The sequence below is a fragment of the Oryza sativa genome, chromosome 12, assembly GCF_034140825.1.
Source record: "Oryza sativa Japonica Group chromosome 12, ASM3414082v1".
NCBI classification, from domain to species: Eukaryota; Viridiplantae; Streptophyta; class Magnoliopsida; order Poales; family Poaceae; genus Oryza; species Oryza sativa.
The window spans coordinates 17,944,047-17,995,856 of record NC_089046.1 but is presented as its reverse complement, the minus strand read 5'-3'; the positions used below and the strand labels follow the sequence as shown (position 1 = coordinate 17,995,856).

Here is a 51,810-nt window from a genome sequence, read left to right as displayed (position 1 = left end):
CAGCGGCCAACCGCCCTTCTCCCTACTGATCGCCGGATGCCGACCACTGCCCCTATCTATGGTGCCCGCAGCCTGACTCCTGACCTGGTGAGGATGGCAAAGAGAAGGAGAGAGATGAGGAAGAAAGAGTTGGCTAATGATATGTGGAGCTTGTTTGGGTCCCACGCTGACTCAACACAGCTAACCGGAGTCAAAATGCTACGTCGGATGGAACCGGGAGCTATACTGCCTTGGGATGAAATTTGACACGATTTTGCGAGTTTGGAGATGGGCTATACCTGGTATTATGGTTCAATTCAAACTCAGCGACAAATTGAGGGACCTAAAGTAAACTTGTTCCAATTGGAATTCAACACAAGGCCATAATTTCATTGGGAAGTTATATATACACTTTTGGAATGGTAGCTGTGTCCGATTACATGTTCACCCACAGGAGAAAATCCTATTAGGATATTTTTAGGCCTGTGTTATTTCTCCAAAGTAGAGTTGCGACGCAACCTTAACCCTGCTCTATTTTTTTTAATGTTTCAGCTCTAAAAGAGGTGGAGTTGAAGCCCTGTCAAACATGTCCTTATGTCCTTAGCGTTTCATGTCACGAAGTGTTCATACCGATTGATAGAATGCCGTATAAGATTATGATACGAAGACATTCAAATGCTGGTTCATGGTATACAAATCGCTGCACTTACTGTTTCGTAACAAGTGTTATACTGCTTCAATTGTATTGCGTCATAAACGGGACTCGTCTTTTCGCTTATGATTATGCCTATCAGTCAAAATTTGAATTTCTAACCTTAAATTTGGAGATGATTTTAAGGTTTTCTCACTGAAGTTTATTTTTCAGCATTTTCTTTTAGATCGCTAAGAACACATATGTGAAAGTTTTATTTATAAATTACTTTTCATTTGCAAATATAATAAGCGAAACAATGGCTCCGAACAACTCTCGAAATCTTTTCGAGCAAGACATGTATAATCACTCTCGTTTAACTTATAATTATTTTTTTATGGTTAATCAGTAAATTTCATCCCCGTAAAAAAATAGTAAATTTCATAAAACTCCGTATGTTATAGTTGGAGTTACAGAAAACTATATTTTAAGGCATATCTGAAATGTTTCACAAAACCCATCTTTATTGAAATTTCTTTTAGTTAGACCAACAACCTTGATAAGAAGTTGACAACTAAAAGTTTCAAATTGTAAAATTTGAAGTAAATATTTAGGGTTGGGTAGGGTTTTATAAAACTTTAAAACCATAAACCATAACAGCTTAGGTTATATATATGCCACCCATTATAATACATTGGGTTTGTGCAATTTCAACCATAAAACATTGGGTTCTTAAATTTGCTCCATAATTTATTAGCTTCTCTTTTATAAAAGAAGTCAATCCATGTAAGTACAACCAAGTCCCATTGTTTCGCTTATTCATATGTTTATCCGAATCGCTTATTAACAAAAAAAAAGATCATTTTTTAGATAATGGAATATAATCCCGGCCTTTGCTCAAAGAGATACAGTCAAATATTACACCAACTCAATAAAAACTCACACCTGAATAAATAAAAGCACACACAAACTAATAAAAACTCACACAACATAAAAAAATCACAAAAATTATTGAATCCTATTTGTGGATCTCCATCCAAAGTTAGCGAATAGCTGCATAACCATGACTCAAGATTACGACATGCAGCTTTCACTGACTTGATTTCTTCATCACACTTTAGTAGTTGAGCCCAAGATTGGAGCTAGTATGTTGCCCTGAAAAGAACCTGCATATAGGACATAAATGGTGATTTATCAAAAACCATATCATTTCTACACAACCATATAGCCCAACATATAGCGGATGCTCCAACAAGAATAAGTTTGGTAGATTTTTTTATCAACTCCCATGAGCCAATTCTCAAAAATATGAGGTATACTATGAGCAGTATATAAACCAGTAGTAAATTGTAGAGCTCTCCAAAGAAATTTTGCATAGTGACACTCCACAAACAAATGCTGAATAGTCTTATTTCTCATGCAAAAACAACATTTCAAACTGCCATGCCAATTTCTCCTAACTAAGTTGTCCTTTGTTAGAGCAACCCCTTTAAGTAGTTAACGCACAAAGATGTAGCCTAGAGGGGGGGGGGGGTGAATAGGCTTTCCGAAAAATCACAAACAAATCGCAACGGTAAAATTCAGCAGGCCCGGAACCTCCTGGTGTAGAACACTGGAACTTCCGGTCTGCTCAGACTGTCCGGAACTTTCGGTGTTCTAACCACCGGAACTTCCGAGCAACAGAAAAACCTGAAGATCTAACAGTGACTTGAACTAAATTGCACGAATTAAACTACAGGAAGACAGAGCAGATACACAATCACAACAACATGCACAGAATCATCACAGAGAGGACAAAGGCGATTTTTTCCTGAAGTTCGGATCTTGCAATCATACTCTCCGTTGAGGTGCTCCAAAGAGCCGGGTCTCGATTAACCCCTTGCCTCACTTGTGCAAAGATCTCAGAAGAAGTCCAATGCCTTCAACTCAACACCCCTAGGTCATTTTCTAGAATTGAGTGACCACCAAGATCCAACTCACAAATCCTTCTAGAAAAGACCACAAGTGCAAGTTGCTCTACCTAGGAGAACCTCTAAAAACTCAGCACAAGAATCTTTAATCACTTACCTCGTTTCCTTGCGGAGGTGAGGAAAACCTTCACAAACTTTCCCGGGACATTCACAAGATCTTTGGAAGCTCGCAGGCGACACCTAACCGTCTAGGAGAAGATCTCCAAGAGTAATAAGCCCAAGTGACAGCCCACAAGATATCCAAAGTGCTCAAACAAACCTAATCTTCAAACCTTCTCCAAATCACTCCTACACTCTCATCTATTCTCAGAATCTCACAAGAATGGCTCTAGATTTGAGTGGAGGAAGCAAAGGGATCTTGGGAGAGGCTAGAAGAACCTAGGGCATGAAAGAAATGAAGTGAAATGGCCAAAAGGTGAGCTGGGTGCGATCTAGATATATATAACGGCTAGGTGACGTCATCTAGCCGTTACTCACATTTTTGAACTGGAAGGAGTCCGGAACTTCCTGACACTCGGAACTTCCGGACAACACTTAGGAAAATTTTCAACTCGCAAGGTCCGGAAGTTCCGGGTCCAGGGACCGGAACTTCCGGCCAGCCTTCTCTATCCGGGCTAGAGCCATTTCCAAAAATAGCTCCTAAAAAATATTCTACCACTTGGAACCCACTAAGAGCACTTTTTATTAGGGGTGGGCGTTCGGTCTGACCGAAAAATTCGGTCTCGGTCTTCGGTCATTCGGTCATTTCGGTTTTTGAAAACTCAGGACCGAATTTCATCTAGAAAAACTCAGGACCGACAAATCCGGTCTCGGTTTTTTCGGTTTCGGTCTTGGTCAGACCGAGTTTGCTGGAGACGTTCGGTGGCTCGGCGGCAAGGGTTGGTGGCGTGGCCGCGGCGGCGCTCGTCGGGGCCGCGGTGGAGCCCGGCTGGAGGCAGCGCTCGTCAGGGCCGCGGCGGAGGTGGGCAAGCTGGAGACGGCGCCGAGGCGAGCCTGGCTGGAGGCGGACGACGGCGCCGGTTGGGGCCACGGCGGAGCCCGGCTGGAGGTGGCGCCCGTCAGGGCCGCGGCGGAGCTCGGCTGGAGGCAGTGCTCGTCGGGGCCGCGGCGGAGGAGGGCAAGCTGGAGGCGGCGCGGCGCGATGGATGCCGGCAGAGGCGGCGCGGCGCGATGTGCGGAGGCGGTGCGATGGATGGGGATCTGAGGTGGAGGCGGAGGCGATGCGATGCGGCGCGATGGATGGGTTGAGGGCGCCGCGTGTGATTTCTATGGTTAGCAATTTACTGGGCTTATTGGGCCTCCTAGGCCTATTGGGCCACAAATTCGGTTTTTTCGGTTAATTCGGTTAACCGAAGCTAATAACCGAATTGCCCGAAAAAAATTCGGTCTTTTGAGGGCTGAGATCGAACTACTAACTGAATTTCTCGGTCTCGTTCTCGGTCTTTTCGGTTCGGTTCTTCGGTTCGGTCTTATTTTGCCCACCCCTACTTTTTATATCCCAGAACCACACTTGGAACCCCTCTTAATAGTACGGTTTTTCCTAAAACTCGATTTCAAATATGAAACTATCCTATTGACTTTCGGGCTTCAAATCCGCTTGAATGAATGTTGTAGGGGGTCTCCAAGCATCTCTTGATCACCTAAGTTCTTGGGACTAATCACCTGAATATCTCAATAAACTCATTAGTCCCTTAACCTTATTCATCATTAATCACCAAAACCCACTAGGGGGAGAAAAGCAACTTTCAAGTAGGTACCACATAAAAATCTTAATTTTGAGAGGCATCTTAAGTCTCCATATAATCTTATTTCTCTCAATGTTGCCATTATTAATTAAAGCTAAGTACATAGACCGAACCGAGAATACACCATTTTGATGGAAATTCCATCTAAAAATATAATTCTCCTCTGAAAAATGAATATGAACAATTGAAGCACACATAAATTATGCCAATTGTTTAAATTCGGTCCTACTAAAGTTCTCCTAAAAGAAACATTCAGTGGGACAGAAGACATAACATTTGCAATTGAAGCATTCCTCCTACGAACTATAGCATATAACGATGGATACCTATCTTTAAAAGAATAATTCACTACCCATTTATCTTCCCAAAATCTCACTTTTACACCATTATTCACAATTCAGGACCCCATATTTAGAAACTTGCTCTTAACTTTCATAAGACCAGACCAAAAATGGAAATCCCCTTGTTTCTTCTCAACATGACTTAAGGATCGATTATAAAGATATTTCCTTTTCAATAGACCTGCCACATGCCCTACTCATTTATGAGCCTAAACAACCACTTGCTCAAAAGACATTGATTTTGAATTTCAAGATTATGAACTCCAAGACCACCTTGATGTTTGGGTTGACAAATAATTTCCCATCTAGTAAGCCTATACTTCTTCTTGTGCTCATCTCCTTGCCAAAAAGAAGCATGATCTATAATAATCATTTTTTTTGAAGAACTCATTTTGAAATCTTAAAAAAAGAAATCATAAACATATAATTAATCAACATTAGTCTCCCCCCAACTGGCATATATTTACCTTTCCAACTACTTAGTTTCTTTTCAATCTCAAAAAAAGATCATTTGTGAGTAAACATTTTGTATACATGTCCTCAATGACTCAAAAGCAAATGATGTAATATAAACTAGATGAAAAAAATAAAATAAAAAAGCCAAACAATGAGGCCATATACTCAGTGCCACCCACGTAAAACATATGCTTCTGCTGAGGTGTGGGGTTTCAAACAGTGAGAGGAAATGAAAATCCTTTCCTAGCAATTTTCGTTGGAAAGTAAAGGAGCTAGAGCCTAAGCTAGTTAGCTGAGCTGCGCATGACGGCATCAGCGCATGCATCTGTGAATAAGGTTGGGAGTTTAATCCTATATAGCTACACAAATCATCCCACTACTAGAAATTCTCTGCTTCCTGGTGCTTCCACGTCATCATTTTTTTCCTAACCGTTCGATCTAATCTAATTGATCCACACCCCATTCTGCATCCGCGTCCATCTTCCTTCCCCCGCATCTCGCTCTGCCGGCCCCACCGCATTGCACCTCTCTCGTGCGAGTGCACCCGCATCGGCTCCCTCTCCGGCATCTCGCTCTGCCGCCCCCACTCATCTCCCTCCCAGCGATTCCTTTCCCAATCACTCCTCTATGTCTCCTTGGCTCGACAAAGCAAAATCTAAAACTAAAACTAAACTAGCATTGACATGACGATGCAATCTAGAATTCAACATAGCAAAATCTAATAGAACAATGCAACGGCTCAAATTGTCTAGGTAAATAATAAATATTTTTTATGGCAATTTTTTGGTTATGGGACTGTTAACAGTGAAATTTGGTAAGCCCGGAGTAGTCATCGGCTTAGAGTCAGCATCGGCTTCGAAGTCCTGAGATTAGCCGATGAGAGTTGTCAAGTCGTCAGTTGTCGGATTCTTGCTATATTCGGTTAAGGAAATTGATCTACTAAAGGAAGCTTATCCAGAAGAGACCAAGTTCAAAGAGAATGCGGAATGGCAAGTTATCTATTAATTAGGAATAGTTTATTAGTTTCCTTTTATCTTTAGGAAAGTGTGTTTAGTGTCCTATAAGGACTTTATCCTTTCCTTTTATCTTTAGGAAAGTTTCTTTCTTGTCCGGCAAGGACTTGTATCAACCCATGGGTATAAATATGTACACCCAGAGTCTATGTAATCTATCGCTACGATCAATACAATTCGGCGCATCGCTACCCTTTTTATTTCTACTTTTGTTTTTACGTTCCGGCGAAGGGATAAGTCCAATGTAGCGCCGGTCTAGGCAATTGTATCGTCTACGTCGGCGTCGTTTAAGGCTGCATCAGTACATTCGACCTCTTGGATTGCTCTGGTTTGGATGATATATTTGCCTACCTATTTATCATATGTCTCTGTTAATCTAGTCTTAGCATATCAATTTAGCTCTATCGGCTGCTTCTCGTTTTAGAGTTTCTGCCGGTATCGGCTAAATCGCGTTGCTAGATTAGATTAGCTTAGACATCTACCACCCTGAAAACTCAGTCAACGGCTTGATTGTCTAGATATTATGTTTCTTTTCATACTTAGTGCTGTATCAGTTAAGTTTGATCTACTAAGTCGTGCCTAGAACCATAATCTTTAGCCTGCTTCTTGATTGCCAATTAGGGTTTCATCGGGGTTTCAGCCGGCGAGTTATCTGGACGTTGCATCGGCTCATAAGGATTGCATATACATATAAGTTGGATTTAGCCGATGACAACAAAGGTTTCACTGTTTAATCTAATCTTGTGGATTTCATGAAATCGGACCTCCAGCCGATGTGTGCTTTAACCTTCGGATCGATGCTTATTTATCATATCATTATTTGCCGATTGGTTTATACTGGATTATATTGTTATTTTATTACATCATCATCAGCCGGTTGCCTTTATATCATTATCTACATTGGACATATAGCTGATAGCACAAAACCCTATCGCTATCGGCTGGTATCGGCATTGGCTATTATCGGCTATCGGCTGGAACTACTCCATCGGCTTGTCAGCCGATCGGCTGTTTTGATCTACTATTTGCATATCTTGTTAGTTGCAGGACCAAACTGACTGGCATGCCTGCATCTCACTAAGATTTGGACTTGCACAGGAGCTAAGCAGATATCCTAGGCCGGTGTGTTCGATTTTTTCGTCAATAGGGACGATAAATTACCTAATGGGTAACTGTACTCTGATACCAACTGATGAAGAAGATAGGTCTTGATCTTCTGATAGGTATGGATAAACAGTCGATTTGGGCGGAGTCGCGACACAACTCGATCTGGCTTTTGAACAACACAATTACAAGGCCCAAAACCCAAAACCCGGTTGCTCAACAAGATAATTGTAGACATTATACTATTTTTGGATCATACTATGAGCTTTACTCATAAACATCTAAAAGTAGTCAATTATATATCACAGTCCTCTCCTTATTTTTCCCGCTGGGTTTTTGAGGAGTTTTACGTGATGTATTTAATATACTAACTATAATTATTTCTAAGATTATCTCTACAGATATCTAGAACACTTGATGAGCAATGATCAAAGTGAATTCGATCAAGGGGGAGTGTTATGAAATAACTAGTTGGTGATTTCATCCATGTAAAAGGATGGGATAGCAACCGAAGGCAATCGCGCCTTCTTTCCCAATCGGCGCACCTTGGCAACGGACGCGATGGTTCCCAACCATCATGTCTACGGTTGCCACCCCTTCCCCTTCTATATATATTGTACCGCATTGATCAATAAAGAGACCTCTCGCTCATTCACTCTACAATTTCTATCGCTCAATTCTCTCTCGCTCCAATCGATTTCATTCACTTTCAATATAAACTATTGCAAAAGTTGGTAGGTGGTATCACGAAATCATTTTATATTATGAGATGATGAAAGGAGTAACAATATTGTATATACTGCTAATTTATGCATGTTTATTTATAGAAATTCCTGAATTTGGTATTTTATGATTTTTTTTTGGTTTCACCATCAGATTAGGAGTTAGAGGTGACGTAAATATTTTTATTATGACACTTGCCGCACCTTTCATAACACATATAAAACTACATAAGTTGAAAAAAATGAAATATAGATTGGTGAAAAAAATGATCTTGACGTTATAGGAGCTATAGAAATCATCGGGTAATTTTGATAAAACTCGTGAAGTTGGCGGTGGAGGACATGACATTGTATACAAAGGAATATTAGACATAGATGTTGTTGCCATTAAGAAATTAATCAAGGATCGTAGTGTAGAGAAAAATATATGATTTTATAAATGAAGTTGTAATCCTTTCTCAAGTCAATCATAGAAATGTGGTGAAGTTTTTGGGATGCTGCCTTGAGACAGAAGTTACAACGTTAGTTTATGAATTCGTTTTAAATGGATCTATCATCTTCACATTATTAGGGACTAATATCTATATCATGGGATGACCCGATAAGGATTGCACTTAATGTCAGTAGAGCCTTGATCTATCTACATTCAGACCCTACAATCACTAAAATTTCATAGAGATATCAAGGCATCGAACATAATATTGTCTAGTGAAGGCATATATTGCTACTAACTATTTATTTTCTTCGTAAACAAAAGGGAGAAAAGTGCTATACTAAGTGGGGGCATTGGCCCTCTCACTTTTGAGAAAAGTGCGAGGGCCAATGCCCCCACTTAGTATAGTACACTAGAAAATCGGCCTCTAGTTGTTATATATTTATTTATTTGAAACAATCATTATTTTGTAAACAAAACACATGTGCTACATTATGTTGCAAACATACAAAATTAATTCTGGCACTTGTTGTCCCCTTCATAAGATACAAAATAAAGTTGCATAAGGTAAAGAAGATGAAAGAGAGATATTTTAAGAAAAATCATTGGTTGCTACTTTGATAAAACTCATGACTTGCATGTTGTTTCCATTAAGAAACCAAGGATTATAGTGCTGAGAGAAATAGATGATTTCATAAATGAAGTTGCAATTTATTCTCAAGTTAATCATTGAAATACCGTAAAGCTTCTAGGTTTTTGCCTTGAGGTATAGAAGTTCCATTATTGGTTAATTATGAGTTTATTTCAAATGGATCTCTTGATCATCATCTTCATGCTGATGGGCCAGTTTCTCTATCATGGGATGACCGAGTAAGGATTGGTCTTGAAGTCGCTTGAGCTTTGGTCTATCTACACTCAGCTACTGCAATACCAATATTCCATAAGAGATATCAAGACATCCAACATACTTTTCTACGACAATTTAATAGTAAAGATATTTGACTTTGGAGCTTCAAGGTACATCCCGATTAATCAAACTGAGGTGACTACAGTCATTCAAGGAACAATTGGCTACTTAGATCCCATGTACTATTATACACGTTGTCTAACACAGATAAAAGTGATGTTTTAGTTTTGGTGTTCTTCTTATAGAACCGCTTACTAGAAAAAACTAGCCCACATATAGAACTGATGAATGGTGATAGTCTTGTTTTACATTTTCTGTCGCTACTCCGAGAAAGAAAGTTGTTTGAAATAATAGATCTTCAAGTTATGGAAGGTGAAGATAAGTATCAAAGAAGTAGCAAAACTAGCGGCAATGTGTACTAAGTTGAATGGACAAGACCAGCCGATGGATAAGGTTTTTAAAATATAACATGATGCTAGACTTACTATTTTTTTAAGAGATAAACTTGATGGGAGGGGAGGGGACGATGATGCTCTGGTTACTCCCTCTCCCCCGGAAGGTTGGAATTGACTATGGCAAGGCTCTCGAATCCCAAATTCTGGATTTTTTCAGTTCTCCTATTCATTTCTCTCCCCACTTAGGCTCTACCCCTTTCAAGTTGGTGGTTGATTTTGTGAGGTTCAATTTTCGTCTCACCACTAAATTGGTGGCCATTGCTCTTTAATCCTGCCTTGGTGGCACTCCTCACAGTTTTGAGGTTCATCATCTCAAGGGTAACAGTTTATCCTTCCTGGTTTGCAACAAAAGGGTGGGGCTTCATATCTATTCTCTTCGTAATTTTATTGGCAAGGATTTTCATGTCAGATTTTTCTTATGGAGCAATGGTGGTCCGAATTGGCGCAAGGAATTCTTATCTTGGCAATTAGAAGAAGCAAATCAATGGACCTTGGTTTCCAAGCACAAGCGTCCTTCTGGGTTTCAGCAATCTTATGCCTCTATTGTCAGATCCAAAAGCAAAAATCATGTGGGCAAACCCTCAGTGTTCAAGAGACTGCTTCTTGCTAATGGTGCTTCGTTTGATCGTATGAAAGATTGCTCTTCCTCAGGTCTCTCTAGCACCAATTGTCGATCCACCTTCCGCTGTAAGGCCTGCCACAATTATGGACATTTGGCCCACTCTTGCCTTTCGCGGGTTAGGAAGGTTTGGAGGAAAAAGGCCTCGGAAACTTTCACGGAGAAATCAAAGGACCTCATTCCTTATTCAGTCGCTTCGCCTTCCGTTCTCTCTCCCACTACCTCCCCTGCCAAACAGTGTCATCTCCCTCCCTCCGCCACAGAAAACCATCTCCTGCTTCCTTCTCCATCTCCCATGGCGAACCTCCCTGATGCCGAGTTCCGGCCGGAGCTGTTTCTTCCCCACGGCACCAACATCGAAATCCCCTGGAATGGCCGCTCGCCTCGGGCCGACTTCACCTTTCAAGGTACTGTGCACAGGACACATGAAAATTTTGCTGCCGTAGTCACTGATCCCTAGCCCCCTGTGCATTTTCTCGGTCAGTTGATCCATGAAGTTGCAAATATTATTGAGCATTAGCATCGTATGCATGTTGTTAGGATCCAAAGGTACCCACTAGCTCTCTGCATTGTGCAACTCTCCTCCGCCCTGGCTAGGGATGTTCTAGTTGCTAGTGAGCCTGTTCTCTTGGGTAATTGGTTCCATGCTTGGTTCGTAAAACATGATCAGTTAGCAAACTGGCATAATTTCCCTTTCACTAGAGAAGGTTGGCTAATGTTTCTTGGGATTCCGCTTCATATGAAAACTCGACAAATCATTGTTCAAGCCACTAACCTTTTGGGGAATTCATAGACTGGCATTATCAAGACAGGGTTCTCGGGAGGGTTTTGGTGAAAGCCAGGTATAAGATTGTCAGTGATATGCCTCGTAAACTGGTTATGAGTGACGCCATGGCTTATGGGGGCCAAGGTCAGTCCTGGACCTTCCATGTTTTTGTTCTCTAGGGGGAGCCCACTGATCTGCTGCCTGGAGATGAGGACCTTCCAACTATCTGGGAAATGATTCCCCCAAACCCTCATCTCAACGAGCATAAGCATCAAGGCAACTGGGGGAATAATGCAAATCATGATATCAAGCATAACCATAATGGGCTGGAACATGAGATTGATCATATGAGGGAGCAACAGGATGAAAATGATATGTTAGTGGAACCTATCCCTGGGGAACAGCAAGACTCCATCACAGTGCATGATTTTTCCTCTGAGGGCACAATCTCAACATTTCTGTTGGACCAGCAGCAGCACTTGGGCTAGCAGATCATTCCCTATGCTCTCCCAATTCCTACTTTGCCTATCATTAAGCTACCTGAGGTCTTTTGTTTGGCAGTAGCAAATGGAGATTTTAAGCCCCTTCTGCTGTCATGTCAGCCCCCTATGCCGCTCTGTAGCCATGTTTCAAAGATGGTCCCTTGTCTCTACTCGCTGGAATATCTCAGTCAACCTTTCATTGTTCCAGGCTCTTGGTGACAGTCCTAGCCCAGCCAAGAGACAAAAGACTTCAAGGATTGATAACCCTGTTGTCAGAGCACTTCAGTTTTCAGTTATTGATGAGGCTTCTCAACCAGCTCCAATCACACCCAAGCCAAGAAAATCCAGACCAAAGGTGCCAATCACCTCTGCAAACCTTAGGAGAAGCCCAAGATTCCTGGGCCAAGACAAGATGGACCTGGCCTTTGATGTGCCCAAAAAGAAATCCAAAGTGCAGCCCATCAAGAAATTCAAGTTTGAAGCCGGCAAGGGGCTCCCCCCTCCCATTCCTGTTCTAACAGCTGCAGAAGATTGGGGTGGATTATTGTGGGCTGCTTCCTGAGGAAGTAGCTGAAGACAAACTCTCTCAGCCCAAAAAATGAATTTTCCAAATGGTTGTAATAATCAAGCTCTGTGGAGCTTTGCTACTCTGCTATGTAATAGGGTAGCTATTCTCTTTTGCTGGAGCCCTTATTATTTGTGGTTATGGAACTACTGCTATGTGAAATGGCTTTGGAACTCTTGTTGCTGCTATTTGTCTACTGATAACTCCTGTTGTGCTTCTGATGTTTTACTCGGTTTGATGAAAGGGTTTTCTCTGAATGTTCAGTGGAGTTTGTGGTGCGGGGTCATAGTTATCTGCGTCGGTAAATCTCTCTTTTCAGTTCTACCCCCATGAATAACAATATCAACAGATCCTGCAACATCCTTTGTTAGAATATCAGAGGAATAAACTCCTCCCACAAGTGGCTGGCTTTATCTGAAAAAATTGCAGAATCCTCTTGTTCAGTTATTTGCCTCCAAGAGACTAAAAAAGAAGTGTTCGACCATTCCTACCTGCAAAAATTTTGCCCTAGACGCTTTGACAAGTTTGTTTTTCAGCCATCCTCTGGTGCTTCAGGTAGCCTAATCATAATCTGGAATAGTAGTGTCCTTACTAGCACTCTAATTTCTTGTCTCCCCTTTGCTATAACCATGCAGTTTTTTCAACCTCATCCCGACATGAAACCTGGAACCTCACAAATATATATGGCCCATGTGCGGGTGAGTTACGAAATAATTTTGTTTCCTGGTTATATAACCTCGAAGTGGATTTGAATCAGAACTGGATTTTCATGGGAGACTTTAACTTCATCCGATCAGTTAAAAATAGAAACCTTCCTGGTGGAGATGTAAATGATATTATGCTTTTTAATGAGATCATTAGCAATGTGGGTCTGACTGAAATCCCCCTCACAGGTATGGCTTACACTTGGAGTAATATGCAAGATCAACCTCTTTTACAGCAACTAGACTGGGTGTTCACCTCCACTGCCTGGAACCTAGCCTTCCCAAACACTTCAGCTACTGCTCTATCAAAATACATATCTGACCATGCTCCATGTCTAATCAGCATAGAAACCTCAGTTCCTAGAGCCAACCTCTTCAGGTTTGAAAATTTTTGGGTAGATATGCCAGGTTTTCAAGATCTTGTTCAACAGTCATGGAATACTAATGTCAGAAGCTCTAATCAGACAGTAATCCTGAATGGAAAACTAAAAAATCTCAAAAGAAAGCTGAAATTTTGGAGTAAAAGGCTATCCAATTTGCACACTCTAATCACAAATTGCAATGAAGTTCTGGTGTTTTTGGACAGTATCGAGGAACAAAGGCCTCTTCTTATTCATGAATGGAACTTTAGATCAATTCTAAAGAATCATATCTTGGTTCTTCTGAAATACAAAAATGAGTTTTGGAGGAAACGATATACTGCTAGGTGGGTTAAATTTGGTGATGAAAATCCCTCCTTTTTTCAAGCCTCTGCTACTGACAGCTACAGAAGGAATAAAATTTCCCACCTGAAGTTAGACGACAACAGGATAGTCACCACTCATGAAGAAAAAGCTCAGGCCCAGTTCAATACCTATTTTCAGAGAATGGGCACTGCTGTTTTGTCAGAAAATCATCTCAACCTGAATGGCTTGCTACATACAGACACTGATCTAAACCATTTGACATCCATTCCATCTGAGGAAGAAATGAATAATATCATCAAGAACATGCCTCTTGATAGAGCCCCAGGCCCTGACGGATTCAATGGATTGTTCCTAAAGAAGTGCTGGCACATCATCTCTGCAGACTTCTAAGAACTTGCAAGGCAATTTTTCATCAATGGCTCATCCATTGCAAATTTCAACAACTCTTTCATCACCTTAATCCCAAAGAAGTCTAACCCTGAATCACCAAATGACTTCAGACCAATTGCTTTACAGAACTCCTCCCTTAAGTTCATATGTAAGATTACGACAAATAGGTTCCAATCAGTCATCATGTACGTCATTCACCCAAATCAATATGGTTTCATGAAAGGGAGGACCATCCAATATTGTTTGGCATGGTGTTTCGAGTATATTCATCAATGCCACCAAAGCAAAAAAGAGATTGTGATCCTTAAAATCGACTTTGAAAAATCTTTTGATATGGTGGACCACGTAATAATCCTACAAATTTTGAGAGCAAAGGGTTTCAATGAGATTTGGGTAAACTGGACTAAAAACATTTTATCCTCAGCTTCCACCTCTATCCTGCTCAATGGGGTCCCAGGAAAAGATTTCAAATGCAAAAGAGGAGTCAGACAGGGTCACCCTCTCTCTCCTTTCCTTTTTGTCATGGCAGCTGGTCTGCTGCAGTCTATAATCAATTCTGCTCATGACTCTGGCATTCTGTCTCAGCCCATCCCACAACCTGGTGCGAAATTCCCCATTATACAGTATGCGGATGATACCCTCATTATCTTGCCAGCTGATCAAAAAGAGATTTTCTGTCTTAAAGGTCTCCTTCAAATCTTCTCCCTCTCCACTGGTCTGAAAATTAACTTTCATAAATCTTGTATGATCCCAATCAATGTGGATGAGCAAAATATGGAAATTCTTGCGGGCACCTTTGGCTGTTTCATAGGCTCTATGCCTTTCACTTATCTCGGTCTTCCAATGGGTTCAACCAAACCTAGAATAATTGATTTTGCCCCTCTAGTAGACAGAATTGAGAGAAGGCTCCCTTCCACAGCGGCCTTCCTGAATCATGGTCAGCGCTTAACAATGGTAAACTCAGTACTTTCCTCCCTGCCGACATACTATATATGTTCGCTTAAACTTCCAAAGAAGGTTATTCAACATATTGACAGGGCAAGAATGCACTGTCTTTGGAGGAAATCAAGGGATCCTAATGCTAAAGTTCATTCCTTGGCTGCTTGGGACTTGGTGTGTCAGCCTAAAAAGAAGGGAGGTCTTGGAGTCATCAACCTGGAGCTACAAAACATAGCTCTTCTACTCAAGCATCTAGATAAGTTCTACAATAAAAAGGATCTGCCATGGGTTAACCTGATTTGGGACAAGTATTACTCAAACTCTGTTCTGCCCCCGCATGCCATGTGGAAAAGGGATCCTTTTGGTGGAAGGATGTACTCAGATTGACTCCAATTTTTCGAGCCATTTCTTTGGTTAAAGTTGGTCTTGGTGTGTTGATGCGAAAAACACACACTGGCCTGAAAGATCTGCTTAACTTCTGTGCAGGTCCAAAATCTTGCCTTTAAGTTCGTGAGCGTGCCAGTTGATTTGATTATGCAATCAACAAGAAAAAGAAACAAGAAAACCATAGTTAAATCCATAAACGATAGCCGATCGGCTGGTTGCCGATGACATATCATTTATCTTTGAGCCGATGTCACATTGGAATCGATCGGCTGTCATGAGTAAATAAGATAAAACTAAATCTACTCGATCGGCCGTAGATATTAACAATATATAATCTTTACTTCGATACATATTTAAACCAAGTGATTGGGGTAGATCGGTCGCCATGCTGAGACAGTATAAATCACTTAAGTCGAAATATATATTAAAGCAAAGATTATATAAATGTTTATAGCATAGCCGATCAGATAGATCTAGCATGTATCGGCTAATACTCTGATACCACTCTATACTAAGATATCAAGACAAGCAGAATATATTAAACAAAAAGCCTAATATACCGTAATGAAATGAGATCTTAATATAAAGGGCAGACTTAGCATAACAATCAAGCACAGGGGATATAAAATGGCTAAATCAGGTAAGATCGGCTGAAACCCCGATACTATCTCTCTTGATAATCATAAAACAGGCTAGATATCACAATTATAGATAGAACTCAATAGATCGAACTTAACCGATGCAACATTAAGCATAAAAATAAGTATAAGATCTAAGCAAGATGATGAAAATCTCTAAAAGATGGTAGATACACGATATAATCTAACTTAATAACGAAACATAACACTATCGGTCACTTCCCGACAATGAGAATCAGCCGATAACAAGCTATATGATGTAACTAACAAAGATTGCAACGTGTATATGATAACTCGACGAACAGCTCCGAAGCCATCGCCACTGAAATCGGCTGCATCACCTCTATCGGCTGTCCTCTGTCCGATCCATCTCAGCCAATGCAAACTCCAGCCGATGTCGTCGCAGCCGATGCATACTCTGTTCTTTGAATCCATCTCCTTGCCGAATCCGCCTTGATTCCAATGTTAAACCTAGTCCATATATTACCAAATTTAGTCGTTAACATGGTGACACAACACCTTTTTGGAAGGATAATTGGTCAGGGCGTTTTTTAGAGGATTATCTGAGCACCCTATTCTCATTTGCCAAAAATAAGGACATATCTATCAAAGGTTTCAAATCTCGGAATCACTTAGATGAGATCTTTTATACTCCTCTCCCCATCCAAGCAATTCAGGAATGCCACCTTCTTTCTATCACTCTTCAAACTTTAAACTCAAATCATATGGAAGACCAATGGACATACATTTGGAACTCTCCCCATTATCAACCGAAAAGAGTCTATGACCTGTTTTTCACCCATATTCAACCTGAAATTCCCTTGACTCTCATCTGGAAAAGCAAATGCACACTCAAGTTGAAAGTGTTTCTTTGGCTACTTTTATTGGACAGATTAAACACTAAAGAGCTGATGCAACGAAGACATTTCAATACCCAAGGGGGAGCTTCATGTGTTACATGCAACAACTCGACCACAGAAGACTTTCTTCATCTCTTCTTTGCCTGCCCCTTTGCCCAACAATGTTGGCATTTCCTCGGCATAATCTGGGATCTAAATCTGAATTTCATGAACATGATCATTGCAGCATATAGGAACTTCCCTCATCCCTTCTTTATGGAAGTTTTGGCAATTTGTTGCTGGCATCTCTGGAGTAGGCGAAATGACCTGATCTTCAATGGTATCCAAGCAAAATTTGGCAAATGGAAGGCTGATTTCAAGGATGAGTTTACTCTGCATTTGCATAGAGTAAAGGAGACAGAAAAACCATTGTGGCAATCATGGATTAATAGCATTTATTAACTAGCTTGCGTTTCAGGCGGTCTTTTCTTCTTTCTTTCTTCCCCCCTGTTGTATTCCCTCTGTACAGTTTCCCTTGTATTTTGCCGTTCTCTTTTTAATATATTTGCGCAGTAGGAGCCTCTCCTGCTGTTTTAACCGTCAAGACCAGCCAATGAGAGAAGTGTAAATGACACTTGAAAACTTGCAAGTGAAGATGAAACTTGCTTCAGATAATACAAAACCAAGTATGTGTAATGTATCTCAAATCGCAAGGCCTTGCATGTCAAGTAGAGGGGACCCTACGGAAGCAGTAAGTAGGCAATACAACATGGAAGACGAGATAGTGTTGGAAAGGTATCCAAGATGATATTGTGCTTTAGCGTACAAGTCACCACAATATTTTTCCAATGTCATAGGGAAAATATTGTAGTTTTATATATCTTTTTTGGTACAATGTTCTCTTAAATTAAGATAGAAAATATTTGTTTCTCCATTGGTTGAAGAGTATACTAAGTACATAGTATACATAAAAGAAATCTTGCTCGCATCACACATGTAAATAATTGTTGACGGTCGTTATCGATCAGTTTCGACCGTCAATATTACCAAAATAGAGGAGAACAAGTGATGCTTGCAATGCATATATCTGTTAGAATAATAATATTCCACTAGTATAGGGTATACTAACCTTTTGCAGAGAATGACAATAAAGTGGAGGAGACTCGACATCAACACAGACGATAAATCAATCGGACGATGTTGAGAACCAGACTTATGTATGAATAGGCCAAGAAATCAGAAATGACACGACACACTGGGCCAAAATTTACAAGTCTATGGAGGAGAACAACAAAGGAGGCCACCAGCCGAAGATGGGCTGGGTTGGGCCAGCCCATGGTTCGGCCGAACCATAGGGTTCGGCCGAACCTCCCGTGGCACCGATGGATGCAGGGTTTGGATGGATAGCTGGGATTGATCCCCAATGACGGTTGGAGGGTATTACCAACCATTCCAACCGTCACAACCGTCATTACCTGCCTATAAAAGGAGCTCCTCTTCTCACTTCACACACACACCTCAAGCAAGAGCTCTCTCATTTCTCTCAAGTTTAGTTTAGTAGTATCTAGCTGGTGGAATAGAAATAGAGTAGAAATCAGGAGTCCGGAAGCCTTCGGAAGAGTTCGGGTATGGCTCTAGTAGCTTTCCTTTCCTCTTTTGTAAGCTTTGTACTTTTATTAGAATACTCTTCTATATACATTTATGGTATTGAAATACTTTCTGAGTATATGAGTACCTACTTTACATTATGTTCATGTTATATTGAATATATGGCTAGCTTATCTGGGAGATGCTTTGGTGCGGGTATAATATTTGCTTATGCAATTACTCTATGTCATGACGATGATATTAGAGTAGTATCTGGTAGTTTAGACATGGTGTCTAGATTACGGGATATCATTATTTGGGGTTATATGCTACAGATGAGAGGTGGGCCGCTGATGATGACAGCTCAGTACGGGTATTCCTCCGCGCCTGTATATAATCCTAAGTTAATTCCTGAGGAGGGTATTCCTCCGTATTTAGCCCCGATTGTATGGTCATGACGGGCTGTCGTAAGGAACTCGGCAGTCAGGGGTGGCTTCTCGAAGTACCAGGAGGGCATCGGATAGAGGGTATTAGCTAGTATATCGGTTAACTAGAATGCATGTATACTATGTATATTAGAAGTATAGGAATAGATTTTCTTTCTCTCTTCTTCCCACTTAGCTTAGATAATATATTATGAGAATGAGTAGCTAATGCTTGTGTGTCACTCTACCCTTGGATTATCTTAACCCTGCTTAGAATATAATTATCACAAGTAATATATAAAATATTAATCAAGTTCTCTCTACATGATCTTTCCACGGGATAAAATAAATACGATACCCTTGGAATACTCTCGGGTGAAATGCTACAATGGTATATCCGTGCGCTTGCGGATGAACTCTGTAACCATAATATACCAGAGGTATTTCTGCGCCATTGCTGGGAATTATATTTCTAGTAATGACGTTAAGAAATACCAACAAGCATTTCTGGCGCCATTGCCGGGGAAGATTCATAATAGAGATTACCTGAACTAATACTTTATATTTACCTGTGTGTAATCATTTTCCTTTGCAGGCTAACCTTGGTTGTTTTCACTTTTGTTGTGAAAACAGGGTAGTGCATGACTAGTTTCAACTTGCCGGAAAACTTCAAAGAAAATCCAGAAGCTTTCTTCCGGAGCGTCAGGCCGCGAGTCGTTGCTCCGCAAAAAAACTCTACCAACAGAGAAACCAGCCGTACCAGCACCACCGACCTTCAAGATTATGGCTAACAAGACTCTCCGCGAGTTCGCTACTCCCTCTGCTGACAATGTGGCCATTGGGCCGCAGATCAACATGGGAGACGTGGATTTCGACTTGAAGTCTAGCCTCATCACGATGGCGCAGGCTAGCCCGTTCTATAGCAAGCCTAATAAGGATGCCAATGCTCATCTGCAACAGTTCCTGGAGATCTGTAGCACGTACACCATTAAGGGCGTCAGTCCCGACGCCGTCAGGCTGTGACTGTTTCCGTTCTCCCTTCTCGGGAGAGCGAAGAGTGGTTCTATGCCAACCGTGCTGCTGTCAACACCTGGGACAAATGCTCTACGACATTCCTCTCGAAATTCTTCCCGATGGGCAAAACCAATGCCCTTCGTGGAAGGATTTCAAGTTTCCAGCAGACAAGAGATGAGTCTATTCCTGAAGCATGGGAGGGTCTGCAAGAGTACGTGGCCGCTTGTCCTCATCATGGGATGGACGACTGGCTGATCCTGCAGAACTTTTAAAATTGACTCACCCCGATGTCCCGTGATCACCTGGACGCGGCAGCTGGAGGAGCGTTCTTCTCTAAAACGGTTTAAGGAGCCGTTGATCTAATAGAGAAGATGGTCTCCAATATGGGTTGGAGCGAGGAACGACTCCAGACCCGTCAGCGAGGCATGCACACTGTCAAAGAGACGGAATTACTTGCTGCCAAGCTGGGCCTCCTCATGAAACGCTTGGACGACCACGAGAAACGGCCACAAGGCACCGTCAAGGCCTTGGACTCACATGTTACATGTGAGGTCTACGGCGGCATAGGTTATTCTGGGAATGACTGCCCGGAAACGCATAAGGAGGCGATGTACATGGGCAACAACAATGGGTACCGTCCACAAGGAGGTCAGGGGTGGAACCAACCACGCTCATATTATCAAGAAGGTAACAACAACGGTAACTTTTCTAACCAGCCCTCCTTTAAGGATCTCATTTTTGCGTAAGCTAAAACCACTGATGCGCTAAGGAAAAAGCTTGCGGTCAATGACAAGATCCTAGAGAACATAAATGTCAAGTTAGATGGCTTCGCTTCTGCTTTTCAAAACCAGCTGAGTTTTAATAAAATGATAGAAACCCAGCTAGCTCAATTGGCATCCTTAGTCCCTGCAAATGAAACTGGGAGGATTCTGGGGCAACCTGACTCCTCCGTTGAAAATGTCTAAGGCAATCACGACGAGGGGAGGTAAGTCTACTCGTGATCTGCCATATCCTAACCCTGCAGGAACTAACGAGATTGCCAAAGAAGCGCCATCTAGTGATTCGGCTGACAAGGAAGTTCAGCTAGAAAAGACAGTGCCGCAGGAGTACTGCGACACACGTACGGTTGCTGCCGTTTCCTCAACGGAGTATGAAACCGTCAGTGGACGAGGAATTCGCTCGTTTTGTTGAAGTAATCCAGAAGTCATAAAGTCATTATTGGATACTAAACATACTTTCCTACAGATAAAAGGGAACTAACAAACTATTCCTAATTAATAGATAACTTGCCATGCCGTATCCTCCTTGAACTCGGTTACTTCTGGATAAGCTTCCTTTAGTAGATTAATTTCCTTAACCGAATATAGCAGGAATCTGACTATTGGCGACGTAATAATTCTCATCGGCCGATTCTAGGACTCTGAAACCAATACTGATTCTAGGCCGATGATGTCTTCGGGGCTTACCAAATTTCGTTGTTAACAATGTGCTAATGGGTGGATTTGATATATTCCTTTTTTTTTTCCTTGAAAGTGTTCTTGTTCAATTCCTGTAAATTATTCCTTTTCAATTCCTGTAAGAAATAGGTGCTACATAGATCGCAGATTATGCATTGGAATTGTTATTTTCCATCACCCTGATGATCATAATACATTCTTCATCAAAGCGAACTGTGCCATGGGAATGTCCCCACTTCAAGCTGAACTCACTCATTGCTCTACAATTGGCCTCCGTAATTGCTCAAATAATTTTTGAACTTTGCAGATATGATCCACGTTACAGATTATAGCACAATTGCATCAACGTTCAGTAAAGGAGATTTCCAGGAGTATCCCAGACACTGGAGTCTCAGACCAATACTCAGTGAAATGCAGTGTGCGGTACAAGGAAATCATCTACAGGTGAACTGGATTCCAAGAAAGATCAATAGAAAGGCTGACAGGCGCATGATGCTAGGGACAAATTGATTCACAGTTCTCAGTTTGTTTGTAACAATACCACTCACCTAGCTTATCCGCATATCTCTTGTCATGCAGGAAGGGTGGAAAATGTCTTCAGAGGATCTCATTCCTCTATCTCTCATGTATTTTGCTTCTAACTCTATATATCTATATTATATAATACTAAATATATTGAACATTCAAAAGAAAATGATACCTAATTTACTTGGTATGTTTAGATATTATATCCATGCATTCAGTGATATAAATAAGATTGGAAAAAAGTTCTATTTTTGTTAATGTTCGTATTTTATATTCACAATTCATACGAAGGATATTTGTCAGATTATTTTGTACATATAACACAGGATTAATCCTGAAAGGGCCTTGATGTCGCCTAGAGGGGGGTGAATAGGTGTTTCTAAAATTTACTTCAAATCGCAGCGGTTAAAATCAGGGCCCGGAACTTCCTGGCAAAAGGTCCGGAACTTCCTGGCAGCTTTTTCTCACAAGCAGAGAAAGCTGCCCGGAACTTCTGGGGATCTTCCTAGGAACTTCCGGGCAGTTGTGAATTGCTATTTCAAGCACCTCACAACAAGTAAATTAAATCACAAGGAAGCCTAAACCATAGAGAGGTACAACATGTCTCAAACAAGAGTAATACACATGAAAATATACAAGATAGCACAAGTGATCATACAATGGGAGACATGATAGCACAACTAGGCAAATAAGGAGAAAAGCATCACAATCACAAAGATAAAGAGAGTGAGAGGAGACAAACGATTTGTTTCCCGAAGTTCGGATTCTCCACCGAGAATCCTACGTCTCCGTTGAGGAGCTCCAAAGAGCCGGATCCTGATTAACCCCTTGCCTCACCAAGCAAAGGCCTAGGAAGAGGTCTCCGGTATTCAAGCCAACACCCCTAGGTACTTCTCTTTGGTTTCAAGTGACCACTAAGATCCCCAACTTGAACACCAAGAGAACACCACAAGTGAGGCTTGCTCTACCAAAACGACCTCCTAAACCTCAGCTCGGAATTCACTCACCGTGTATTCCGTTTCCTTTCGGAGGTGGAATAACACCCTCACAAACTTGCCCGGGTCAATCCACAACCTTGTTGGAAACTCACGGGCGACACCTAACCGTCTAGGAGGTCACCCTCCAAGAGTAACAAGCTTCAAATGATAGCCCAACGAGATACCCCAAGTGCTCAAGTCATCCTAGCCTTCAAAACCTTCTCCAATCCTCACCACCACCCTCAAAATCACTCTCTCACTCAAGAAGTACACAAGATTTGGGTGGAGGAAGCAAAATCACATTGGAAGAGGCTAGAACAAGCTAGGGAACACAAGAACTAACGTGGAATGGCCAAAGGGTGACCTGGGGACGAGATCCATATATATAACGGCTAGGTGACGTCATCTAGCCGTTACTCACAAGTTTGAACTGGAAACCTGCCAGGAGGTTTCGGGTAAAAGTGCCAGGAACTTCCAGGCAGCACTTAGGAAATTTTTCAACCTCACCTCGGCGCTAGGAAGTTCCGGACAGAACCTCCGGGTGGGACTCTCTGTTCCGAGTAGAGCCATTTTCAAAAACAGCTCCTAAAAATATTTCAACACTTGGACACCACTAAGAGCAATTGTGTTATCTCAGAACCACACTTGGAACCCCTCTTAATAGTACGGTTTTTCCTAAACTCAAAGCGAAAAAGTAAACTAGTCTAACTCAGCTCCGAGTCTTCTCGCCGCTTTGATTTTGATGTTTTGGGGGGGTCTCCAAACATCCTAGTCCACTTCTAAGCAACCTGGGACTAATACACCACTAGGAATGTCATCTTCTTGCTTCACCTTGAGGGTTGTCAACGTCAACGCCATTTCACTATTGGGACTATTCTCACCTACACTCATTAAGCATATTAGTCCCAAATCAATTATACCTTTGCCTTGATCAATGCCCACTTTGGATTTTGACTTGATGTTCATCGAAGAACCACATCCTCTTGATCCTCGGCATTCCATCTCGCGGTCTTCTTATAATTGATACGGATTACTCATAGCTTCAAATGGCCTCGCACAGTCCATCATGACCATCATGACAAAGCCTTCACTCGCCTTTCACTACCGGATTCGGTCCATCGGTGCCAAGCCTCTCCCCGCATGGTCCATTGTAGCCGAGCCTTGCTTGCCCTTCACCGTTTTGCCATAAATAGCCACTTCATACCCCGCATCATCAATGTCTTCACTTGCTCCTCATCAAGGTATAATGTCCATCTTCTAGCCTAGCTTTGCTTTCTCTTCACCGGTTTGCCATAGATAGCCATTTCATACCCCGCATCATCAATATCTTCACTTGCTCCTCATCAAGGTATAATGTCCATCTTCTAGCTTTAATCTTTTAACTTGATGCCGGAACTTAACCTAATCTCACCAACTCATGGAAATAGTTAGTTCCAACAATGGGTTGTCATTAATCACCAAAACAATCACCGCACTCTTAGGATCATAGATATTCCAATCTCCCCTTACAAGGCAACTCTAGTGCATAGATCTTTCAAATCCAATTAATGTATACAGAGTGGCCTTAGTCCTTTTTGTAACATGAAACAAAGCCATGGCATTTTCTTCTTTTTACAAAAGAGCATTACACAAAGGAAAAAAAATGTAGAAAGTAGCAATATATTCCTCTACTAAACAATATTATGGCGATTAGAGACGCGGAAACACGATATCATCTAGGATACCTTTCTAACGACAACATCTCATCTTCCATGCTGTGTCTACTTATTAGTACTTCTTCGATGTCCCCTCTAGCTGATATGCAATGCCCTGCAACTCGGGATACTTCATATCTACTTGGTTCTTTATTATATGGAGCATGTTTGGTTTTAGCTCGCAAGTTTTCAAGCCTTATTTCCACTTCTCTCATTGTTGGTCGGTCTTGTCCATTCAACTTAGTACACATTGCCGCTAGTGTTGCTACTTCTTCAACCTCCCCATTCTCCTCTTCCTTGACTTGGGGATCTATTATTTCAACCAATTTGCCTTCTTCCAGTAGTGAGGCAAAATGTGGAACAAGACTATCACCTCTATCAGTCCTATAGATAGGCTTTTTTCGGGTAAGTAGTTCTATAAGAAGAACACCAAAACTAAAAACATCACTTTTGTTGGTTAGACGACCGGTATAGTAGTACATGGGATCTAGGTAACCAATTGTTCCTTGAACAACCGTAGTCACTCCAGTCTGATCAATTAGAATGTACCTTGAAGCTCCAAAGTCTGATATCTTTGCTGTTAAATTATCATCAAGAAGTACGTTAGATGCCTTGATATCTCTATGGAATATTGGTGTTGTTGCGGCTGAGTGTAGATAGACCAAGGCTCTACTAACTTCAAGTGCAATCCTTATTCGGTCCACCCATGATAGAGATATAGGTCCATCGACGTGAAGATGATCATCAAGAGATCCATTTGAAATGAATTCATAAACCAACAATGGAACTTCTGTCTCAAGGCAACATCCTAGAAGCTTCACCACATTTCTATGATTCACTTGGGAAAGGATTGCAACTTAATTTATAAAATCATCTATTTCTCTTTGCACTACAATCCTTGATTTTTTAATGGCAACAAAATGCAAGTCTAAAATTCCTTTGTATACAATGCCATGTCCTCCACCACCAACTTCACGAGTTTTATCAAAATTGTCCGTTGCTTTTTCTAGCTCCCGTAAGGTCAATATCATTCTTTCACCAATATTTGCATTTTGTGACATCAATTGTTGCAGGAGTAGCCCATGATTTTGCTTGAAAAATATCTCTTTCATCCTTTTCACCTTATGTAGCTTTATTTTCTGTACTATGAAAGGTGCAGAAAGTGCCATAATTAAAATACGAGCAATGCTACACATACTAAATTTTTCTTACTAAACTTTTACTAACAATCATCTCAACCGTTTGATTTAAGTAGATGGAAGTTATAAAAAAATCTAGATGGACTCATAGCATGACACATCAGTGTTAGTAAGAATTTAGTAAAAAAAAGTTAGTACGTATAGCCTTTTCCTTAAAATACTTATGCCACCACTAACTCCCAAACCAATTGTTAAACCTGAAAATTCGTAAAGGAAAGAATTCAAGAATTTGGATCAAGAACATACATAAATAAATAAGTAATATGTGTGTGTGTGTGTGTGTGTGTTTGTTACTCCATTTGTCCTAACAGTAATACAATCATAGCATTCAAAAGACAAACTAGTAGGAAAGGAAAATATCTTAGATGTCTTGTAGTAAATAAGAGGTGGTTGGGAGTGGGATGGTGGTTGGGGCTAAGATGGAGAAAATTTGAACGAGAGGTGTTTGGATAGAAAGTAGTACTCTATAATTGTAATCTTCTTTATAAGATTTGAATGCTTGGATTGTATTCTTTGATGGAGGGAGTACAATATTGGTACTTGACACAGAATGCTTGATCTTAATACACCCTCCTCTTATTGTTGGATCCCCCTCGGTTCCACTGTGGCAATGGCATTGAAAACTCCCAAACGTATTCACACATTGTCCATAGCATGAGTAAGATTCCGGGTGCATACACTCATCAATGTCTAGAAGAAATATAACATAGAAGAATATATGATGACCAAATTAATTAATCATGGGAAAGAAGAACGATAACAAGTCAAGAGAAAAGCCAGATTAGTAAATAACATAGCCATATATGGGGAGCCAATATTGCATAAAACTCTAGCAAGCTAACTACTTCCTATGTTCACAAACACAAATCATTTTGATAAGCATCCGACTAAAGTTTCAAAAGTTTGTCTCATCGTCTTTTTAAATATATATTTAGAAACAAGTAGTAACATTTTTAACTCAAAACAAATATATTATGAAAATATACTCAATTATAGATTTAATGAAACTAATTTAGTGTTGTAAATATTATTATATATATTTATCTACAAACTTGATTAAATTTGGAGTAGTTTGACTTTAACCAAAATCAAAACGACTTATTATCTGAAACGGAGGGATCACATATACATGTTGTTAGAAATTGTTTATTAAAAATATACATTGTAATATTTAAAATGTTTATTAAACATAATATATATTGTAATATTAGAGATGTTTATTAAACATTGGAGAGCACAAATTAGTGGTCGAAGTTATATAATTTGAAAGGGAGTAGCTATATTTATGGCGCCATATTTTTCAAAAAAAAAAACAATCGGACTTGATGATGCCTAACTGAATACTCCCGCTACTTAGTTAAGTCGTTATACCTTTACATCCATTTGGAATTGAAGCATTGCCCGTTAAGCCGAGAGGACACTGGCAAAGATACCCTCCTTCTGTGTTCTTGCAATCTCCATAACAGTAGCCAGGGGAATGACATTCATCGATATCTAACAAATAATCATGAGCGTATATTTTAGTTAGGCGAGTCATTGAAACATTAATGAACCTGAAGAAATAAAGGGACGTACCAATGACTAGGATATTAATTTCCTCTGATTCTAAATGTAAGTATTTTATAATTTTTGACAGAAACAGTCCTTTTAAATGTATGCACAGATCGAAAGAAGGAAAATAACCTTACTGCTCATCATTTATACTAAAGAGAGTGGTAACACATTTTTTTTTAGAAAAATCAAACATAGGTAAAACAGAAAAGATAATGCATAAAAGTTCTAAAACAACTTGTGTTAGTACTAATATTCTTAAATAGATGTCATCTAAAATTACTTTATGCAACCAAACCTTGAAACTTTAAATGATTGTTTAATGAAAACATTAGAGAAGAGAAAATGGTAATTGATATATTATTTGTCATAAAAAACACTTATATTGTTACTATACTTTTAAAGCTTTCATAAACATACATAGTTAGAAAGTAATGATAAATTGTGTATTGAAGATTGCGTAGATATAAACTGGGCAAAAACAAATGGAGGTAGTATTTAATTAAGACATATATAGTTGAGCATTCTAAGTGCCCTATTCGGTTCATAGCAGGATTGCAATTTTGGTTCAAAATTTCCAACCCGGCAAGTGATTATCTCGGCCAAGATTTCCTTTTTCTCTCAGAATTTTGCAAATTTAGTCAAATTCAGTTAAATTATGTTAAAATTTCAAGAAATTTTGGCCCAAAAATCCAGAAATTTCAGGGATTTTGGTAGAACCGAAATGAGCTAAATTTTGGGTGAAATCGAAATTGTAATCCTTGGCTCATAGGATTTCCAAATCAAGAAATTACGTAAAGTAAAGGATTAGAATATCACATCTATTTAATTCCTTAGGAATTTTTCCAAAAAAGGTTTCATCTCATCCTAAGAACCGTACTCCTTCCGGATTGAAAATACTTGTCGTTTAAGACAAGGGCACGGTCTTCAAAAAAGTTAAAAATAACTTTGACCATTATTTTTTATTATAATATGTATAAAAATATTTTAAAAATATATATGATTTTATTAAAGTACTTTTTAAGACTAATCTATGCATATAGTCACCATATTTGAAAGACAAATATTTTTAAAATGATTCATAATCAAAGATTTTAAAGTTTGACCTTACTCTTGTCTAAAACGATACAAGTATTATCAGCTCGGAGAGGGTATAAAATAAGCTCGTAAGACTACCATCCTTAGAAATTTGGTAAGATCCATTCTTATGAAACAAGTGATATATGTTGAAAAAAATCCTAAGGATTCAATTCCAACAATTGTTAAAAAAACTAGGAAGGTAGCCCGCGCATTCGCGCGGGCATGCGTCGTACGCCAAGTTTGAGGTATTTATAAAAGCGACATTTAACAGGAGAACATCTGCCACGATTTCTCCATACATTATTTTTGTCAGCATTAATTAATTCTTTAATAATATTCTAACCTATTAGATTTATATTATATCAAATATAAGTAGTATCTATAAGTAATTATTTATAATATTCTTCATCATTTAAAAAAAAGGTAGATTTATTTTTTTTAGAAAACATGTCAACGAAAGTAAAAGTAAGTGTAAAATAAAAATTAAGGTGTTTTTATTTTTTTAATTGTATAATATATTATCATAATATGTTAAAGGATGAATTGGGTGGGACATTAATCTACACAAAAAATGCACGGGTTTATATAGCCTAATATGATTGATATATTTTGAGAGGCGATCTACCTATGAACATTTCATGTAGAGTGAATGAGAGGCTCCACGCAACCTAGCAAGAATACAATAACGTCGAAATATCATTGCACAGTAATATTTTTAAAATGTCATGTACCATGAATAAACACTTGTTACAAACAATGGTTCTACCGGTTTAAAAGGTACAGGAGCGCACACATGCATGTTATGCAGTGAGCCAGACAGAGATTCTGATAGAATTTGTTTTTTCCGAAAAGATAGATATGATGGTATAAAAATTGGGTCCATCGGTTTAAGTGGAAACCGATGGTCGATTATATGAGTGTTTTTGTAATTAATAGAATGCCACATAGCGACTTAGAAGTGTTTAGGAGTGCTAGGAGCAATCATATGTATGATTTAGATGCTATGATCATTTTAAGATCGTTTATTTATCTTTTAAATTTAAAATATCATTTATTTACAAAAGCATCAAGATCAATTCGTATATGTAAATAGCCCCCACGTGTATGTTGTGAGGAATTAATAAAGTTTTTTTATGAAGAAATTAATTAAGTTGGTAGAAAGTCATTAGATGTCTAATAATGTACTTTTAATGGGTTTAACAGTTTCATTAAAAAATAAGCTAGCATATTTTGATTTTCAATGACAAATTTTAATATTTTCTTTTATTTAGTGGAGCACTCAAGATGGATGTAGGTCTAGAATGCAATAAATCTAATATAGATATTAAAATTATATATTTATTTGAAAAATAAAAATAGATATATAATTTATGGTACAAATAATTGTAAAGACTCGTAAAATTAATCCGGCCTTTATTAAAAAGTCTAAAATAGCACGTTTAAGTATAAATTAGTTAATATATTTCTTTGTTAGTTTAATGCGTACAGAATGTAACGATATAAACTTTATAAACTTTATTTAAATAGTGTATTATTTGAAAATAATGCTCCACATAAAGGGTTCACGTATACCTTTATTTAATGGGTAAAAATATAGTGGTGTAAACTTTATTTTGGAAAGAGATATATCATAATATAATCATATAAGTTATCTACTACTACTTAAAAAATAAGAGGTGCTTCCATCGTCCGTCAAAAAAACCGGGTGAAAAAAAACCGGAACGAATCCGATTCATCAACGCGGTAAAAGAATATGTCCGATTCCACAAAAATAGGAAACAAACTCCCATCTGTTTTCGTTTGAGCTGATTAGGACTTTGTTTCTGTTTGGGCGAATAGGACTTGGTTTGAATTATACCAAGTCCTATTCGGTTAGCATCACCAGGAGAACAAGTGCATATATACATACATAGTATAAAAAATCATAGCACATAACAAAGAATCACATGCAGCCTTATAGCACTTTGCAAAAAAACAAAAAATTAGATCGAAGGGGGTCGCCGCTAGCACACATATATCCAAATAAAAACAAAAAATTAGATCGAAGGGGGTCGCCGCCGCTGCCGCCGTCGCCGTCGCCGTCGTTGCCGAACCGCCGCCGTCGCCGTCGCTGTGGATCCGGTGGAGGGGAGAGCACCGCCGCCGCCGCCTCCCCTCCCGCTAGATCCGCCGGCGGCGGCGGCAGAGGGCACTCTCCGGTGGTGGGGGAGAGCGCCGCCGCCACCGTCGGTGGTGGGGGAGGACTCCACCGCCGCCGCCGCTCGCGGGAGGAGGGGCGCCGTCGCCGCTGCTCGCGCGGCGCCTCCCCACCCGCTAGATCCGCCGCCGGTGGTGGGGGAGGGTGCTGCCGCCGCCGCTCGCGGGAGGAGGGGCGCCGTCGCCGTCGCCGCCGCTCGCGGGGCGCCTCCCCTCCCGCTAGATCCGCCGCCGGTGGTGGGGGAGGATGCCGCCGACGCCGCCGTGGGTGGTGGGGGTGCCGCCGCCGCCGCCATCGGTGGTGGGGGAGGGGCGCCGTCGTCGCCGCCGCCGCTCGGGGGCGCGGAGGAGAGGGCGGCGAAGTGAGATGGGAGGGGGGGAATGGGCTAGGGTTCCGCGGCTGAGAGGGAGTGGGTTTTGTTTCCCCACTATTGACGCTCGGTCGTCCGATCAAAACCCTAGAGATCGGACGGCCGGTGTCGTCCGGGCCGAAATCGGCCCAAGAGGGATCGAGAGTGAGGCCTCTTTTTCGGCCCAAGCCCAGGTTGCGGCCTGGGGGAGGAAAAGTGCGCCCGCGCATGCGCAAAAGGCCGTGGGCCGACCGGCATAGGTCGGAAATAAGTCTATTGTTGGTCCCTCGAGCCGAAAAACAGAGAATAAGTACATTTTTAGTGCTCATTTTTTCAGAAGCATTACAATTATAGTTCTATTGAATATGTTTATTTCGAAGCAAACCTATAAGAAAGTATTTTCTTTCTTTTTCCAATTAAATAATTGTTAAATGATGTTTGTATTAATAAAATTAGCAATTAAGCTCTGAAAATTCCAATAAAATTCCAAAGAGCGTAACTAATTATGGAGAATTTAATAAAATTAAATTTAACCATGTCATTTTATTTAACCATGGAGAATGGAGAATTTTACTTGTAAATTTATTTAATTATACACATACCTACTTAAAAATACCAAATATTTCAGCGAATTTGTATTTTAATTAATTGCATATTTTTCTGATCTGTAAACTTCCCGGTGCAACGCACGGGCACTTTTGCTAAACCAAACAACACTTTTGGTCAATATACACACTCTGTAATCACCCGGTGCAACGCACGGGCACTTTTGCTAGTGATTATATAAAATTTAACTATATTAACTGTTATCTCGATTATATATATATGAAAAGAAAAAGGAGGGAGGGAGATGGAACCGTACGTACGTACGTACCTACGGATGGTGTGGAATTGTACGTTTTAAGATCAATATAGTTAATCTGACGGTTTCTAATAGTGGACCCACTATTTTAAAATCAACGGATAGATGCTTTTCTTTTTTCTCAGAATTTCTTTGATTTCTCTAATTTATTAGAGCGCCAAGTGGCGGCTTAAGAGCGTTTGTAGGAAGATTAATGGACTTTTAGTATATAATAGATAGATAGATAGATAGATAGATAGAAGATAGAAGATAATAGATAGAAGATAGAAGATAGATGTCCTAAGGTTTCATATAGAAATCATTTAAACCAAACGAGCCCTAAAACGACCAACATTAATCATCCGAGCGAGCACACACGTACCATGGCATCCACCAGCAACGTAGGGATTTCCTCGGTAACCCTCCGAGCAGACGCAGCTATACCCAAGGAGGGTATTACCACCACCCTTGTAATCCTCACAAAAGCTGTGTTCGCTGCGGCACTCGCCGCCGGCCGTCGAGTTCGCCGGCGTCGAACACGACGAGTTGCTTCTGATCACAAAGTCTAGCGTGGCCGGGAGCGCCGCCGGAGTGGCGATGCGGCCGGCGATCTCTTCCGTGAAATTCAGCGTCTCGTCCGTGATGTAGGCGATGTACTGGAAGTCGAAGCTATGGAGGTTCTTCTCCTGCAGCTGCTTGATCTGGATGGTGTAGGAAGGGTAGCCCAGCATGATGTTTGCCTGGCAGCAGCCGACGCCGGAGCACTTGCCGTTCCAGGCGTCGATGATCGCGATGGTGTGGCCGTCGCCGCCGTCGCCGTCGTCGTGAGCCGCGGCGTCGTCGCCGCCGCCGACCGGTGGGCAGACGGCGGTGCAGGAGCTGACCAGGTTGTCGCTGTGGCGGCGGTCTCCGCCGCGGAGGTCGACGCGGGCGTTGCATCCCATCAGCGCGATCGTGTTGCGCCTCGACACGACGAACGGGCCCCCGTCGTCGTCGGCGGCGGCGGCGGCGCGCCATGTCGTCGTCGCGTTGATGACGCCGCGCTGCACGTCGTCGGCGGGGTCGAACGCCATGGCGGTGGCGTTGACGCGCAAGGTGGAGTTGGGGATGGAGATGTCGAGCACCTGCACGGTGCCGTCGCCCATGAACAGCCTGGTGTCGTTGCTGCTGCAGGTGAGGTTGAAGCCTGGGTGGTAGCAGCCGGGCTCCACGCCGAACGGGTACTCGAAGCTGATGTCGCCGCAGCGGGTGGTGCAGTTCGTCGGCGCCGCCGCCGCCGCCACCGCCGTGAACAGCACGGCGGCCTGCAATCCTCTCATCTCGATCAATATAATGGTGGTCGTGAAAAGGATTTTCTTGTAACCTACTGGCTAATGAACCACTGTATAAATAGTACACATAAGGTAGCTTACTTGATATGATGAGGTCACAGAACGAAGCTACGACCGATCGAGGAGTTAGGTCAGGTCCGCGTGCGTGCATGAAATTATATATATTCCACTCTACGCGGAAGTCGCGGATAAACAATGCTACACCACCAAATAAAGTGGTGAATATATATATCAGCCGCGGTATTTGTACCCTCTTACACCAAACACACGAGTCATAAAGTATTCTTCTTCTTTTCCTCTTTCTCCTTTGAAAAAATCATAATCACTACCGGTTTCAAAACTTCAAATACTGTTAGGTTTCGAAACCCACAATACGCATGTGGTACAGAAAAAGCCAATGACAACTATCACTATATATTGGTCCAAGAATCGAGAATGATAATGTGTTAGGGCAAATCAAAACCGGGTGGATAGTTGAGGGATGGTGGTTGGCGAGTAGAGAGGGATAGGAGAATAGAGGGGCATTGAACAGTGGGGAGGCTAGGGTTATCAAATCTGACATCGATCCCTAGCCTCCTCACTGTCAGATGCGGCCACTAGGAAAGCAGCGGCAGTGGCAATGTGTAAGGAAAGGACGAGATTAAGAATAAATCTATTAACTTATTAAAGGAATAGAAAAAGGAGCCTCCACGTTCGCTCTCGCTGCCTAGAAATTCTCATATTAATTAGAGAAAAAGAAAAACAGAGTCCATATAAAAATAAAATTTAGAAATAGTTGAAATTCGGAATTAAAATAATGAATATTGGAAGAGGAGACTATAGTCCATATAGAAATACAATTAAGAAATAATAGAAATTCGGAATTAAAAATAAGGAATATTAGAAGTAGAGTATAGAGTCCATATAGAAATACAATTAAGAAATAGTAGAAATTCGGAATTAAAAATAAGGAATATTAGAAGTACGTAGAGTATAGAGTTCATATAGAAATATAATTAAGAAATAATAGAAATTCGGAATTAAAAATAAGGAATATTAGAAGTAGAGTATAGAGTCTATATATGAATTTAAAACTAACTAAAATTCAAAATAAACATAATAATATTAAAAGTAGAGTTTAGAGTTCGTATAAAAATAAAATTTACAAATAACTAAAATTCTAAATTAAAAAAACATGGGAAGAAAAGTCTAAAGTCAATATAGGAATACAATTTAGAAGTAACTAAATTCGAATTTAAGAATTTAAGAATATTGAAAGATGATTTTACAGTCCACCTAGAAATACAATTAGAAATAATAAAAATTCAGAATTAAAAATAAATAATATTGGAAGAAGAGCCTAGAGTCTATATAGAACTACAATTTACAGATAATGAAAATATGAAAAAAAAAATTAAAAAAGAAATATTGAAGACAAGTCTAGAGTCGATATAGGAATATAATTTACAAATAACTAAAATTTGATATTAAAAATAATTAATAACTAACACATATATCAAATACAATATGAATATTACATATTAGTAGTTTCGTAAAGTTAGTACAAAATTTAAAATTATGTTGTCATTTTAATATATTTGAATAATACATAGAGAAAACATATATGATATTATATGGGAGAAAATATAATGATGCTAACCGCGCGCTAGTTAAGATAAGAACAAAAGGGAAGAAGGTCTATTTTATAAACCCTAAATATTCTAGTACTGGTTTTTCTCGTGAATTAGTAGTGAAAATTTTACTTAGTAGTTCTTCCAGCCGTGGTAGACCGACACGGATTTAAATTTGTGTAACTAGCTAGTGCTTCCTCGTGTTGCTTGGAGAAGAGTATAGGGTGGGGTGGTTTAAGTGAACAATACACAAAGTTTAGGGCTAAACGATGTATCAGGTCTATATATGTTCAATCTTTTGTGGAAGTTCACCCGTACTTCTTTCCATGCAGGAAACGATTTTGCTATAGATTTTTGACAGATTTTTGGGTGAAGGTACACAGATTTTCTGATGTATGATTTTCTGTTGCGATTAATGATTAATTCTAGACGTATGATTATTCTAACGTACGATTTTGTATGCCCTAGACGACATTAGATTCTTTTTTAGTTTTATCTGATTTTACAACATCATTAGTGCTAACATTTTTACAAATAATTTTGCAAAAGATATATCGGGTTTTTTTTTAGATTTATCTTTAGTTAGATGAGAAAGAAAATCATTCTACGAGAGAAAAAAACTAAAAGTCGCATCGCTGCGGAACTCGATCCCGCGCACGCACTTGCCTCTACAATTGCGTTTTTCTGTGTACTTACATGGGATTCCCATGAGTTACATTATAGTTATATGCATTTTAAATTATACTTACATTATAATCATACTGTAGCTATATTTGATGTGATTTTTATAATATGTCAAGTGATATAAAAAAGTCCTGTCAGGGAATGGCAGATAGTAATCAAGTCTAAATTAAACTATACAAAAGAAATCGATCCATGTGAGAATCGTGCAAAAACAAGATAAACTTGTTTGTACTGGGTGCGCCATTGTGCCCACACGCCGGCGGCATAAATAATCCCATCCGTGGTTTAATATAATTCATGCAAAGTGTACTTGTTAGTGTACTTAATTTGGGTGCTCCTTTTTTGCTTTCCGGTGAAATTGCTGGGAAAAAGTTTTCATTCCCCTCTCTCTGTTTGGTGGCATGCAGTTGCAAAGGGCCAAAAGCCATGTGAAACTTCCCACCCTTTCGATCGGCAGAAGCATGTGTTCTAACAAACTGTGGGTGGAGGTGGCAGCCGCTCACACTGCATATAACCGCGATGCATATTTTATTAAACAAGGTAAAGCGACTCGATGAATAAATTCTTTCGGGGCCATAAATACCGTAAGAAATGTTTTCTTTAAAGGAAATCCACAGGAGAACCAGGTGTACTCATCTCTCGACCACCCGAAGACAATCCTGATAGGTGGTGAGAGATTATTACAACGTTAGTCGAGGACCAGATGTAGTCATTTCTCGATCACCCGAAGGCAAGTCTGATAGGTGGTGAGAGATCACTACAACGTTGGTCGAGGACCAGACGTAATCATCCCTCAACCACCCAAAGGCTACTTATAGGCGGTGGGAGATTGCTACAACGCTGGTCAAGGACCAGGTGTAGTCATCCCTCGACCACCTGAAGGCAACTGATAAGTGGTGAGAGATCGCTACGACGCTGGTTGAGGACCAGGCGTAGTCATCTCTCGGCCATCTAAAGGCAACTCTGATAGGTGGTGACAGATCACTACAACGCTGGTCGAGGACCAGATGCCTAAGACAACTGATAGATGATGAGAGATTGCTTCAACACTAGCCAAGGAACATGTCTAGTCTGTCAATGTTATGGATAACACATACCCAATAATCTTGGGTTAAGCTCGACGGGGTCCACCATATACCAAGTCTTATAAAGAATCATTCCTCGCATATGGAAGGTATTCCGGATAAGGAAGGAGAAGCAGAGTTCAAGTTGAAAATTACAAAGACTACTCGAATCGTATCCATATTTGTCTCCCTAGTTTTTCTTGGACAAGAGGACATCTGTGGGTATAAATACAAGACCCCCTAGAGGAGAGGGGGGACGCTCAGTCAGAATAGACACCAATACACGCTGCCAGACATCGACATCAGAGATAAGCCAAGACATACCCAATTCGGTGCCACAGAGGTAGACAAGAGAGATCTAGCACTATCTCTGATCTCGTCAAGTTTGCATTCGAGGAGGAAGACTATCCCATCGTCTACTACGTGTGGTGTTCCATGCCGCCAAGTCGACGACGACAAGATAGGTTATCCCAAATATTTTACTTGCGTGATTTCGATGAATAAGAGCAACACCGGCTTCAGCTAACAAGAGTAGGGCTATGTCACGCCCAGAAATTTAGCCCAAATTTCCAGACTATTTTGTGTATTAAATCCCTGTCCAGGACCAGCCAGGGTACACAAAACGACAAGTAATATACAGTTCCAAACATAAATAAAGCGTAAAATACTTACAAAAGAGGCACTTAGTCCTCGCACCGAAACGAAAACAGCAGCAGCGGAAAAAGGCGATCCTAGCGGGGCTTCAGCTCCACTCCACAGGCAAAACTCAACTGGGGTCTGAGCCTTGGTCCTCTAACTTCGTCTTCAGCTCAGAAGCACTACACTTCTGAAAAGGGGGAATAATAGCAAGACTGAGTACAACCACCGTACTCAGCAAGCCACACCAACGATGCAGACGTGCAAGGGGAACACAAGGACGGTTTGTGGCTATTTGCATAAAGGCGGTTGTAAAACATTTTATTTAGCAAACAGTAAAACTGTTGAGTAATTAAAGTAACATTAAAATCTCCACTGATCAACGCTACACCACGTTGAACAGGCCCAACCAACCCACCTGTACTACAGTGCATTGGGTCGATTTATTAAGGTGGGACTAATCACGGTGAATCTGGTCGACCGCCCATAACCGCGGGCACGGCTATTCGAATAGTTTTACTCTGATCAGAGGTGTACAACTGTACCCACAAGACACAGCCCCACGACACGTTTCCGTGCGCCGACATGCCACCACGACATACCGGAAAGAGGCCGTGACAGGACCCTTCGCATAACCCCCTCTAACCGATCGCACCACACCTTAGGGTTCGCCCCCGTCCCCAGCAGGCAACGGGCAGCCCCCCTTTCGTGCCGCGGTGAATCCGGAAGCCGATCAACCGGACACCCCGGCCGACCCAACTCCATCACGCCCACCCTCGCCTGGGTACGTCGGCTAGAGAAAAGCTACACTACAAGCCCAGCCGTTGCCCACGCTGGCTTGTGGTAAGTACGATAAGTTCTTCCAGGGCATCCCGCGAACCGGTCCTTAACTGCCATGGGTGCGACCAGCAAAACCATGCACCCACAGCCCACCATTCAGTCGCATTTTAGTTGGATAATTACGACCATGAAGCATGGCCAGGTGTCTCGAGCACGCAGCTCACTCTGATACTAAAAAGGTCTAATACTGCAATTATCCCATCAACTGAGCTAGTGGTAATTAAGCATGGCTAAGCATATAGTTCTAGCTAGGTCACATAAGTAACATGAGCTAGTCGATTCATTACCCAAGGTTGACAAAGAACAGATATCAAGTAAACATGGCACAAGCGAGCAGATAGGTAAAACCCTGACCCCATGTAATTAGCAAAACATGCATATTTGTTTGCAAACAGTAAAACATTTGTAAATTGGGATCAACATGCTCAAGGGGAATGTGTGACTTGCCTTGCTTCTTCAAAACAATCTTCCGAACTCTTTTCCTCGCGACCGCGGACTTCCGAAACGACGGAAACTACACGCTGGCACGCAAAACGAGGAAAAACTCTAATAAAAACCAAGGAAACAGTACATAAAAACTAAACAAACATGTAGAGCTCAATTTTAGATGAATTTTGCAAGTTGAATGGCTCAATTCGGAGTTCGAATGAATTAGATATGGATTTTAGAAATTTTGAGCCATTTAAATGAATTTCTAGAATTAAACTCGATTTATTGCGCAATTATTATTTATTTTTACAAAGGAAATGGTCCTCGCTGACGTCAGCAAGGGGCGGCCGGCGCCGACACGCGGACCCCACACGTCAGCGAGTCAAAGGGGGAGGGCGCATGGTGGACATGGTCCACACGTGCCTCGGGTGCGCGTCCACCACGTGAACGGCCCAGATCGGCCAAGGCCGATCGGACGGCTGGGGACAGCCGGGCGGCGCGGCCTGGCCAGCGCTCACACAAAGCTGGCGGCGGCGGCGGCCGGGACCGAAGCGACGGCGGCACACGGGCCGGGCGGCCACCGGCGGCGGCGGCACGGCGCGCGCAAGCACGGGAGGCGGCCGGCCAAGGGGAGAAAGAGGGAGGGGAGAGGAGTGCTCACCGAGGGCGGCGACGGCGAGACGACCACGGAGAGGCGACCGGCGGCGGAAAGGATGGCGGCGGTCGGCACGGGAGTCGACGAGAACGGCGTTCCGATGACGCCCGACCACGGCGGAGCCACGGCCGAGGGGCGGTGGGATGCAGCGAATGCGGTGGAGGCGGTGGCGCGGCGTGAGGTAGATGGGGATGGCGGCAAGAGGCGGCCGGTTGGCGGCAGTTAGTGGTGGGGCTCGGGTTTGCGGCGGGAATGGTGCTTCGGGGGTGGATTTGAGGAGTGGGCCGGTGGCCGGGATGCGGCACGGAGCGGCGGCGCTGTGGGAGGCAGCCGCACGACCGGGCGAGGTCGGTATCGCCGGCGGGGAGCGGCTGGAGACGGAGGGAAGAGCGGCGGCTCGGTTTTCACGGTGGGGTGGTATTTCGGTGGTGGTTTGGGGGAAAAGGAGTGGAGGCCGGGGCGCGGCACGGCGAGGCGAAGCCGACGGCACACACGGCGCGGCGCGGTGGTGGCTGGGGCGGCGGGAAAATGCGGCCGGTGAACTCCGGCGAGCAGCGGCTGCTCGGCTTGGCGAGGGGAGAGCGGGCGAGGGCGCCGGGAGCTCGGGAAAGTTGGGGAAATGGGAGAGGAGACCACGGGGATCGTTTTTATTGGCTCGGGGCGGTGGGATCATGGCCGCGGAGGGCGGAATCGACCGGCAACGGTCTTCGGAGTGGGCTCCGGCGACGTGGGCGAAGTGGGGTGGTTCGGCGCCGGTTTTGGAGGGGGAAAGTGGGGGAGGAGAGTGGAGGAGGTGGGGCGACGCGGTCCCGCGGTCGGGGCGAGCGCGCGGGTGGAGGAGGAGGCGGAATCGGCGGCGACGTGGGGAGGCCGTGGCGGCGGTTTCGGCTGAGGGAGCCGGAGGTTAGGGATGGCCCTGACAGGTGGGGCCCACCTGTCGGCGGCTCGGGGGGGGGAAGGAGAGAGGAGGAGACGGTTGGGAGAGAAGATGACAGGTGGGGCCTCGGGTCCCACCTGTCGGAGAGAGAGGGAGGGAGAGGCCGGCTGGGGAGGCAAAGCAGACTTGAGGGAGAGAGAGAGCCGAGCGGGCCGAGGGAGAAGGCCGGCCCGAGAGGGAGAGAGGGGGGGGAATTGGGCCGAAAGGGGCCCAAAGAGAGGAGGGAGGATTTTATTTGTTTTCTTTTTATTTTAATTGGTTAAATGATCTTCGTGACTTTAAAACTATTTCTCGAGCTCCGAAAATTCACGGAAAATTCCGGAGAGTACATTAGGGCACAAAGAATATTGCAAAATATTCCCGGCCAATGATTTTTAAGGGAAAATTTTAATTCTCCCATTATTTCACTTGATTAAATTGCTTAACTTTTTATTCAATTTCTAGGAAATGCATTATTAAATGATTTTTAATCCCGAACGAAAATCGGGGCGTTACAGGCTATTACCTTACATATAAGGGGCCCGAACCTGTATAAAAGTCCATGTCTCCGCCTCTTTTACCTCAATCTTGCGTATACCTTGGTAATAACGATCCCCATACTCTACAAATACCTAGTCGCGATCTACTCCGTCGAAAAAGTCATTTCTCGGCCACCCGAAGGTAACTTTGATAGGTGGTGAGAGATCGCTACAACGCTGATCGAGGACCAGACATAGTCATCCCTCGACCACTTTTAGGGGTGCTAGAGTTGGTTATTACGTGTACATATCATGTGGCCAGCATGACTCACATACCCAACTAGTAGCATATATATCGGATGTCCATTCGCAATCATGTCGGATGATCAAGCTGACAACTTTCGTGAAGAGATTGTCCTCAACACCCTTTTCACAAATAGTCCGGACATGACCAGTGTTAGATGTGAGATATGTCATCGGTTTTTGTTGGTAGATTTGGTTCGACAACTCCGCATTAGTTCTCGACGACGGGGTGTACTCGACCACTGTCTACTCGAATGCTCGATTGTTCCTGAAAAGTATTTTCTAGAAGGCAAGATATATAGCAGAGAATACCAAATGCGTACTCAAAAAACTAAATCTTCTAGTATAATCATGATATATGAGCATATTCGGATGAAATATCATGTATTATGTAAACCATAAACAAGCATGATTTCTATAGAAAAACATAGCGAGCCCCCACTATTAGACCGTATAGGCCTAATATAGGAGACGTTCGCATAACAGATATCGTAAAAAAAACATGCTTTTAGGTAAACATAATAAATTACGCACCTGACAATATTGTATGGATCTGAAAATAGGTACGGTAAATTATATATAAAATATTGTGTACCTGTGTAGATATATGTTGGCTATATCTATAAAATCAATAGATTAATTTTAAGCCATTCTAATCTCCTAAATTGAACTCCTTGTGTGCTGGTAGTCGTTGAATTGCCTCCGGACGTGTAGCTGTCTGGGCATGTCGATCCACCATGTTGTCAGAAGATATGCAGCACCGTTTGAATCCGTTGTCAGTTAGTCACCACGCCGTGTCTTCCATCTGTATGTTGATCCTTCCCATTATCTAAAAAAATCTGTATGTTGATCCAGGGGAAGGGGTGTAGCCGATCTCAAGCCGTATTGTTCGACTTGATCTCGGGCACTGACAGCCAGTAGGGTTTTTCAAACACATCATGGCATATTTACAAATAAAAAATAATTTATAAATAAAACTTTTTTAAGAGAAAACTACCAGGCATTTGCCTAGTAGTGTATTTTATAAAGGAAGAATAGTATTTGCAGCAAAAGAAGATTATAAAAGGCTACAACCTCGTAGAAAAAAAATTATAAACTTTGTAACCAATTAACCAGAAACTATGTATGTGTTGTTAGCGATATAAAAGCAAAGGCTGAAAAATAAAATTCGATGAAAAAACTCTAAAATCAACTACAAATTTAAATTTAAGATTGAAAATTTAAATTTTGGCAAATAAGCATAAGCATAAGCGAAAAGATGAGATCATTTGGTAACGATGTCAGTTCAGGAGTAGTCGGCTTGGATGAGGGCTTCGTGGCCATCAATTTTGAAAAACCGTATGGGAGAGGCATGGTGCTCGGAGTCAGAGGATAGCTAGGGGAGAAAAAAAAAAGAGAGAGAAGAGAGGAAGAGAAAGAGGAGGCGACACTGACATGTGGGCCCACATGCTAACTTAGTCAGTTGGATCAGCTCAACGAGCCACGTAAGCGAAAAACACCCTTAAAACAACTGTGGGAATCATTTTTTGCACTGCTTTTTTAATAGATGAGAGGTCAATATAATCAGTTTTGTGGTTAAGGGGCATAAATAAGATACAGCCAACAGTGAAGAGAGTAAAAGTGAATTTTTCAAAAAAAAAAAAAAAGAAAAATAGTATAGCCATTGCCGAACCGCCAGTTCGATCGCTTGGCGGACCGATGGCCCAAAATAGAGGGAATGGAACAGCTAGTGGTGCGTATTCGGTGTAGACCGAAAGGTCGGTCCGGTTAATTCGGTCTTTAAAAAGATCGGTCTTTGAGAAAAGGAAACCGAACTCACCTATAGAAGAGTACTGACCGACAGATCGGTTAACCGATAGTTCGGTTCGGTCCTCGGTCTAAATCGAGTTGACCGAACATGTACAGCCTCACATCTTCTTACCGCTGAAGAGTGAAGACCTCCCCCTCTGCTGCGTAGGATGATTCCATGCGGCACAGCAGCGCGGTGGAAGCTAGGTAGCTTCGCGGCAAAACATAGCCGCGACGGCCGGCGACGGGCGACGGTGTGGCGCGGTGGACAGCGGCTCCATGGCGGAACAAGGGCGCGTCGGGGGTGGCGCGGTAGCAGTAGCACACGCTCGGCGGAAGACACAGCCAACTGAGGCATGGCGCTGGGGAGTTGGATCTGGACGCCCTGCAGAGAACTGCCTAGGCCCTAGGGTTTGGATCTGGACTACTTTGATTGGTGTAGTTGAGATTGGCCCATTGGGCTGCTTGCTTGCTTCAATTGGGTTGATGGGGTATTGGGCCATTTTGTTTGTTCGGTTTGTCGGTCTCTTCGGTTAGCCAGGCATGATGACCGAATTGATCGTAGTATGTTCGGTCTTTTGTTTTTGGGTTAATTTAATGGTATTCAGATAAATATTATTACAATTTGATTATTTATAATTATGCCACTTATATTTTATAAAATTAAAACCATGTCATCGCCGTTAAGTTTTTCAGCTTCTCTTTCATCTATACATGGGAACCATCCATCAGATTTATCTTTTTTCTTCATCCTCCTCTTCTATTCTCTTTCCATTTCTCTTCACCATTTCTTCGTTTCTTCTTCCTTCACAGGTAGAGGAGAGGAGTGGGGCGCCGGTGCTCCGGTGGCTGGGAGGTGGCGACGCTTCTTTCTTCACACTCTTCTTGTGAAGACGACGATGAGAAAGAGATCTGCACGACGACGAGGTCCTTGAACACCAGCCACTCGATCTACCTCCACGTTTGTGCGCGCGCCTCATCTCAGCTCAGAGCTCGTCAGCGAGGAACGTCGCCGCGTCGACCATGGACACCAGGCTTGGGTACTAGTCGTCGCCGGCCGTGAACGCCTGGATGCTGCTCAGCAGCTTGCCGCAGCGCTTGAGCATTAATCCGCGGTCAGTCCGAAGCTCGTCAGGGAGGGTGCGTTGCTACACTGCAAAGAGCCAAAGATTCCAGTGCTCTGTGGTTGCTGGGAGGACTGACGCCCTGCTCCTTTCCTCCTTGTGCTCTACTTGTGTTCACAGAAAGAAGAAACGAAGAAGTGGTAGAAGAAAAAGAGAGGAGGATGGAGGAAGAAGACGAAAATGATACGTGGGTCCCACGTAGAGGTGAGGGAGAAGACGGAAAACCCACTGGCAATGGAATGGTCCTAATTTTGTAAAATATAAGTGACACGGCTATATATAGGCGAATTAAAATGATATTTTTCTGAATAGCCATATTTTCAATGGTATGGATCAAATTAACCAATTAACCATTTGTTTTCTATGCTTAAACAAACGACGATGACCGAGTGTTCAGTCTTCAATGTACGGTTTCGGTTTTTTCAGGTTCGGTACTCGGTTTATATGCCCACCCCTAGGAATAGGTGATGGTCGATTCTTTCTCTTTTTCCTGCGGCGTGACACGTGGAAGCCGGCCGAACCGCCACCGCGTGACGCCTCCAGAAGAAAAAGTTGTTCACATTGGAGAGAGAGAGAGAGGAGCAACGCTAATCTGACGACGGCGTCTTCACAGAAGGAATAAAATCGGAAGGAAAAAGAAAAGAAGGGGGATGGAGGACACGTTGTCGCCTGGGCTAAGCTTCCGGGTGTCCACGTAGGCCCGCTGCATCCTCGTGGATTAGTTGGATGCCGCGCCTCGAAGGTTCTTGCTCGCGAAGAAAATCAATTTGACTCAGACTACTCTCTCCAATTAATCATTTCCTTATTTCACTTTCTGTGCTACTAGTTTAAAGTTTGCCAATTTAGGGCCTTTTTAGTTCCAAACAAAACTTTTCACGCTACCACATACATAAAATATTTAATGTAAAAAAAATCAATTACATAGTTCATCAGGAAATTACTAGACGAATATTTACTAATGTGGTGATACAGTAAATATTTACTATTAATGGATTAATTATGCTTAATAAATTTGTCTTGCAGTTTTCTGGCGGAATCTATAATTTATTTTCATTATTAAACTATATTTAATACTTTAAATATGTATCCGTATATCCAATGTAATTTGGGATAAAATTTTACTAAACGGGCCCTTCGTTCGGGCCTTCGTGTTTAATACAGTAGTCTCCGGTTTCATACTAATGTTTTAGATAATAATTACTTGGCCTCCAAAATTTATAGTCCCAACATAAGTACACACTGGGAGTCTCTGACTATGTTTTTTCAATTATAATATAGAATAAATAAATAGTTTTTTATTATTGCACGTTACGAACATGTCTAATAAATATTATTCTAGGATCATTAAACTAAATACTTTTAAAGTTATTATAGTTGAAATTGTAAAATTTTAATTTTAAATTTATTAAAATGGTAAAAGAATTAAGTAATTACCAGATTAAACTTGATAGCCGCAGCAATTGGCTCCGTCCCCTATAGCCAAATACTGTTAATATGTCATGAAAACAATATTTTATTGATAAAAGTTTGATATATGTTTTCTTAGCGATTTACACATCTTTATAAAAAATAAATTTTGATAAAAAATACTTTAAAATCAGTTGTACAACTAAATTTCAAAATTTAAATTTAGACAACGGATTCTGTACAGAGGTAAACAGGAGGCCTCTCCACAAATAAGCCAATCATCCGGAAAAGTGATTTCATCCCTCGATTATATGTCCTCTCGTTTTGTATATGTTAATAGTTATAGATAAAATATTAAAAAGCCACAAGATAAATTAATATAAAATATATCATTACACAAATATGCTAACACAAATTCAACTTTTACAAGTTGTAAAAAAAATATAACTACAAATATCCGATAATTATTTCCAATTTTATTTTTTTCAACTTGTAGAAATTAATTTTGACTATACGTTTATGTAGTGACATATTTTATATTAATCTATCTTTATTAAAAATTAATTTTTTTATAAATATTTAGATAAAAATGCAAGCAATAAGGAACATACTGAAAATCCACATCCCAATCATCCAAACCGACAGCACGGCCCACGCTATAAAAACCCATCACACCGCTCATCCAATTCATCTCTGCTCTTTCCAATTTCCAAACAATTCCAGCATCATCCATCTCTCTCTCGGTCCCTTCTTCCTCATCGATCTCTCGTAGCTACAGCTACTCACCCAGCCATGGACGGCAAGGACTCCACCACCACCCCCGCCCCTGCCCCGGCTCCGGCTCCGGCTCCGGCGCCGGCGGCAGAGCCTCAGACGACGGGGAACGCGCCGCCGCCGCCGCCGCAGCAGCAGCAGCAGCAGCCGGAGGCGGCGAAGTGGGGGACGAGGCAGATGGGCCCGCCGGCGGCGCCCGGGGCGCACCCGGAGAACCAGCAGGCGGCGCGGTGGACGGCGGCGAGGGGCGACCAGGAGCTCCCGCCCTACGTCATCATGGGCGAGGCGGCGGCGGCGCCGCCGCGGGGGCGGCCGGAGAGAGGGGACAGCCCGATGGAGCACATCCTCGACTTCTTCAACACCTGGAGCCGCAAGGCCGAGGAGCTCGCCTCCAACATCTGGTTCAACCGTAAGTGATCCAAAACTCTCAAATCTTTGCTTAAAATGTTTCCCGTTTTGAGTCTGATTTACAAAAGACAGTTTTAATTTTGGTGTTCTTTTATTTGAGGAGAAATTGATTAGGATTACCACTTTTACTCTGCTTCTTGCGCCAAAGCTTCTGCTCACGTGTGATTTGACCAGCCACGCCCACACGTGGCAGTAACAAGCTTTTAATTTTGGATCAAGAGTTTGGATTTTTGAGTCTGATTCAGGAAACAAGTTTGAATATTGATGTATTTTTATTGAAAGATATCAACTAGGATTAGTAACTGTATAGAACCACACCATCTGTCCAAAGTCCAAAAGTGTTAAGAATGTTTCAATTTTTAGTTTTTCTAAAAGAGATAATTATAGTTGTGTAGTCTTTGTGTTAAATTATTTCTTAATCTAAACTAAGCTGTTATTTTAATTCTTGTATGCATATAGATTTTTTTCTATTTTGTTAGACTGGGGATGAGGTTAATTTTTTTCTTGGTGATAAAAAAAATTGAAATAAATATATCTTTCATCTTTTATGAACGGAGGGAGTAATTACTGGTACTCAACAGAAATGCAAAATTAGATGCAAACTCTGATGCTTCTAGTTGCCGGAGCAGAGTTACCTTCTCTGCTTCAGATCACGTGTGCCACGTGTCCTTTGACCAGCGACACGTGTCACGAACAGGTTGCTGACGTGTCACCTTCTTCTTCCTTCGCTCCTCTTTGCAGTGAAGACGGCGCCGTCGATGTCGGACGCGGCGATGGGGAAGCTGAGCCTGGGAGCGAAGGCCCTCAGCGAGGGCGGCTTCGACAAGCTCTACAAGCAGACGTTCGCCGGCGCCGGCGCCGACGAGCGGCTGAGGAAGACGTTCGCCTGCTACCTCTCGACGGCGACGGGCCCCGTCGCCGGCACGCTGTACCTGACCGACCGGAGCGTCGCGTTCTGCAGCGACCGGCCGCTCTCCTTCGCGGCGCCCTCGGGGCAGACGGCGTGGAGCTACTACAAGGTGATGATCCCGGTGGCCAAGGTCGCCGCCGCCGAGCCGGTGACGATGAAGGAGAGCCCGCCGGAGAAGTACGTGCACGTCGTGACGGTGGACTCGCATGACTTCTGGTTCATGGGGTTCGTTAGCTATGACAAGGCCGTGCACCACCTCGTCCAGGCCGTCTCCTCCCAGCAACGTGGCGGCGCCGCCGCTGACACGGCCGCCGCCGTCCCCGGAGACGGCAAGTGATGATCGGATCGAACGATGAGCTTTGTCTGTTTGGCTTTGTACAGTGTGGCTGTGTTTCATTACTTGTATTTTGATGTGTTTTGAGTATATATGCATGCTTTGGTGTCCTCCTCCTAGTTGTTGGCATGTATGGAGGACATCATTTGTTATACTATATATACTACTAAATATTAGTTTGTCGAGGTCGCTATTGTGTGTATATAATTTGACAAACATTATAGGTTTTTATGCACTGATCACTGATGAATCATATTAGCAGGCACCTACTTCCTAAACTTTCTAGTATTGTATTATGTGTCTAGATTTATTAACATCTATATAAATAAATATGGACAATATGGACAATGCTAGAAAGTCTTATAACCTGAAACAATAAATATGGACAATGCTAGAAAGTCTTATAACCTGAAACGAAGGTAGTAATTTTCACCACCTTCTGTGCACTCTAGAAAAAAAATACTCGTACCAACTTCAGCTACCCAGCAGCCTGCAGGCTGCAGGCAGCTCATGAAGGCCAAATTGCTTACGTGCAGCCCGAACTGCCCAAATGCCCAACAGCTACAACCCCTGAGTGCCTTGTGTAAATTAAGTGTGCACTCGGCTTCTCTGTGCTCTAGATTCGCCCTCGCCGGCGGCTTGCCTGGTGCTAAAAATGGGAGGTTTTTCCATTTCCTTCTTTTGACCAGGGTCTTCCCCATGAGGAGGCAATGGCGAGCCGACATGTGGCACCGACCATTGTGTCTAGTGCCACACCGGATCCCATGTGAGTCGAGACCGGGCTTCGAGAAGCAGCTTCCCCACTCCCTCAGCCTCCACCTCTCCTTGGGCCGCCTCCACCTGCTGAGCCGCTGGCTCTTCTCGGCCATCTCCATCTGATGGGCCGTTCTCTCTCCTTGGGTTGGCTCTGCTCTCTGGGCCATCTTCACTCCTCGGGCCACCTGTTGGGCCGCCCCTGTACTTGGGCCACCCTCGCATATTGGGCTATCGCAAAGGAACAGTCTACCTCGGCTGTGCGCGGTCTCGCCTGGGGCGCCTCGTGCAGGCCCAATGGCGGTGGACCAAGGGCTGCAGGGGACATGACGATGGCTCACCGGGACAGCGTGGCGCCGGCAGCTCTCTCCTCTCCAATGCACACCCCTACCGCGGCAAACGATGCGTGCTCCTCCGACGGCCTACGGTGTGACGCTAGCGAGGAGCAACGGACCTCCGATTCCTCTGGTGTATGGTGCCATCGACGCTCTGCCAGCCACTCTGGTCGTCGTCGTGCGTCGACCCTAGCTCTCCTTTCCGATGACGCCGTCAGGCTACTGTTCTCCGTCGTCATAGTGTGGCTTCTGTGACGGGCGGACCGCTGGCCACCATCTCAGTACCTGGTGCAGCGTCTCCGACGGGCGACAGGCCACCGGCTTTTCCTCAACCGACATCATCGGCTCCATCACTGGCTTCGTGCCTCCGGAGTCTCTCTCCTCCCCGACGTGCTCTGGCTTTCCTTTTACCGCCAGCCAACGACAATGGTGCGGCTCCCCCAACGCCTCAGGCTTCTCCATACCCACCAGCCAACGACAATGGCGCGGTGCCCATGATGGAGACAACATCAACTCTCTCCCTCTCTGCCTCATTGGCTGACGGCGCCTTGAAGACGGGTGGACGCCCTCTAGCAATCGGCATGTCTCCTTCGTCGCCTCGGTCTAGTCCGGGTTTCAGGGGCTCTGGGCGTGCTCCATCTCCACCACCATGGCCGCCGGTCTTGCCCTTGCCACCGGGAACTCTGCCGGCCGACCCCTCATCTTCGGTTGTGGGGGACGGGTCCTGTCACGCCCGAAAATTCACTAGTAATTTCCGAACTAATTTGTGCATTAAATCCTCGTCCAGGAATCAGCCGAGGTACACAAACTGACAATTTAATATACAGATTCATCAATATAATAACGTTACATACTTACAAAAGAAAAGAAAATTGCAGCGGAATTACGGTCTAGCGAAGTGTCACGCCCTGAAGTTTCCCCCTCTCCTTGCTTTAAAAATTTGTTAAATAAATTGCCCGAAGAAATTATCTTAATTAACCTAGAGCTAATTCCCTAACTAATAAATGCAATTAATAATTGGAATTGGCATGGTGGAATTTTTCTTGAGTTCCCCATGCTCCAATGCATTAACAAGATTTTTAGTGGAATTTTCAGAGCCTTGGAAATAATTTTAACCAATTAAAAATCACCAAAGTGCAATTTTAATCCCAGGAAAATCCTTTCTTCTTTTTCTTTTTCCTTTTTCCTCTTCTTGGGCCGTCGGCCCAGTCCACCCGTCGCCCGCGCTCGGCCTCCCCTTGTGGGCCGGCCCGTTCCCTTTCCCCCTCTCTCCGGAACGCTGACAGGTGGGGCCCACCTGTCAGGTCGTCCCCTTCCTCCAGCCACCCGCCTCCGACGGCAACCGCCGCCGAATCCGCCACGCCGCCGCCTCCTCCGCTCTTCCCGCGCCCACGCCGCGCCGCTCCCGCGTCCTCCCCACGTCGCCGCCTCTTCCCCCGCATCTCCCGGCCCGCGCGCGCGCTCGAGAGGGCGGGATTCGATTTCGAATCCCACCCCTCTTTCTCTCTCTCCTCCCCACGTCGCCGGCTAAATCGGGAGGGTTCCCGGCCACGTCCTCCCCTCCCTCGCCCATTAAATCACTCTCCCGAGCTCCCTCTCTCGTTTTCCCCATTTGCCGTCCCCTCCCGTGTCTCCTAACGAGCCCGCGCCGCTCGCCGCTAGCGCCACCGCTTGCCGCCGCCCTCCGCACGTGCATCGCCGCGCTTCGGCCATGCGCCGCCACCTTTTGCCCGTCGCCGCCGCTTCCCGCGCCGCCGGTCCCCGCCGTCGGTGGTCGTGCCTCGCCGCCGCCTCGCCCCGGTCGGCCTTGAGGCCGAGCTGAGCCCGGCCGATGCCTCCCTCCCCCTCCCTTTTCTCCCCTTCACGCGTGCGCCGCCGCCTTTGGCCGTGCCGCCGCTCCGGCCGTCCGCCGCCGCCTTTCGCGCCGTCCGCCGCCGTCTCCCCGCACCGCCGGCGGTCGTGCGCCGTCGTCGCCTCGCCATGGCCGGCCGGCTTGAGCCGTGCCAAGCCAGCAGCCACGCCCCTCTCCCGCCCTGTGCCGCTGCCCGGTGGGGCCCACCAGCCGGTGGACCACCCCTCCCCTTTGAGCCGCTGCCCAGTGGGCCCGCTTGCCGGCGCCTCTCTCTCCCCTCTCTTGAACCGCTGACCCGTGGGCCCCGCCTGTCGGCGCCGCCCCCCCCCTTCGCTGACGTCAGCCCTGGGCTTTATTGCGCAATAAATTGATTTAAGGACTTTTCTTTATTAGTAAAAACACAGTTTATCTTCTAAAATTCATAAGTAATTCATCCGAGCTCCGTTTAAGTCCATTCAAGTCTCAGTAAATCAAGAAAAATGCAAAGAATCCATTAAAAATGGTTTTGTTTCCTGTTTCTGTAGTCTTATAGCATGTTTTGCTTGTGTGCTTTGTTTGTCGCGTAGGTTTCGGCCGTTTCGTCGATCCGCGGTTTCTCGAAGACTTTGCTGAGGTCTCATCAGTGCGAGAGCAAGGAAAGTCATGCAATACTTTTGATCATATTGTACCCAATTTACCAATATCCCGCATTTCTATTAAATGTTGCATTCTTTTACAATGTAATGAGGGATGGGTCCTATTACTCAACCATTTATTGTTTACCATATGCCATTGATAACCTGGGTATCAAAATGATTAGATGTTGGTTTAGGAAATGCTTAGCCATGCTTAGTTCAACTAGTACACTAATGGGGATCACATTTTTACATAGACTTTGTCTATTGGCATAGCTTTAGATTGGTGCCACCGCAATGGTGTTAGTTAATTAAAATACATTGAATGGTGGGCTGTGGGTGCATGGTTTTGCTGGTCGCACCCATGGCAATTAAGGACCGGTTCACGGGAAACCCTGGGAGACTTACCGTGCTTACCACAAGCGGGAGTGGGTAACTGCTTGATCTGAAGTATAGCTCGACCCTTTCCTAGGCACCGGTGGCGAGGGTGGGCGTGATGGAGTTGGGTCGGCCGGGGTGTCCGGTTGTCCAGCTGCCGGATTCACCGCGGCGCAAGAGGGGACCGCCCACTGCCTTTTGAGGGGTGGGGGTGAAACCTTAGCGTGGTGTGGATAGTTAGGGGAGGGTTATGTGGAGGGTCTTGTCACGATTTCCCCCTTTGCAGTATCATGGTGATACTTCGGGGCATGGCGACATGTGTGGAATCGTGTCTTGTGGGTACAGTTGTACACCTCTGGCCAGAGTAAAACTATTCGAATAGCCGTGCCCGCGGTTATGGGCGATCAACCAGATTCACCGTGATTAGTCTCACCCCTAGTTTAGCTTAATGAACTGGTGTAGTTCAGGTGGTTGGTTGGGCCTGTTGCAACGTGGTGTAGCGTTGGACAGTGTTTGGTT

General features: G+C 43.2%; 2 protein-coding genes, 1 non-coding gene and 2 pseudogenes across 3 annotated transcripts; 2 read left to right on the top strand and 3 right to left on the bottom strand.

Annotated features, from left to right (window-relative positions):
- Nucleotides 1-8,227: 8,227 nt before the first annotated feature.
- On the top strand, nucleotides 8,228-17,579 carry LOC107277896 (putative wall-associated receptor kinase-like 16; annotated as a pseudogene).
- A 2,352-nt stretch (nucleotides 17,580-19,931) lies between these two features.
- On the bottom strand, nucleotides 19,932-20,038 carry LOC112937533 (small nucleolar RNA R71). Its single transcript, XR_003240198.1, has one exon. It is a non-coding gene; the product is annotated as a small nucleolar RNA R71 (small nucleolar RNA).
- Nucleotides 20,039-24,467: 4,429 nt separating this feature from the next.
- LOC107279597 (wall-associated receptor kinase 3-like) lies at nucleotides 24,468-25,646 on the bottom strand (annotated as a pseudogene).
- Nucleotides 25,647-25,857: 211 nt separating this feature from the next.
- On the bottom strand, nucleotides 25,858-33,036 carry LOC9270777 (wall-associated receptor kinase 2). Its single transcript, XM_015763484.3, has 3 exons — nucleotides 32,050-33,036; nucleotides 27,021-27,143; nucleotides 25,858-26,339 (listed from the first exon to the last, which is right to left on the bottom strand). Exons 1-3 carry the CDS (start codon nucleotides 32,984-32,986, stop codon nucleotides 26,011-26,013), a joined length of 1,389 nt encoding a protein of 462 aa, XP_015618970.2. The 5' UTR covers nucleotides 32,987-33,036; the 3' UTR covers nucleotides 25,858-26,010.
- A 12,586-nt stretch (nucleotides 33,037-45,622) lies between these two features.
- LOC9267937 (GEM-like protein 5) lies at nucleotides 45,623-47,548 on the top strand. Its single transcript, XM_015763043.3, has 2 exons — nucleotides 45,623-46,116; nucleotides 46,857-47,548. The coding sequence occupies exons 1-2, from the start codon at nucleotides 45,726-45,728 to the stop codon at nucleotides 47,360-47,362; spliced, it is 897 nt and encodes a 298-aa protein (XP_015618529.1). The 5' UTR covers nucleotides 45,623-45,725; the 3' UTR covers nucleotides 47,363-47,548.
- The last annotated feature ends 4,262 nt before the right edge of the window (nucleotides 47,549-51,810 follow it).

Excerpts from the sequence above, each read along its gene's own strand:
- LOC9267937 (XM_015763043.3), top strand. The coding sequence starts at position 45,726 with ATGGACGGCAAGGACTCCACCACCACCCCCGCCCCTGCCCCGGCTCCG. Across the intron at positions 46,117-46,856 it reads CTCCAACATCTGGTTCAACC|TGAAGACGGCGCCGTCGATG; the intron begins GTAAGTGATCCA and ends TCCTCTTTGCAG.
- LOC9270777 (XM_015763484.3), bottom strand. The coding sequence starts at position 32,986 with ATGAGAGGATTGCAGGCCGCCGTGCTGTTCACGGCGGTGGCGGCGGCG. Across the intron at positions 27,144-32,049 it reads CGTTGCTGGTGGATGCCATG|ATATCGATGAATGTCATTCC; the intron begins GTACGTGTGTGC and ends ATTATTTGTTAG. Across the intron at positions 26,340-27,020 it reads AATTCCAAATGGATGTAAAG|ACATTGATGAGTGTATGCAC; the intron begins GTATAACGACTT and ends TATTTCTTCTAG.